Below are 72,089 nucleotides of genomic sequence, written 5' to 3'. Positions count from 1 at the left end.
TCGCAGACCTGTACCCCTGGGGATAAAAATATATGTTTATAAAGCTGTAAAAAAAAAAAAAGAAAGAAAGGATGAATCCCCAAGTTTTGTAGCAACATGGACGGGACTGGAAGAGATTATGCTGAGTGAAATAAGTCAAGCAGAGAGAGTCAATTATTATATGGTTTCACTTATTTGTGGAGCATAACAAATAGCATGGAGGACAAGGGGAGTTGGAGAGGAGAAGGGAGTTGAGGGAAATTGGAAGGGGTGGTGAACCATGAGAGACTATGGACTCTGAAAAATGAACTGAGAATTTTGAAGGGGTGGGGGTGGGAGGTTGGGGGCACCAGGTTGTGGGTATTGTAGAGGGCACGAATTGCATGGAGCACTGGGTGTGGTGCAAAAATAATGAATACTGTTATGCTGAAAAAAAATAAAAAAAAATTAGGATTGTTTGTTCCATTTCTTTGAAAAAAAAAAAAAGGATGGTACTTTGATAGGAATTGCATTAAATGTGTAGATTGCTTTAGGTAGCATAGACATTTTCACAATATTTATTCTTCCAATCCGGGAGCATGGAACATTTTTCCATTTCTTTGTGTCTTCCTCAATTTCTTTCATGAGTACTTTATAGTTTTCTGTGTATAGATTCTTAGTCTCTTTGGTTAGGTTTATTCCTAGGTATCTTATAGATTTGGGTGCAATTGTAAATGGGATGGACTCCTTAGTTTCTCTTTCTTCTGTCTTGTTGTTGGTATAGAGAAATGCAACTGATTTCTGTGCATTGATTTTATACCCTGACAATTTACTGAATTCCTGTACAAGTTCTAGCAGTTTTGGAGTGGAGTCTTTTGGGTTTTCCACATATAGTATCATATCATCCTCAAACAGTGATAGTTTGTCTTCTTCTTTGCCAATTTGAATGCCTTTAATTTCCTATTGTTGTCTGCTTGCTGAGGCTAGGACTTCTAGTACTATGTTGAATAGCAGTGGTGATAACGGGCATCCCTGCCGTGTTCCTGACCTTAGCGGAAAAGCTTTCAGTTTTTCTCCATTGAGAATGATATTTGCGGTGGGTTTTTCATAGATGGCTTTGATAATATTGAGGTATGTACCGTCTATCCCTACACTTTGAAGAGTTTTGATCAGGAAGGGATGCTGTACTTTGTCAAATGCTTTTTCAGCATCTATGGAGAGTATCATATGGTTCTTGTTCTTTCTTTTATTAATGTGTTGTATCACATTGATTGATTTGCGGATGTTGAACCAACCTTGCAGCCCTGGAATAAATCCCACTTGGTCGTGGTGAATAATCCTTTTAACGTACTGTTGAATCCTATTGGCTAGTATTTGGGCGAGAATTTTTGCATCTGTGTTCATCAAGGATATTGGTCTGTAGTTCTCTTTTTTGATGGGATCCTTGTCTGGTTTTGGGATCAAGGTGATGCTGGCCTCATAAAATGAGTTTGGAAGTTTTCCTTCCATTTCTATTTTTTGGAACAGTTTCAGGAGAATAGGAATTAGTTCTTCTTAAATGTTTGGTAGAATTCCCCCGGGAAGCCGTCTGGCCCTGGGCTTTTGTTTGTTTGGAGATTTTTGATGACTGTTTCAATCTCCTTACTGGTGATGGGTCTGTTCAGGCTTTCTATTTCTTCCTGGTTCAGTTGTGGTAGTTTATATGTCTCTAGGAATGCATCCATTTCTTCCAGATTGTCAAATTTGTTGGCGTAGAGTTGTTCATAGTATGTTCTTATAATTGTTTGTATTTCTTTGGTGTTCATTGTAATCTCTCCTCTTTCATTCATGATTTTATTTATTTGGGTCCTTTCTCTTTTCTTTTTGATAAGTCTGGCCAGGGGTTTATCAATCTTATTAATTCTTTCAAAGAACCAGCTCCTAGTTTCGTTGATTTGTTTTATAGTTTTTTTGTTTTCTATTTCATTGATTTCTGCTCTGATTTTTATGATTTCTCCTCTACTGCTGGGATAGGGTTTCTTTCTTGTTCTATCTCCAGCTCCTTTAGGTGTAGGGTTAGGTTGTGTACCTGTGACCTTTCTTGTTTCTTGAGAAAGGCTTGTACCGCTATATATTTTCCTCTCAAGACTGCCTTTGTTGTGTCCCACAGATTCTGAACCGTTGTATTTTCATTATCATTTGTTTCCATAAATTTTTTCATTTCTTCTTTAATTTCCTGGTTGACCCATTCATTCTTTAGAAGGATGCTGTTTAGTCTCCATGTATTTGGGTCCTTTCCAAATTTCCTCTTGTGATTGAGTTCTAGCTTTAGAGCATTGTGGTCTGAAAATATGCTGGGAATGATCCCAATCTTTTGATACCGGTTGAGACTTGATTTAGGACCAAGAATGTGATCTATTCTGGAGAATGTTCCATGTGCACTAGAGAAGAATGTGTATTCTGTTGCTTTGGGATGAAATGTTCTGAATATATCTGTGATGTCCATCTGGTCCAGTGTGTCATTTAAGGCCTTTATTTCCTTGTAGATCTTTTGCTTGGATGATCTGTCCATTTCAGTGAGGGGAGTGTTAAAATCCCCTACTATGATTGTATTCTTGTCGATGTGTTTCTTTGATTTTGTTATTAATTGGTTTAGATAGTTGGCTGCTCCCACTTAGGGGCATAGATATTTAAAATTGTTAGATCTTCTTGTTGGACAGTTCCATTGAGTATGATAGAGTGTCCTTCCTCATCTCTTATTATAGTCTTTGGCTTAAAATCGAATTGATCTGCTATAAGGATTGCCACTCCTGCTTTCATCTGATGTCCATTAGCATGGTAAATTCTTTTCCACCCCCTCACTTTAAACCTGGAGGTGTCTTCGGGTTTAAGATGAGTTTCTTGTAGGCAACATATGGATGGGTTTTGTTTTCTTATCCATTCTGATACCCTGTGTCATTTGATTGGGGCATTTAGCCCATTAACATTCAGGGTAAGTATTGAGAGATATGAATTTAGTGCCATTGTATTGCCTGTAAGGTGACTCTTATTGTATATTGTCTCTGTTTCTTTCTGATCTACTACTTTTAGGGTCTCTCTTTGCTTAGAGGACCCCTTTCAATATTTCCTGTAGAGCTGGTTTGGTATTTGCAAATTCTTTCAGTTTTTGTTTGTCCTGGAAGCTTTTAATCTCTCCTTCTATTTTCAATGATAGCTTAGCTGGATATAGTATTCTTGGCTGCATGTTTTTCTCATTTAGTACTCTGAATATATCATGCCAGCTCTTTCTGGCCTGCCAGGTCTCTGTGGATAAGTCTGCTGCCAATCTAATATTTTTACCATTGTACATTACAGACTTCTTTTCCCGGGCTGCTTTCAGGATCTTTTCTTTGTCCCTAAGACTTGTAAATTTTACTATTAGGTGACGGGGTGTGGACCTATTCTTATTGATTTTGAGGGGGGTTCTCCGAACCTCCTGGATTTTGATGATTTTTCTCTAAGCCATATTGGGGAAATTCTCTCCAATAATTCTCTCCAACATACCTTCTGCCCCCCTGTTTCCTCTTCTTCTGGAATCCCAATTATTCTAATGTTGTTTTGTCTTATGGTGTCACTTTTCTCTCGAATTCTCCCCTCGTGGTCCAGTAGCTGTTTGTCCCTCTTTTGCTCACCTTCTTTATTCTCTGTCATTTGGTCTTCTATATCGCTAATTCTTTCTTCTGCCTCATTTATCCTAGCAGTGAGAGCCTCCATTTTTTTGCACCTCATTAATAGCTCTTTTGATTTCAACTTGGTTAGGTTTTAGTTATTTTATTTCTCCAGAAAGGGCTTTTATATCTCCCGAGAGGGTTGCTTTAATATCTTCCATGCCTTTTTCAAGCCCGGCTAGAACCTTGAGAATCGTCATTCTGAACTCTGGATCTGACATATTACCAATATCTGTATTGATTAGGTCCCTAGCCTTTGGTACTGTTTCTTGTTATTTTTTTTGTTGTGAATTTTTCCTCCTTGCCATTTTGTCCAGATAAGAGTATATGAAGGAGCAAGTAAAATACTAAAAGGGTGGCAACAACCCCAGGAAAATATGCTTTAGCCAAATAAGAAGAGATCCCAAATCGTGAGGGGGGAGAAAGGGGATAAAATGGGGTTCAGAAAGAAAAAAAAAAAGAAACTATTAAAAAAAGAAAGCCGATAAAGAAAAAATATAAAAAGGAAATTATATATATATATATATATATATATATATATATATATATATATATATTAGATAAACTATTTAAAAAACGTTAAAAAAGAAAACGGTAAAAATTTAAAAAAATTAGCAGAAGAAGAGAAAAAAAATTGAACAAGGAAAAAAAATTAAATTAACTGCAAGGCTAAAGAATCATGGGGAGAAAGCCATGAGTTCTGTGATTTGCTTTCTTCTCCTCTGAAATTCTGCCGCTCTCCTTGGTATTGAACCTGCACTCCTTGGTAGGTGAACTTGGTCCTGGCGGGGTTTCTCGTTGATCTTCTGTTGTAGTGATTCTCAAGCGTCTTTGCCCCAGGTGGAGTTGCACCGCCCTTACCTGGGGCCGGGCTGAGTAATCCGCTTGGGTTTGCTTTCAGGAGCTTTTGTTCCCTGAGCGCTTTCCGTAGAGTTCCGGAAGGCAGGAATGAAAATGGCGGCCTCCCGGTCTCCGGCCCGGAGGAGCCGAGAGCCCAGGGCCCCACTCCTCAGTGAGCCCTCAGAGAACAGCGCCCAATGACTCCTGTCACCCTGGCCTCTGGCTGCGCTCCGAGCTGACTGAGCCTGTGACTGGTCAAGGTAACTCCGAGCTGAGAGTCACTCCTCGGCTCTGTCTCTGTAGCCAGCTTCCCCGTTCTAATACTGGTAAGCTCTGTGACACTCAGACACCCCCGATCCTTCTGCGACCCTGTGGGACCTGAGGCCGCGCTGACCCAGCATGGGCTTCACCCCAGTTAAGCCTCTGGAGCGATGTCCCTCAGCGGAACAGACTTTTAAAAGTCCTGATTTTGTGCTCCGTTGCTCGGCCGCTCGCCGGGAGCCGGCCCCGCCCCCCGCGGTCTATCTTCCCTTCGCTTTGGATTCACTTCTCCGCCAGTCCTACCTTTCAGATAGTGGTTGATTTTCTGTTTCTGGAATTGCTGTTCTTCTTCTCTTCAATCTCCCATTGGATTTGTAGGTGTTTGCAATCTTTAGATAAGCTATTTAGCTGATCTCCCCCTACCTGAAGTAGTCTCAGCCTGCTACTTCTCCACCATCTTGACTCTTCTGTTGTCATAGGTTTTAATCAGAAATATTTTGCTGAAAGCTTTCATTAAATTTTCTGTAGGTAACTTTACTTAAGGCTATTGTTATTTGGTAATAATACTATATTAATTTTTTTTCCATTTTCAAAGCACTTTTCCTGTATTATATTTTCTTCTTTAATATTTGCACAATTTTTATTTATTTATTTATTTATTTATTTATTTTCAGTATAACAGTATTCCTTGTTTTTACACCACACCCAGTGCTTCATGCAATCCGTGCCCTCTCTAATACCCACCACCTGGCTCCCCCAACCTCCCACCCCCTGCCGCTTCAATCACCTCAGATTGTTTTTCAGAGTCCATAGTCTCTCATGGTTCACCTCCCCTTCCAATTTCCCCCTGTTCCCTTCTCCTCTCTAACTCCCCTTGTCCTCCATGTTATTTGTTATGCTCCATAAATAAGTGACACCATATGTTAATTGACTCACTTTACTTGAGTTATTTCACTCAGCATAATCTCTTCCAGTCCCATCCATGTTGCTACAAAAGTTGGGTGTTCATCCTTTCTGATGGAGGCATAATACTCCATAGTGTATATGGACCACATCTTCCTTATCCATTCGTCCGATGAAGGGCACCATGGTTATTTCCACAGTTTGGCGACCATGGCCATTGCTGCTATAAACATTGGGGTACAGATGGCCCTTCTTTTCAATACATCTGTATCTTTGGGGTAAATACCCAATAGTGCAATGGCAGGGTCATAGGGAAGCTCTATTTTTAATTTCTTCAGTAATCTCCACACTGTTCTCCAAAGTGGCTGTACCAACTTGCATTCCCACCAACAGTGTAAGAGGGTTCCCCTTTCTCCATATCCCCTCCAGCACATGTTGTTTCCTGTCTTGCTAATTTTGGCCATTCTAACTGGTGTAAGGTGATATCTCCATGTGTTTTTTTTTTAAGATTTTATTTATTTATTTGACAGACAGAGATCACAAGTAGGCAGAGAGGCAGACAGAGAGAGAGGGGGAAGCAGGCTCTCCACCGAGCAGAGAGCCCGATGCGGGGCTCGATCCCAGGACCCTGAGATCATGACCTGAGCTGAAGGCAGAGGCTTAACCCACTGAGCCACCCAGGCGCCCCTCTCCTTGTGGTTTTAATTTGAATCTCCCTGATGTCTAGTGATGAACACTTTCATGTATCTGATAGCCATTTGTATGTTTTCATTGGGGAAGTATCTGTTCATGTCTTCTGCCCATTTTTCGACATGATTATCTGTTTTGTGTGTGTTGAGTCAGAAAAATTCTAAATTTTCACTTTAGTTTATTGATCTGTAAGGAGAAGAAAACTTTCTTTAGGCAAAGAACAGCATGATTTCTTGAAGTTTGACACGTGGAATGTGGCTTTAAAGTAGTATCCATCTCCTATCCATGCAAAATAGTCACAAAGCAGTTTCTTAGGTCAACCTCTAATATATTTACTTTTTACATGTATAATAATACACATAATAGTCTAAATTTAACACGATACTATTTTCCCAATTTCCCTTGAACCCCTTCTGAATCGTAAATGTGCAACAAATCTTATATGATGAAGTTCAGGAATATTAGCAATGATTTTAGGAATTGAGTTAAAAGCATTCGGGATTGAAAGGTTAAGAGATTGTTAGTTTTCTATAGCTACTTAGCAAATCATGCATATTTATCAGTTTATTTTTTTTAAGAGATTTTAATATGTATTCACTTATTTTATTATATATATTTTTAAAATTTCTTTTTAAAGATTTTATTTATTTATTCAACTGAAAGAAAGAGAGAGAGGGCTAGAGGGGAACACAAACAGGAGAGTGGGAGAGGGAGAAGCAGGCTTCCTGCCAAGCAGGCAGTCTGGTGTGGGGCTCAATCCCAAGACCCTGGGATCATGACCTGAGCCGAAGGCAGATGCCCAACGACTGAGCCACCCAGGCGTCCCTTCATTTCTTTATTTATTTTAGAGAGAGAACACATGAGTGGGATAAGGGGCAATGGAGGAGAGAGAGAGAGAAAGAATCCAAAGCAGGCTCCACTCAGAAGGGGGCTTGACAGGGGGCTCAGTTCTACCACCTGGAGATCATGACCTGAGTCAAAACCAAGAGGCTGAAGATTAGCCAACTAAGCTACCCCAGCACCCCCTTATTTGTCAGTTTAAAACTGTACTCATTTCCTCACGCCTCCCCTCCCCTGTAGGCCAGAAGTCAGGCAAGGTGTCATTGGGTTCTCTGTTCAGTGTATCTCAAAGCTGGGCTGAATTCTTACCTGAAAGCTCTAAGGAAGAATCTGCTCTGAAGCTCCTGCTGCTTGTTGACAGAATCCAGTTCCTGTGGTTGTTGGACTGAATTCCCATTTCTACACTGGCTGCCAGCAGGGGGCTACTGTCAGGATCTAAAGGCTACCCCCCTCCTTGGCACATGGACCCCTCCACCTTCAAGCCAGCAAATACATGTCAAACCCTCCTCACTCTGAGTCTGCTACTAGCCAGAGAAAATTCCATTCTTATAGGGCTCCTGTGATTAGGTCAGGTCCACCCAGATATTATTCCCTTTTTAAAGCCAGCTGTGCCATGTATGAAATAGCCTAATCATTGTACTCAAACCCTTTACATTCACAGGGCTGAAATAAGGCAGGAACAGTATACCAGGAAGGAGTAGATTTTAGGGGCCATCTTCATGTGCTGCCTAACCAAGTGACATGTTCTCTGGCTATGCTGAACAACCACATCCTACCTCATTCAGAGTAAATGCAAAGCCTTGCCTATGTTTATGTGTGAAATCCTTTTTTAAAATGTGCTGCTAAGAGTGTAACAGCACAGACCTAGGTGATTTCACATCTCTCATGTAATTGTCCTCTCTTCTCCCTCTAGTTTGTTCTACTTCAGGCAATCTGCCCTTCAGGGAGCCTGGCATGACCCCACGCTCATGACCCCTGAGTGTTGGGTTCCTTCTGTGGGGCAAGCTGTTTCCCAGACAGCTACATGACTCAAGAAAAGTCACTTATTTGGGATGAGCCTTCCCTACCCATCAATAATTTCAGTACCCCCAATGGTCATTGCATATGCCCACCTCTGCTTTATATTGTGTTCTTAGCAGTTCCAATTACGACTATGAAACATACTCTTTTGATGGATGAATTGATTGATTGTCCTCATCTCCCACTGCAACGCAACCTTCAGGAAGACAGGGCTTTTGTCTGCTTTGTTTACTGCCTCAAAATCTGCTTCCCAGTGCCTGGAAATAAGTTGAACACAAAGTAGCCACTGAGTAAATATTTGTTGAAAGAATACAATAAGTATCTTTTGTTTATGGTCTGCCTCCCCCACTAAAATGTTAGTCTCCTGGAGACAGGGGATTTGTTTTCCTTTCTACTACTTTAGCTTCAGGAGGAGTAGGTAAATGTTCTCATTTATTTGCTGAGTGAATGAATGGGAATTGCTTTGGAGGAGGCGAAAGAAAAAAAGCTTTGTTCAGGCATGAGTCCAGGTTCCTAGTTGGATAACTGGTAATTTCTGACGCTCTTTGTCAAGATAGGAACCATGGAGAAGAGAAAAAAAAATGTTGGGTGTGTGGGAAGTAAAAGGTAAAATGGTCAGCATTTTTTGGTTTGAATTTTTTTTTACATACATTTTTCACATGTTGAATCTGAAATAAATTTCAAAGCAAGTAAATGTACAGAGGAGACAGAAGTGGAAAGTTGAAAGAGTTGTTGCCTGATATGGACTGTCTGCTCGACCCTGTGCAGCTGGGTCAGAGAGCAGGAGAATGGGAGACAGAGGAAGTGATTTGAAAGACATCAGATAGGCATTTGACATGACAGGAGAACCAGGGAAGAAATGAACTTGGGCACAAAGATGGATTTCCAGGCAATGGTGAATGGTTAGTTGGGACGGGATACAAACAAATTTGTGTTATGTTCAGTCATCAGTTTTATGCCTTCCCCCCCCCCCTTTTTGGCTATGCAGAATAGATCTGGTATAATTAACTTGCTAATATACTTCACCACTTAGGTTCACTAATATGACTTTTTCTTTAAATGTAAAGCCTGTGTGTTAGTGAAACTTTTTTTTCTTTTCTTTCTTTCCCTCTTTCTTTCTTTCTTTCTTTTTTTTTTTTTTTTTTTTTTTTTTGATTAGTGCTAAGACTTCCTCTAATGTTAAATCTAGGCATTGGTGGGGAAAATGCATACAAATACTGTGGACTGTATGAAGGGAAAATGAATCACCAAAGAGATAACATTTGGAAAATTACACACCTGGATTCCTGGAGGCAGGGAGAGAGGGCGTATTTCATTCCCTGGTGTGTGCTCAGGACACAGTCGCATGTGTGGACCATATTAGGCAACTCAGGAAATGTTTCTAGAGGAACAACTTATAATTTGATCAGATATAATACAAACCTAAAATGAGAAGTGTGTTTTTTGACTGTCTAGAGCTGGCACATCTAAGCCCCACTGACATTTTAAAAAGAAAGAGCAATAAAGAAGGAAAAGGAAGGAAAATAATTAAAAGGGGGGAAATAAGGATAAACTAGTTTTCAAAAGCAGAAGGATGAGGCAGTGAGAGAAGTTTCTGATCTTTTAAAGCAAATTATTTTGTTTGTGTCAGATCATTTGAAAGTATCAAGAAGGGACTATGGAAGAGCCCTATGGTCTTGAGGGAAGAGAGAAAGGGAACAGAAATCCAGAAGCACACAGTGCCCTGTAGTTATTAAGCTAAAGAACAACCAATCTCTGAGTCAATATTCAATGATTATGTTACAGACTATACAATAGGTCAGATAGCTGCCCAGACCTCTAAACAGACGTCTTTGCTCATTTTCTTTTCAATTCATTTTTTTCACAATTCATTAGTTATATATTGCTTCTTGTTTAATTAATGCTTTAATATCTATCTCCTATACAATAATGCAGTCTCCATAATGTTCATGGGCTGGCTTTTCTTTTTTATACTGAATTTATTATTACCTGAAATACAGTAACCATTAGGTAAGTGTTTGTTGAATGGATTATCCACCAAAAGGTTGTGTAGGCTGTCTTCAGCAATCTAATACCTCCCATAGATATTTCTTTTTTTTTTAAGATTTTATTAATTTATTGACAGACAGACATCACAGGTAGGCAGAGAGGCAGGCAGAGAGAGAGGAAGCAGGCTCCCTGCTGAGCAGAGCGCCCGATGCAGGACTCAATCTCAGGACCCTGAGACCATGATCTGAGCCAAAGGCAGAGGCTTAACCACTGAGCCACCCAGGCACCCCCTCCCATAGATATTTCTAAATGATAGTATTACACTGATCAATACTTCTCATGGGGTTGCTCAAGAATTAAGAAAAGTTCACTTAGGACTAGCTTGTTTTATTTTATTAAGTCAACTATAGTAAATTTAAAAAGATACTTAAAACATTTATTTTAATTTCCTTTAAAAAGTCATGATATTTTGGGGCGCCTGGGTGGCTCAGTGGGTTAAGGCCTCTGCCTTCGGCTCAGGTCGTGATCCCAGGGTCCTGGGATTGAGCCCCACATCGGGGTCTCTGCTCAGCGGGGAGCCTGCTTCCCTCTCTCTCTCTGCATGCCTCTCTGCCTACCTGTGATCTCTGTCTGTCAGATAAATAAATAATTTTTTAAAAAAGTCATGATATTTTTTCTTAAATAGTTAAAGTATTTCTTGTTTGAGAGTTAAATACTTTTATCTGAAGTCATATTCTTTGTGAAGGCCAAAAGACTTTATCCTTACCTAATAGTAATAGTAGAGATAGTGTTGTGTAGTGAGTAAAAGTAAAGGCTCGTTAACCAGAAAACTGGTTTTGAAACTCGAGTTAGCCACCCATTAGCTGTGTGACCCTATGTAGGCAATGGTGCCAGGTGGTAATAGTACAACACAGGATTATTATGAATCTAAGCTAATTCATACAAAAGACTTCAAATTGTGCCTGGCCCATGTCAATCTCTTGATAAATATATGTACTATCATTGTTTACTTTAAAGTAAAACTTTGGGATGCCTGGGTAGCCTAATCAGTTAAGCATCCAACTCTTGGTTTTGGTGCAGGTTGTGATCTCAGAGCTGTGGGATGGAGCCCAGTGTCAGGCTCTGCACTCAGCGAGGAGTCTGCTAATGTTTTGCTCTCCCTCTGCCCCTCCCCCTGTGTCTGCACAGAGGTGTGCACTCTCTCTCTAAAATAGATAAATAAATCTTTCTAAAAAAAACAAAAAACAAAAATAACAATTCTATACATGGGATCTGTAAGTATCTTCTCTAGTTCTTTTCCAATCAATGTGTTGTTTACATCTGTACTCTCCACATCCAAAAAAATCCTTCTTCTGGATTGCCAATGAAAACACTCTGCTAATTTTTAAATCATGTATAAGTCCTGGTTTTGCAGTTCTTGGAAGTAGAGTGAAGTAAGGCTTATATATGATTACCTTTAAAACTTTGCTGATATCCAGAGTCTACTGAGTTGAAACACATTTTGAAGGAATGGGATTTTCCTCATTCCCCTTGCAGTTTTTGTTTGAGTGTTCGATTTTTCCACAGTTGATTCAAAACCACAGAATAAGGCTGACTTTTAAATGAATACATTTTAAAAATATACCTTGATTAAAGAGAAAGTGAAGAATTCTTATAAGAAAGAAAAGAAGCCTATAACACTGATATTTGGCCAAATCTTGAGATGAGAACACAGAGATACCTTGGAAAGATAAAAGATGGGGCAAAGTTTCTTTTCTTCAACAACCAGCATGAGTCCTTACGTGGCTGGGGGAATCTGGTCCTTTCTGTGCTTCGTGGGAGGCAGTGTAGGCTGAATGAAAAGAAAAGGCAGATGACTTGGAATTTCATGCACATATAAAACTTAAGCCTGGAAGTTGGCTTCTCCTTTGGGACTCAATAAAGCAGAACAGAGGAAGTAATTCCTAGGTTAAATCTTGTGATACCTTCTATTATTGATGTCCTTTATAAGGCAAAATACCTGGCTTTATCTAGGTTATGACAAGGATTCAATATAATAGTTTTTTTTAATTTACCTTAAATTTTATTTAACCAATTTCTTCTAGTGGAACAGAATCTAATACAGCAGTTCCTTACCATTAATAATTATTTTCAGTTGTTTTATTGCAATGTTCCATCCATATGGAAATAATAAGCATTAATTACATTGTACTATTAATAAACTAGTAGGGAAAGCAAGCATAGTAAGTGTAAATGAAGTTCAAAATAATCAATATACCTTTTTTTTTAATAGTGAAGAAGGGTGAGAGAGAAAGCTTGGGCTGGGAGAGGCAGTGGGAGAGGGAAAGAATCCTAATCAGTCTACACACCCAGCATGGAGCTGATGTGGGGCTCAATCCCACAACCCTGAGATTAAGACCTGACCTAAAACCAAAAATTAGACTCTTAACAAATTGAGCCACTCAAGCAACCCTCATATGCTTCCTGATATTCAACTGTATTGAGCAGTCAATTGTTTAGAGCAAACTACCTAAATAAAAGTGTTATTTGGTTTTGTGTCACTTACACTTATTTCTAGTGATAGTAGGAATAAACAATAAAACAAAAATAAAAGGCAGCAGCACACTCTGGGAGAATAAACTCCCTCACCTGCAAGCTTAGTCTCAATTTCACATGTATCTGTTGAATTAAGGCTGAATTAGAGCACTTAGGTTTTAGTCCTTGTCTGTCATTAGAGAGGTGTGTTATATACATATAATGAATATTACTCAGTCATAAAAAATAATGAGAGCTTGCCATCTGCAACAATGTGGATGGACTTGGAGGTATTATGCTCAGTGAAAGAAGTCAGACAGAGAAAGACAAATACTCTAAGATTTCACCCATATGTGGACTCTAAAAAAACAAAACAAAACAAAACAAATGAACAAACCAACAAAAAAGCAGAAACTGACACATAAATACAGAGAACAAAGTGGTGGTTGCCACAGGGGAGGTGGTGGGGGATGGGAAAATGGGTGAAAGGGAGTGGGAGACACAGGTTTCCAGTTGTAGAATGAATCAGGCATGGGGAAGGCAGGCTCAACATCGAGAAATTATCAGTGTATTGTAACAGAGTTGTGTGGGGATAGACCTTACCTACACTTTCGATGATCACAGCATAGTGTACAGAGTTGTAGAATCATTATAATGTACACCTGAAACTAATGTCACATTATATGTCAACTATGCTTCAGTTAATAAAAGAAAAAGCTCCATGTAATTCTGTTGTGTGAATTGTAGTTTTCTCACTGGTTAAAAAAATAAATAAATAAACGATGTCCCTTGTCTCTTTGAATTCTGCAATCCTATGGTCCTATGATAATATGGAATTCAGACTCTGAAATAGGAATATATGCATGGGCATGGAGCTATTCATAATAGACGGTAGGAACTCTTTTCTGCAGTCTTCAGTGGGACCTACCAAGCAGGCTTACTCTAACATGAGACATGATGCCTGAGAAATTCCTTGACTTCAGTTGGTGGCTCTTTTAAAAATTAAATATCATCCTTGCACCAGCAAACACAGTTCTCAGCTGATGCCAAGAGCACATCATATGTAGATGGATGTCACAGCTGATGGCCATTGTCATAGGACTAATATTTCAGGGAACAATTCTGATTCACTTTATGTGAATTCTTGGGAGAGAAAGAGGACACCCTTGGCTTAGATAAGAGTCCACAGCCATGGAATGGCAAAGGACAAGGTACAATTAGAATTAGAGAGCAATTTCAATCTTATGTGATGCATGAAAAATGCCTGAAGCTATAGACATTTGCTTATGGAGCTGAAACTATGAAGCCCAAACAAGTATGGGGGTTATAAACACAATGGCGTCTTACTAGCAGTAAAGTATTTTTCTAGGCATTCAAATGAAGCAGAAAATCAGACCTGTTGCATAACTTTTAAATAACTAGTGACATAAACAAGCAGAGGACATGGTTCAGTGTTAGGGAACAAGATGGTTGACATAGTTTCCAACTAATGTTTTCTATCAGAGGACACTGAGAGGTGTGGCCCTTTATGCCCCTCAGTGGATATAAATGTCCTTGTGCAATCACAGTCACAAAAAAATTGGCCCACAATAGCAAAACACACTCGCCACCCTGACACCATGGGCTACTACAGCAGCTACTATGGAGACCTGGGCTGTGGCTGTGGCTGGGGATGTGGCAACTTCTGCAGATGGGGCTATGGCTGGGGCTGGGAAGGCCACAGATATGGCTGCTATTGTCCCTGTTACTGTGGAAGATACTGATCTTCTGGCTTCTACTGAATACTTAAAAATTTACAGTTCATGGACTTTTCTCCTGTGAGGCTCTGATTAATCAATAACATGTAATTCCATAACCTTCTGCTTTGTTTACCTTTTCTTGATACTTAAATTGTTATTGGGATGACCTGGTTTCTGACAATACTGTGATGAAAACCTGATGAGCTAGCTGTTGACGTTTCATTGGTAATGATCTTCAGGGATTCCCCTCCTGTACAGGATGAAGCGTCATGACACCCTAGCCAGACTTGCCTTTCTATATTGGATATTTATAATAAACTTTTTTGACCTAGTAAATGTTTTTTGAACTTCAACTTTATTTATCACAATAAATGTACTGTGATGCACTAACATAATTGCCATAAACTATGGTAACATTTTCTTCTTACATCTAATTTAATAATTAGATTAATTTATTAATTTATCAATATTTAATATTAATTTATTATTAATAATAAATGCTTGTTTATTATTACATATAATGAATTGTACTTATTGATATTTATTAATTTATTTAATAAACAAATAAATTTATCAATGTATTTTGTTTCATGATTACCTCTTCTTCTCCTTCATCTTATCTTCCTTCTCATCATCAGCAATATCTATTTACTCTTCCCCTCCGGAACATAAGAATCCTATGTCTAAGGGTTAAAGAGTTTCTGTGATAATAATCAAACCTCAGTTTCATTTTTGAAATTCATTTTTCCTTAGAAATTACCTTGTTAATTCCAAAAGAAAATAATAAGGAAAAACTTCAGTTTGCAAGTAAATTATTTGAGAACACTTGAGAAAATAAACATAAAGGAATTATATCAATGTATCAACAATAGGTAAGTCTAGAAGATGGGTGTATGATATTTGTAATATTTATTTGCTATAGTATTTCTTCTGGTTGTGTTTAGAATATTTCATAAAATAAAAGCAAAAACCACTTACCACGGCCTCAAATATACATTACATTTTAAATTAAATTTAAGAAAAGTAACCCAAGGAGAAAAAAAAATCTGAATACTTCTATATCTTGTGTAGAAATTGAATTCATTGTTAAAAATCTTACCAAAAATATTACCTTAGGACGAGATGGTTTCAGTGGCAAATTCTAAATACTTTCTCTTCCTAAGAATAAGAAAAGAGAGAACACTTCTACACTTTTCTTGAAGTTAGCAATATTTCAAAATAAAAATATAATATCATTAGGAAGGAGAATTACAGGCCAGTATTTCTTACTAACATATATGTAAAATTCTTAAGAATGTATAAGCAAATTTAATTCAGCACTATATGAAATAGACAATATGTCATGGTCAAATGAGTGTTATTTGAAGAGTGCAAGAAAAGTTTATCATTTGAAAATTATAAACATAAGCCAATGTATTAACAGAGTAAATGGGAAATATGTCATACCCATAGATTATTTTAAATTCCCAGCCTGTTAATTTCAACATCCTTGTTATATCTGAGTCTAGGGCCGATGATTTATTTTCTCTTCAGAATGTGTTTTCCCTTGCCTTTTGATGTGCCTTGTACTTTTTTGTTGTTGTTGAAAGTCAGTTGTGTTTTATTAGGTACTTGGAATGGAAGCAATGAAGCCTTTCATTTATGTTAATGTGGTTGGGAGTGGGGCTCTGTTAAAAGTTTGTTGTAGCTGTAGGAGCCAGAGGTTTGCTTTTTGACCTCAGGCTTTCCTAAATACTTTTCTTCAAAAGAGTCTGTGTCTTGCAGCTCTTTCTGCTATAATCCACTCTTATACTGGAGCACCACTGGCGTCATGGTAAAGTTTAGGCACAGGAGTCCTTCTGTAATTTTACAATTAAATTTCAGTCTCTTGTGGATTGTGTCTCAAGGCTGGTATTCACAATGTTTCTTCAGTTGGTACAGCCCTTACTGTCTTCTTGGCTGTAGGGTAGGGCTCTCTGTGTATTTAATTGAAGTCCTGAGCCCAGTAGACTCTGGGTTTTTCTCCTCTTTTAGGTGAGACAGAGAGGCTGAAAAGGCCTGGAGTAGGATTCCCTTTTCCCAGGTGGATCTTTTGCCTTGCTGAGTTGGTCTCTGTTATGGAGAAGTTTCTGGATGCATTTTACATCGATCACTTTTTCCTTCTCCTGCCAGAGCCATGATGGGATCTTTCTTGGGTCTTCATCATGAGAACCTAATGAAATTATTAGAAGTAAAGCCCAGTAATGTAGCGATCCCCTTAACAACTTGATTCCTTGGCTCCAGGAATTTGTCATTCTCACATGATCAGCAAGTTATCATAATGATCATCCAAGAGGGGTGCCTGGGTGGCTCAGTGGGTTAAAGCCTCTGCCTTTGGCTCAGGTCATGATCCTGGGTCCAGGAATCGAGCCCCGCATCAGGCTCTCTGCTCAGCAGGGAGTCTGCTTCCTCTCTCTCTCGGCCTGCTTCTCTGCCTACTTGTGATTTCTGTCAAATAAATAAATAAAATCTTTAAAAAAATTATCATCCAAGTGCTCCTTTCAATCTATCATGCCAGTGGTTTCTGTTCCAGGTAAGCAGATTGAGGCTGTAACCCTAGAATCACTCACTGTCTGTCCAGACTCAAGGTGGCAATTTACTTTGAACTTCAGTTACCTTGTGGGTCCAATGGAAGTCGTTAATTTTCAGTTTTTTCACCCTTGCTTTTTTGTTAGAAGCATGGGAGTGATGACTTCCAGTGCTTTTCTTGTTGCAACAGAAACCAGAAATAGATAAAGGGCACCTAAAACACAAAACAAAGATAAAACTTACAATTAATATGCTACTTCTTGGTTAAATAATAAATGATTTCTTCCTGAGCTTGAGAAGACATAGACTTCTTCTTCCACCACTTCTGTTCATTATTGTCCTGTGGTTCCTAGTGGCTAGCAATAGGCAAAAATAATAATGATAGTAGTAGTGATAATAATGGTAATAATTAATAATTGGAAATTATCTGCTTAATTTATCATACATTTACTGTTTCCTCAGTATATTTAATTTATAAAGATTCATTGCATTGCTACTTATGAAGAATTAGAAAACAAATTTAAAAATCAATATAGTTTACAGCAGCATCAAAACATTTACATAAAACAATACATAATGGGGAGAAAAGGATTAATGGGAAATCTCTCACATCTTCCTCTCCTAAGAGATACACATGGCATGACCTCTAGTGATTAGTGGAGTTTACTGGCTGAAAATGAGAATGAATGAAGGAAGGTTTGGGGAGGATAATTCTGTCCAATAATTGACTGTTCAAGGAATGCTTTTAGCAATATGTATCTGGTTTACCTAGATAGTTTATTATAAATAAACCCTGAATGTACTACTGTTCTGTTAAAGACTGGAAGTTAGTTATGTAGCCAGATGAAGGCTATGTGTGTAGCAATGCAGAGGTCTGACATACCCTAAATCTTGTTTAGCCTGTGTTAACTGAATCTTTATTCCATTAGATTTCTTCATTTGGAAAGAAAAAATAGGTGTCTTGTGGAAAAGGGCATTCTGAAAACTGTATCAGTAGTTTTTTTTTTTTTTTTTCAGCATAACAGTATTCATTATTTTTGCACCACACCCAGTGCTCCATGCAATCCGTGCCCTCTACAATACCCACCACCTGGTGCCCCCAACCTCCCACCCCCCACCCCTTCAAAATTCTCAGATCGTTTTTCAGAGTCTATAGTCTCTCATGGTTCACCTCCCCTTCCAATTTCCCTCAACCTCCTTCTCCTCTCCATCTCCCCTTGTCCTCCATGCTATTTGTTATGCTCCACAAATAAGTGAAACCATATGATAATTGACTCTCTCTGCTTGACTTATTTCACTCAGCATAATCTCTTCCAGTCCCGTCCATGTTGCTACAAAACTTGGGGATTCATCCTTTCTTTCTTTTTTTTTTTTTTTACAGCTTTATAAACATATATTTTTATCCCCAGGGGTACAGGACTGCGAATCGCCAGGTTTACACACTTCACAACACTCACCATAGCACATACACTCCCCGATATCCATAACCCCACCCCCTCTCCCAACCCGCTCCCCCCATCAACCCTCAGTTTGTTTTGTGAGATTAAGAGTCACTTATGGTTTGTCTCCCTCCCAATCCCATCTTGTTTCATTTACTCTTCTCCTACCCCCTCGACCCCCCATGTTGCATCTCCTCTCCCTCATATCAGGGAGATCATATGATAGTTGTCTTTCTCCGATTGACTTATTTTGCTAAGCATGATACCCTCTAGTTCCATCCACGTCGTCGCAAATGGCAAGATTTCATTTCTTTTGATGGCTGCATAGTATTCCATTGTGTATATATACCACATCTTCTTTATCCATTCGTCTGTAGATGGACATCTAGGTTCTTTCCATGGTTTGGCTATTGTAGACATTGCTGCTATAAACATTCGGGTGCATGTGCCCCTTCGGATCACTATGTTTGTATCTTTAGGGTAAATACCCAGCAGTGCAATTGCAGGGTCATAGGGTAGTTCTATTTTCAACATTTTGAGGAACCTCCATGCTGTTTTCCAGAGTGGTTGCACCAGCTTGCATTCCCACCAACAGTGTAGGAGGGTTCCCCTTTCTCCGCATCCTCGCCAGCATCTGTCATTTCCTGACTTGTTAATTTTAGCCATTCTGACTGGTGTGAAGTGATATCTCATGGTGGTTTTGATTTGTATTTCCCTGATGCCGAGTGATATGGAGCACTTTTTCATGTGTCTGTTGGCCATCTGGATGTCTTCTTTGCAGAAATGTCTGTTCATGTCCTCTGCCCATTTCTTGATTGGATTATTTGTTCTTTGGGTGTTGAGTTTGCTATGTTCTTTATAGATTTTGGACACTAGCCCTTTATCAGATATGTCATTTGCAAATATCTTCTCCCATTCTGTCAGTTGTCTTTTGGTTTTGTTCACTGTTTCCTTTGCTGTGCAAAAGCTTTTGATCTTGATAAAATCCCAAAAGTTCATTTTTGCCCTTGCTTCCCTTGCCTTTGGTGATGTTCCTAGGAAGATGTTGCTGCGGCTGACGTCGAAGAGGTTGCTGCCTGTGTTCTCCTCGAGGATTTTGATGGATTCCTTTCTCACATTGAGATCCTTCATCCATTTTGAGTCTATTTTCGTGTGTGGTGTAAGGAAATGATCCAACTTCATTTTTCTGCATGTGGCTGTCCAATTTTCCCAACACCATTTATTGAAGAGGCTGTCTTTGTTCCATTGGACATTCTTTCCTGCTTTGTCGAAGATGAGTTGACCATAGAGTTGAGGGTCCATTTCTGGGCTCTCTATTCTGTTCCATTGATCTATGTGTCTGTTTTTGTGCCAGTACCATGCTGTCTTGATGATGACAGCTTTGTAATAGAGCTTGAAGTCCGGAATTGTGATGCCACCAACTTTGGCTTTCTTTTTCAATATTCCTTTGGCTATTCGAGGTCTTTTCTGGTTCCATATAAATTTTAGGATTATTTGTTCCATTTCTTTGAAAAAAATGGATGGTACTTTGATAGGAATTGCATTAAATGTGTAGATTGCTTTAGGTAGCATAGACATTTTCACAATATTTATTCTTCCAATCCAGGAGCATGGAACATTTTTCCATTTCTTTGTGTCTTCCTCAATTTCTTTCATGAGTACTTTATAGTTTTCTGAGTATAGATTCTTAGTCTCTTTGGTTAGGTTTATTCCTAGGTATCTTATAGTTTTGGGTGCAATTGTAAATGGGATGGACTCCTTAATTTCTCTTTCTTCGGTCTTGTTGTTGGTGTAGAGAAATGTAACTGATTTCTGTGCATTGATTTTATATCCTGACACTTGTCTGAATTCCTGTACAAGTTCTAGCTGTTTTGGAGTGGAGTCTTTTGGGTTATCCACATAGAGTATCATATCATCTGCGAAGAGTGATAGTTTGACTTCTTCTTTGCCGATTTGGATGCCTTTAATTTCCTTTTGTTGTCTGATTGCTGAGGCTAGGACTTCTAGTACTATGTTGAATAGCAGTGGTGATAACGGACATCCCTGCCGTGTTCCTGACCTTAGCGGAAAAGCTTTCAGTTTTTCTCCATTGAGAATGATATTTGCGGTGGGTTTTTCATAGATGGCTTTGATAATATTGAGGTATGTGCCGTCTATCCCTACACTTTGAAGAGTTTTGATCAGGAAGGGATGCTGTACTTTGTCAAATGCTTTTTCAGCATCTATGGAGAGTATCATATGGTTCTTGTTCTTTCTTTTATTAATGTGTTGTATCACATTGATTGATTTGCGGATGTTGAACCAGCCTTGCAGCCCTGGAATAAATCCCACTTGGTCGTGGTGAATAATCTTTTTAACGTACTGTTGAATCCTATTGGCTAGTATTTGGGCGAGAATTTTTGCATCTGTGTTCATCAAGGATATTGGTCTGTAGTTCTCTTTTTTGTTGGGATCCTTGTCTGGTTTTGGGATCAAGGTGATGCTGGCCTCATAAAATGAGTTTGGAAGTTTTCCTTCTATTGCTATTTTTTGGAACAGTTTCAGGAGAATAGGAATTAGTTCTTCTTTAATTGTTTGGTAGAATTCCCCCGGGAAGCCGTCTGGCCCTGGGCTTTTGTTTGTTTGGAGATTTTTGATGACTGTTTCAATCTCCTTACTGGTGATGGGTCTGTTCAGGCTTTCTATTTCTTCCTGGTTCAGTTGTGGTAGTTTATATGTCTCTAGGAATGCATCCATTTCTTCCAGATTGTCAAATTTGTTGGCGTAGAGTTGCTCATAGTATGTTCTTATAATTGTCTGTATTTCCTTGGTGTTCGTTGTGATCTCTCCTCTTTCATTCATGATTTTATTTATTTGGGTCCTCTCTCTTTTCTTTTTGATAAGTCTGGCCAGGGTCTTATCAATCTTATTAATTCTTTCAAAGAACCAGCTCCTAGTTTCGTTGATTTGTTCTATTGTTTTTTTGGTTTCTATTTCATTGATTTCTGCTCTGATCTTTATGATTTCTCTTCTCCTGCTGGGTTTAGGGTTTCTTTCTTGTTCTTTCTCCAGCTCCTTTAGGTGTAGGGTTAGGTTGTGTACCTGAGACCTTTCTTGTTTCTTGAGAAAGGCTTGTACCGCTATATATTTTCCTCTCAGGACTGCCTTTCTTGTGTCCCACAGATTCTGAACTGTTGTGTTTTCATTATCATTTGTTTCCATAATTTTTTTTCAATTCTTCTTTGATTTCCTGGTTGACCCATTCATTCTTTAGAAGGATGCTGTTTAGTCTCCATGTATTTGGGTTCTTTCCAAATTTCCTCTTGTTATTGAGTTCTAGCTTTAGAGCATTGTGGTCTGAAAATATGCAGGGAATGATCCCAATCTTTTGATACTGGTTGAGACTTGATTTAGGACCAAGAATGTGATCTATTCTGGAGAATGTTCCATGTGCACTAGAGAAGAATGTGTATTCTGTTGCTTTGGGATGAAATGTTCTGAATATATCGGTGATGTCCATCTGGTCCAGTGTGTCATTTAAGGCCTTGATTTCCTTGTTGATCTTTTGCTTGGATGATCTGTCCATTTCAGTGAGGGGAGTGTTAAAATCCCCTACTATTATTGTATTCTTGTCGATGTGTTTCTTTGATTTTGTTATTAATTGGTTTATATAGTTGGCTGCTCCCACGTTAGGGGCAGAGATATTAAAAATTGTTAGATCTTCTTGTTGGACAGTTCCTTTGAGTATGATATAGTGTCCTTCTTCATCTCTTATTATAATCTTTGGCTTAAAATCTAATTGATCTGCTATAAGGATTGCGACTCCTGCTTTCTTCTGATGTCCATTAGCATGGTAAATTCTTTTCCACCCCCTCACTTTAAACCTGGAGGTGTCTTCGGGTGCAAGATGAGTTTCTTGTAGGCAACATATAGATGGTTTTTGTTTTTTTATCCATTCTGATACCCTGTGTCTTTTGATTGGGGCATTTAGCCCATTCACATTCAGGGTAAGTATTGAGAGATATGAATTTAGTGCCATTGTATTGCCTGTAAGGTGACTGTTATTGTATATTGTCTCTGTTTCTTTCTGATCTACTACTTTGAGGGTCTCTCTTTGCTTAGAGGACCCCTTTCAATATTTCCTGTAGAGCTGGTTTGGTATTTGCAAATTCTTTCAGGTTTTGTTTGTCCTGGAAGCTTTTAATCTCTCCGTCTATTTTCAATGATAGCCTAGCTGGATATAGTATTCTTGGCTGCATGTTTTTCTCATTTAGTACTCTGAATATATCATGCCAGCTCTTTCTGGCCTGCCAGGTCTCTGTGGATAAGTCTGCTGCCAATCTAATATTTTTACCATTGTACGTTACAGACTTCTTTTCCCGGGCTGCTTTCAGGATCTTTTCTTTGTCACTAAGACTTGTCAATTTTACTATTAGGTGACGGGGTGTAGACCTATTCTTATTGATTTTGAGGGGGGTTCTCGGAACCTTCTGGATTTTGATGCTTGTTCCCTTTGCCATATTGGGGAAATTCTCTCCAATAATTCTCTCCAATATACCTTCTGCTCCCCTCTCTGCTTCCTCTTCTTCTGGAATCCCAATTATTCTAATGTTGTTTCGTCTCATGCTGTCACTTATCTCTCGAATTCTCCCCTCGTGGTCCAGTAGCTGTTTGTCCCTCTTTTGCTCAGCTTCTTTATTCTCTGTCATTTGGTCTTCTATATCGCTAATTCTTTCTTCTGCCTCATTTATCCTAGCAGTGAGAGCCTCCATTTTTGATTGCACCTCATTAATAGCTTTTTTGATTTCAACTTGGTTAGATTTTAGTTCTTTTATTTCTCCAGAAAGGGCTTTTATATCTCCTGAGAGGGTTGCTTTAATATCTTCCATGCCTTTTTCAAGCCCGGCTAGAACCTTGAGAATCATCATTCTGAACTCTATATCTGACATATTACCAATGTCTGTATTGATTAGGTCCCTAGCCTTTGGTATTGCCTCTTGTTCTTTTTTTTGTTGTGAATTTTTCCGCCTTGTCATTTTTTCCAGATAAGAGTTTATGAAGGAGCAAGTAAAATACTAAAAGGGTGGCAACAACCCCAGGAAAATATGCTTTAGCCAAATCAGAAGAGATCCTGAATTGTGAGGCGGGAGAAAGGGGATAAAAAGGGGTCCAGAAAGAAAGAAAAAAAAACTATTAAAAAAAAGAAAGCCGATAAAGAAAAAATATAAAAAGAGGAAAAAATATATATATATTAGATAAACTATTAAAAAAACTTTAAAAAAAGAAAACGGTAAAAGTTAAAAAAAATTTAGCAGAAAAAGAGAAAAAGAAAAAAAAATTGAAAAAGAAAAAAAAAATTAAATTAACTGCAAGGCTAAAAAATCATGGGGAGAAAGCCATGAGTTCCGTGCTTTGCTTTCTTCTCCTCTGGAATTCCGCCGCTCTCCTTGGTAGGTGAACTTGGTCCTGGCTGGGTTTCCCGTCCATCTTCTGGGGGAGGGGCCCGTTGTAGTGATTCTCAAGCGTCTTTGCCCCAGGCGGAGTTGCACCGCCCTTACCCGGGGCCGCGCTGAGTCATCCGCTCAGGTTCGCTTTCGGGAGCTTTTGTTCCCTGAGCCCTTTCCGTAGAGTCCAAAGGACGGGAATAAAGATGGCGGCCTCCCGGTCTCCGGCCCGGAGGAGCCGAGAGCCCGGGGCCCCACTCCTCAGTGCGCCCTCAGAGAACAGCGCCAAATGACTCCCGTCACCCTGGCCTCCGGCCGCGCTCCGAGCTGACCGAGCCTGCGACCGGTTCAAGGCAACCCCGAGCTGAGAGTCACTCCTCGGCTCTGTCTCTGCAGCCGGCTTCCCCGTTCTAATACCGGTAAGCTCTGCGACACTGAGACACCCCCGATCCTTCTGCGACCCTGCGGGACCTGAGGCCGCGCTTACCCCGCCTGGGCTTCACCCCAGTTAAGCCTCTGGAGCGATGTCCCTCAGTGGAACAAACTTTTAAAAGTCCTGATTTTGCTCCGTTGCTCCGCCGCTCGCCGGGAGCCGGCTCCTCCCCCCGCGGTCTATCTTCCCGTCGCTTTGGATTCACTTCTCCGCCAGTCCTACCTTGCAGAAAGTGTTTGATTTTCTGTTTCTGGAATTGCTGTTCTTCTTCTCTTCAATCTCCCGTTGGATTTGTAGGTGTTTGCAATCTTTAGATAAGCTATTTAGCTGATCTCCCGCTACCCGAAGTAGTCTCAGCCTGCTACTTCTCCGCCATCTTGACTCCTCCCCCAGTATTTTTTTTTTTTAGGAGTTTTACTACTATTTTTTATCCTTTGTTCTTCCTTAGTAAGGTTTACTCTGAGTCAAACTTGTGTATCATGATAATCTGACAATTCAAACCTTTGTGATTGCACATATATTAATAAGTCTAACAAAAATATCCAATTCCTAGTAACCTTTGGAACATTACCTAGTGAATAAAGAAGGTTTAAATATAAGGAACAATATATATCACAATTGTGGACTTGAAGAATCCTCATTATTGACAATTCTGCCAAATTTGATGTATAGATTCAGTGCAATTATAACAAAATAAGCAGAAATTTTGTAGACATTAAAAGGTGTTTCTAAAATTTATGTAGACATGTAGAATGCCTGAAATAACAAAGAAAATTCTTGAGAAAGAAAAATGTTAGAAATTCCTAAACTTCTGTTTTTGAAAAGGCACCATAAAAAATTGAAAAGATCTGTCATAGACTGGGAAAAAATATTTGATGTGCATTTATGTGGTATTGGCATACATTAGGTAGCTTAGAAATTTTGAATTTTTAAATTTTTAAATAGAAATTTTAAATTTTAAAAAAATTAATATTTTTAAAATTTTAAAATAGCTGATAATTTTAGAAAAGTGTGGAAAGGCTTGAGCAATCATTTCACAAAAGATATCCCAATGTCTAATTGGCACACTGAAGATTGTGGTCACTAATTCTGACATATGGATGTGTGTGTAGAGAGGATCCTTCCCACATCCTCAAGCAATTCTCCAACATGGGCTGGATATTTTACAATTTAACTCGATTCTGACACCATCTATATGGACCTAAGTGTTATTCCCACTAATTAAGGGATCAGTCCCAAAAGGCTGTTTTCTAGCACTTCAGACACCCATCATAAGTCTAGGTTAACATCTGTACTTCTGACGGAGCAGCTCTAGATTGGAGACTCCAATGACTGCCTCCTTGTGTTCCATTAATTTGCTAGAGTGGCTCACAGAACTCAAAGAAACATTTTACTTACTAGATCATCAATTTAATATAAAAGGATATAACTCAGCAAGTCAGATAAGAAGAGATGTATAGGGCAAGGTATGGGGGATGGGTGCTGGACTTTCCCCAAATCTCGACATATTTACCAACAGGAAATGCTCCAAAATCTGTGCTTTTCGATTTTTATGTAAGTTTCATTACATAGTTATGATTGATTAGATCATTGCCCCTTGACAATTGAATCAATCTTCTGCCCCTCTCCCCTCCCTGGAGGTAGAACAAAAAGACTGAAAGTTCCAATCCTCCAATTGGGGATTGGTTTCCCTGGTAATCAGACCCTCCTTAGGTGCCCTAGGGGCATCCCGAAAGTCACCTCATTAACATAAAAAAGATATATTTTCTCTTTCTTACCAGTTAGGAAATTCTAAGGGTTTGAAAGCTCTGTGCTAGAAAGGTATATTTCTTATTACCAATGACAATTTCACACACATAAAAAGGTGTTCAACATTGTCAGTTTTCAGATAAATATACTTCAAAACCAGAATGAGAGATAGCTCTATGTACACATCAGAAAGGCAAAAAAAAAAAAAAATGAAGAGTCTTTTTATATAGGTAGGATTGCAAAGCAAGGAGAACTTTTACACATTACCATGGAGAACATGAATTAGCACAAGCACTTTAGGAAACTGGCCATATCTATTAAAGCTGAAATCACATATATTTATTCATTTTTTATGTTTTTATTTTAAGTATCTTAAGTTTACCATATAAACAATGTTAAAATGCAAAATTTTCCCTTCTTAACGAACTCTCGTAAAACATAGAAACCCCAAACATCATACTCGCAACTTACAATTCAAAATCCAATTAGAAGAGTATTAAATATTTATAAAATTCTATCTTTTAAAAATATGAATTTACTTGCAGTTTTACAGAATTGACATAAAAGTGGCTTTAAAATGGGAGAATTTTTCTTCATTCCTAAAAAGAAAATATGTTGGCTAGAAGTTATGGAGATTCTTGAGAATATGAGGTCTTAAATTTCAGTACGGAAACCTTCCTCTTTTTGTGGGTATAAGAGCTCATGCATAGGAGGGACTTGTAACACTATCAGGTACCAGCTCCCTTCCAGGCATTAACAGTGTAACAACACTGACTTTGGCCTTTACAAGTCCTGTATGGATTTTTGTCAGTGTTACTTAAAGATACTCACTTTCATTAAGAACTTCGAATTTTTCAGTAATTGAGCCTCTTCAATACTTACATGTAAAAGAATGAAACCAGACTGCTTTCTAACATGAAAATGAACTCAAAATGGATTAAAGGCCTAAATGTGAGACCTGAAACCATAAAATCCTTGATTTTTCTGACATTGGTCATGGCAACATTTTTCTAGATAGGTCTCAAATAATGTGATAAATGTCTATTTTCTCACCTCTCTTTATATTTTTTACACAAAAGATCCTGTAGATCCTTTATTGCACTTCCTTTTCTTCTCACTTAATGTTTCCTGGACGTCATTCTGTATCACTTTTAAGATATGTTATTTCTTTAAAGTTTTTAATGTTTCAAGTTGTGTAATACTCCATTTTCTAGATAGATTCAGTCATCCTGAATCTATCCTGACACCTGGGTTTCATCATTACTTGTAATTACACACAACAGTGTAATGAATAACTTTGTACACATTACATTTGTATTGCTGGAGGTATATCTTCAGGGTAAATTGCTGCAGAGGAATTGCAGAGTCACAAATTTGTGCATTTGTAGTCATTGCCAATTTCTTCTACATACTAGTTTTCTATTGCTGCTGTAATAAATTACTACAATCTTGGAGGCTAAAACATTCCATATTCATTATCTTAGAGTTCTAGAAGTCAGCCAGCCAGCACAGACTTGGTAGAACTGCATTCCTTTCTGCGGGCTGTCCAGGAGAATAGATCCCCTTGCCTTCTCCAACTTCTATAGACTGACTGCATTTTGTGGCCCAAGTCCCCTTCCTCCGTCTTCAAGGCCCACAACAGGACTTGGAGCCCTCCTCATGCTGCTATTCCTCTGGTTCTCTACATCAGGGAAAGGTTCTGTTTTTTAGAACTAATGTGTTAAGATTGTACCCACCTGGATAACAAGGGTAATTTGTCTCACATTCCATAATCGTAATAATGCCTGCATAGTCTCTTTGGCTGCATAAAGTAATGTTGTATAGATTCTGGGACTAGAATATGGACATTTGGGCAGGGGCATTATTCTCCCTACAACATACTTCACCTAGATTTTAGAAATTTTCATTATCATCAGCAATGTACAAGAATGACTATTTCTCCATAGTCTCACCAAAAGAATGCATTGTCATGTATTTTACATTTTTACTGATCTAATAAGTGACAAATAGCACAGCATTTTTTTGCTCAACTGCATTAGCTAATATCTCCAGAATAGGATTTAATAGTGAATACTATGAGCATCTTTGCTTTTTTCCTGACCTCGGTGAAATGCCTCTCAGGTTCCGCATTTAACAAAAATGCTGACTTTAAGACAATCTTATTAGGCTGAGAATTCATACATCAATTCCTATTTTCTTGAGTACTTTTATTACGAATGAGTGTTGAAATTTGTCAGAAGTTAATCAGCATTTATGGAAATAGTGATGTGATTTTTCTTGAATTTGTTAACATGATGCATTATATTAACAAGTGTCCTTATATTGAGATCAGTTGTATACTTAAATGCCACCTCCTCATGATGCATTATTTTTTATTATGGTTTCAGATTTGATGGGCTAATATCTTATTTAGCATTTTTCATACATTCTTGGGCTATACTTTTCTTTTGCATGGGTGTGCTCTCTTTATTGAGCTTGGGTGTTTTTTGTTTTGTTTTATTTTATATTGTTTTAGGATTGATTTTATTTATTTAATTGTCAGAGAGATAGAAAGACAGACAGAGCACAAGCAGGGGGAGCAGCAGAGGGAGAGGGAGAAGCAGGCTCCCTGCTGAGCAATGAGTCTGATGTGGGACTCGATCCCAGGACCCTGGGATCATGATCTGAGCCGAAGGCAGGAGCTTAATGGACTAAGCCACCCAGGCATCACTCTCTCTGCATTCCCTTAGACACTTCCTTGCAGTTTGACTTTATCTACTAATTTTTTTTTTCAGCTTGTATTTAAATTCCAGTTAGTTAACATATCATGTTATCTTAGTTTCAGGTGTACAATTAGTAATTAGCAAAATAATTACTAAATTAGTATGCTAATTAGTATATTAGTTCCAGATATACAATTTAGTGGCTTCATACTTCCATACATCACCTGTGCTCATTACAACAGGTACACTCCTTAATCGCCATCACTTATTTCTCTTACCCCCTTACCCACCTCTCCTCTGGTAACCATCAGTTTGTTTTCTATAGCTAAGAATCTGTTTCTTGGTTTACCTCTCTCTCTTTTTTCCTCTCTGCTTATTTATTTCTTAAATTTCACATATGAGAGAAATCATATAGTATTTATATTTGTTTTTAAGATTTTTTTTTAGATTTTATTTATTTATTTGTCATAGAGATAAGAGAGAGTACAGGCAGGCAGAGTGGCAGGCAGAGACAGAGGGAGAAGCAGGCTCCCGAGGAGCAAGGAGCCCAATGTGGGACTCCATCCCAGGATGCTGGGATTGTGACCTGAGCCGAAGGCAGCCGCTTAACCGACTGAGCCACCCAAGCATTCCAGTATTTGTATTTTTCTGGCTGACTTATTTTGCTTAGTATAATTTTTGTTTTTAAAAACAGTATTTTCCCTTAGGGAGAAGGTTTTATCTTTCCTTTTTTTTAAAGATTTTTATTTATTTATTTGACAGACAGAAATCACAAGTAGGCAGAGAGGCAGGCACAGAGAGAGGGTGAGGCAGGCTCCCTGACGAGCAGAGAACCCGATGCGGGGCTGAATCCCAGGACCCTGGGATCATGACCCGAGCCGAAGGCAGAGGTCTTAACCTGCTGAGCCACCCAGGCGCCCTGGGTTTTCTCTTTCTTGAGGGATTTTTGTTGTTGTTGTTTTCTTTGGCACTCTACTTCTCTGTTGATTTTTGTTTGTTTGTTTGTTTGTTTGTTTTGTTTTGTTTTAGGGAGAGAGAGAGAGTGGGGTGAAGGGCAGAGGGAGAAGCAGACTCTCCACTGAGCAGGGAGCCCTATGTGGAGCTCCATCCTGGGACTCTGGGTTCATGACCTGAGCCAGAGACAGACCTCAGGACGTGTGGAGGGCTGTGCTTGAAGGCTCTTCTAACTCATCTGTTCTGGCCTTGGTTGAATAAAACACTGAGCAAGCTGACTAACCATCATTGCGTCCTGTAGGTCTTTGATAAGACCTTGGCAGACCCTGATGGTAGGATAGGGTAAGGGCAGGTCAGCAGCTGTGGTCCAGAAGACTCCTGTGGAGGTAGCCTCACATTCTCTTCCCCAAGGCAGGCTTGCCTATCCTTCATGTAGCTACTCCAGCACCTCTGAGCTCAGTAAGTCCTTCCTGTAGGAAGGCCTAAACTGCACCAGGAAAGCCAAAGTGACCCTGTCACTGCTCAGGAATTGTCAGTGGCTCCCCACTACCCTCAGGATAAACTTAGAAGACCTCTGGCATGGCCCCTTAGGACCTGGGCCCTCCCCGATCCCATTCTTCACCTCTTTTGATACAAATTCCCATACCTTGTTCTTCACACATCCTTCCTTTGCATCTGTTGGATCATCAGCAACATTCTTCCCCCATCTGTAAAAAAACAAAACAAACAAACAAACCCCCTTAACCAACTGAGCCAACCAGCCTCCCCAAGTTGTTTTGTTCTTACAAAGAATTAGGGGAAAAATTCAAGAAATACATCCACTGGAAGTGAATGCTTTTTCTGCTACTTCTTTTTCTAATTTGTACTTTATAGAGCCTTCATCTTGTAGTTATGTTGAAAGGATAAAATTTGTGTGGTTTTATAGTTTTCTTTTAGTAGGTCTGTATATTTGTCAGGAGGTGTATTGGGAGTCTCAGACCTGTGGAGCTGCCACTTCACCTACCCAGGAAATCTAAGATGCCAATGATAAACAAGATAAACAATGATAAAACTCCAGAAACAACATTTCTGGAATTATCTTTTAATTTCAATGTATTTCACTTAGTAGAGCAGAAGACTATTAACAAGTTGAAGTAAACTTTTTGGTGTTCAGGGGTATTGACCACCAAGGAAAGGAAAACCCGTAAGATTCAAAAAAGCAGAGGTTGTACAGAATTTGTCTTCTGTGGATCTGCTCATTTCATAATTTATTCACTCAACTACTAATATATTACCTACTCTCTTCCATCCACAAAAGTTATAAAATATGATTATAATAAACTTTCTTGCCCTGAAGGGGTAGATAGTATAATGGAAAGGACAGTGAACAAATTAATTAGTATACTAAAATCTGATGAAATGCAAAGATAGAGTTTTGTTCAGGGTATTGGGCAGCACTCTGATGCATCTTTTAAATCAAAAAGAGTTATAAATACCTCGTGACATCTTTGAAGTGTTCTTGAAGAAGGTTACACTTGACTTACATTTTGAAGGATTAGTTGGGATAAGGCAGATGAAGAAGTACAAAGGAGAACTCCAGATGAAAGATCAGCTCCTGTAGTCTCCAAAGCATGTAGTAGAACAACATCTTTGTTACCTATGGCGTAAAGGGAAATAAAAGGTCAAGTGTGACTGAATGAGATGGAGAAAAATAAGTTTGGTGATAAAAAACCTTGTTTGTGAATTTAAGGATTTAGTATTTTCTTTAGTGACTTAAAGATATAAGGGCTGAAAAATGAAATGATTAGATTTGGTTTTTTGGAACATTCATTTGGATGCAGTATGAAGAACAGATCAGATGAGGGTCCTTTCCTGGGGCTGTGTGACCATGGGGGAGGCTCTTCCATGAATCCAGGATAAAGTGACAGAGGACTAAATTAAATAATTATAAACAATAGGTGTACTTACAAGTAATATTATAAGGGAAAAAATTATGTGGTTCATTTGGTGACCAACCAAGCACATTGCACGCTCCTGAGGGTACTAGTCATTCCTTTCTCTAGAAGAATCTGGAATCTTTCCATTGGATCAGGATTCCACCCACTAGTGTTTAGTCACTAATATCTGGTGTAATCTCATGTAATCTGTTTTTTTTTTAATATTTTAAATAAACATACTTAACTGGCATTGGGAGTGGGGCTTAAAAACTTCATTTCTGTACATTTATAAATGGTTAATGGGATTTCAATCAGAATGTTACTCTTCTTTCTTCTGAATTGGTGTTTTGATTCAACCATGTTTTGATTCAGTAATGGAGTTGATCCAACAAAGCTTCACTGCTTGTCACAATGCATTGGGTAAAGTATGAGGTCTTGAAGACATGGGAGGACAGGATGCACAAAACCTGTATGTGCTTTCATATAGCCTACCTTTCATTTGTTTTCAGTGTTTTTTCTATATGATTTCATTAAAAAAATCATACTGTGAACTTCTCTTTTTATGACTTAAAAGAAAATAAATTGCAGACTTTATTTCAATAACATGGTTTGTACTCTGAGACTTATTATGGGACCATAAATCTATGGTGATCAAAGAAAGTATTTTTAAACATCTAGCTGATATAAAATAAAATGTATAATAATATGTAAGTAACAAAAAATACTATTTAAAAAAACCCTGTACCGGGGCACCTGGGTGGCTCAGTGGGTTAAAGCCTCTGCCTTCAGCTTGGGTCATGATACTAGGGTCCTGGGACCGAGCCCTGCATCGGGCTCTCTGCTCAGCATGGAGCCTGCCTGCTTCCTCCTCTCTCTCTGCCTGTCTCTCTGCCTACTTGTGATCTCTGTCTGTCAAATAAATAAATAAAATCTTAAAAAAAATAAAACAATCCTGTACCAAATGCTGCATTTTTTAATCATTTTTTAATCATTTTTTAAATTTATTTTCAGCATAACAGTATTCATTGTTTTTGTACCACACCCAGTGCTCCATGCAATCCGTGCCCTCTCTAATACCCACCACCTGGATCCCCCAACCTCCCACCCCCCCACCTCTTCAAACCCTTCAGATTGTTTTTCAGACTCCATAGTCTCTCATTGTTCACCTCCCCTTCCAATTTCCCCCAACTCCCTTCTCCTAACTCCCCATGTCCTCCATGCTATTGCTGAATTTTGAAATTTCTAATGTTCTTTATATATAATCAGGTCAATTTTATTTCTTAAAAAAACATGTAAAAATTATATATATATATATATATATATATATATATATATATATATACCTCTATATGAAAGTATATTCTGTTTCCTTGACAAGTTTATATACTTAATTGAGCCTTCTGTTTCTCACCTGTAGAATGAGGGTCTTGCTTCCCAAAGTGTATTGTTTCTCAAAGTAAGTGTGAATTAAAAATACTGGGAGTGTGTGACCAACTTAGTTTCTTGGGGTATGTTCTTAGATAATTTGTTTTTTTAATAGGTTTGTTATAGGTCCCCACTCTTTTCATTACTCAAAAATTACCCTGGAAAACCACTGCTCTAGATGGCACCCAACTGTGTTACAGCAATGTTTGGTGGCCATTTCTACCTGTCTTTCCAGAGAAGAATGTTTTCGCGGTAGCTTTCAGACACTTTGCACTCTCCAGGCCACACCATCTGGAAATTAGTACAAGAATTCTGTAACTTGGAAGATTTTCTGATCTGGGCAAGATCTGATATGACAATCGCATCAAAAGATGAAATAATAAACTGAAATTATACCATGTTCCTCTCGATAGTTCATGCTGCGTTTACATCAAACAATGGTATGTTTGGTTTATATGATATGGTTTATTGTTTAGCTGCCTTTTCCTACACGATGGTCATTTGATAACCTTCTTAGCGGCATCTGCCTGATATTTAATTTTCACATATTCACTCCTGCTGGGGACATTGGGTTCCAAGAAACTTGTAAATTATTTAGTCTTAAAAATGTTAGTTTATAGGATTGAAAATAAAACTGACAAAAATTTTATCATTCACCAAACAGATTTCATGTTACTGCTTGTTATTTTCTTTAAAGTCTAAGATAAGGAAATTACCTTAAATAAAAAAAAAAAAAAAAAAACAAGCACTCTTTCTAAAACTTCAGATGTTGAAGAATGCAGGCTGTTTTTGTTTTTGCTTTTGTTTTTAAATTACAGGCATACCTAAGAGATACTGTGGTTTGGTTCTAAACCACCACAATAAAGCAAATATGGCAACAAAGTAAAGGCAAATGAATTTTTTTGTTTTCTAGTACATGTAAAAGTTATGTTTACATAATACAATTAAGTGTAAAATTGCATTATGTCTAAAATAAGACATACCTTCATGAAAAAAAACCTTTTTTGTTCAAAAATGTTAACCATCATCTGAGTTTTCAATGAGTCCTAATCACTGATCACAGATCACCATGACAAATATAATAATAATGAACAAAAATTGAAATATTGCAAGGATTATGACACAGAGACATGAAGTGAGCAAATGCTGTTGGGGAAAAAAATGCCTCTAATAGACTCATTTGATATAGGGTTGTCACAAACCTTCAATTTGCAAAAAAAAAAAAAAAAAATGCAATATCTGCAAAAGTTCAAAAAAGTGAAGCACAATAAAATGAGGTGTGTTTGTAATAATGAAGTTTGTAAAATTGTTGTGAGATAAATTGACACTTTTCACTGAGACAATTAATTTGGATCTAAAATCAGCCATCCCATGTTCATTTGCTGGAATGGAGAAATGTGGAACAGACTTGTTAGTGCCCATCATACATAGTGGTTGTGGATTGATGGTATTTACAAATAGTGTCTCTCTCATTGTACATGCTTTGAGGTCAGGCTCTCTTTGTTTCCCTTGTATTGATACATTGCTCAACACAGAGAGATGCTCAGTGAATATTTGTTAAAAGAAAAAAAATGTCATTAATATAATAGAATTTAGTGACCCAAAGAGGTTATTGATTAGGACTGATTAGGACCTCCAATGACAGAATTAAAGTATTAGCTAAAAATTGGACAAGGCATTAACGTGGATTTCTAAATCCTCTTTAGAAACCAAATTGTATTTTAACTATTATATTTTGATTTTTAAAAGTTAATGTTTGATGCATTCCTTCCAAGTAATCTAAAGTAAGAGTGAAGTGAGATGAATCACACTCTAAATTCTCATTGATTTGCTTATATAACTTAAAGAAAATCTCCTAGCCTCTGAAAAATGATCATTAAGGTGCATAATTCTATTTCCAAATGCAAATGAAGAAAACATGAAGAATGAAGAAAATAACATTTTCCTGCCCAAACTCAGCAAGTTGTGAATAGGACCAGAGGAAACTATGTACATGAAAGTGTTTTCAAATTGCTAATTTCATGTAAATAAATTATTTTGCAAGTCTTTTTGGTGTAGCTTATTCAGAAAAAATACATAGCTGTTAAAAAAAATAAAATAAAAAACAAATCCAGGGGTGCCTGGGTGGCTCAGTGGGTTAAAGACTCTGCCTTTGGCTCAGGTCATGATCCCAGGGTCCTGGGATGGAGCCCCATATTGGGGGGGGGGTTCTGCTCAGCAGGGAGCCTGCCTCCTTCCTCTCTCTCTCTCTGCCTGCCTCTCTGCCTACTTGTGATCTCTCTCTGTCAAATAAATACATAAAATCTTTAAAAACAATAACAACAACAAAATCCAAACTTGTACTTAGTATATCTTCCAAATGAAATTTTGTTACCTTTAAAAATGCAAATTCTGATCTTTCTATTTCCTGGTAGGTCAAAGAGATTGGCTCTCTATCACACGTGCATTTCACCTTGGGTCAATCCTGTGTCTGAGAGTTCCTGCAGGAAGTGATATAATTGGTCTTATTAGGACATTTCACATTAGAGGCTCAAAAGGTCTAAGTTGCTTGAGGACTTGCTCACAGATCTCTTAGATATATGGAGCTTTAAAATACTGACACCTCTTTCATATAATGAATAATGAATATTTATTTCATTTATGAAATAATCGGTGCATAATTTAAATTCACAGTTAGTGGTTTGAATGTAAAAATGTTTCCTGTTGACCCACTGACAATGCTGTTTGCTGTTATCTTTTTAGTGTTTATGATTAATATCCATTAAATAACTTAGCTTCTTGTCTTATAGATGCTTTTATTATAAAATGAATCTTGGAGATGTGATCCTATCTGGACACAATTAACAGAGGAAGTCTGACTATTCTTACTGACGTTGGATCATTTTCATTTATCTTTTTTTTTTTTTTGGCTCAAATAAATCCAACAGGTTCTAGACAAGTAGCACATAAAGGAAAATGGACATAGCATTTCCATTATATTTTCCTAAAGAATGAAAACAAGAGTCCTCTGTAGGTGAGAGTTTTTTATGATTTTTCTCTGCTGATGATTTTGGAAATTCAAGATCAAGTGCCGAAAGAAAAAGATACGCTGGATTCTCATGGCTCTGACCAGTCAAGAGCAGTGAATTGACATTCAATACCAAATTCACTGACAGTGATTTAGGAATTATTTTTTTGAGTGTATTGTGAAAAAAAATCTCACAATTTATATTACAAAAAGAATAGAAAACTGATGACAGCCAAACTTTTAAGCAATTCAATTTTTTTAAGAAAAGAATAAATTGTTCAAGATCTTAATGGAATAGAAAAGTGACATATTGGACATATTAGAACTAGAAAAATGACATATTTGGGGATTTTGAACAGGGATCACCAACATTTTTTCAGCCTCATTGAAAAATTAGCTATAATTTCCCAGGATACTGACTTCATTCAGTAAAGAATGTCTCCATCATTTTGAACAGACATGAGATGATATGATGTCTGGCTAGAGGATTTTATGGATGGCAGTCATTGTACGTGTGGTCTTTAGAGATACCGTGATCATTGTTAACACAGCCAGGGCATATTTCATTGGAATCTGTGTAAGCTGTCCTAAAGCAGAAAACAAATAATGAGTCTGTTTTTCATGTCATTGCGGCCATGGAATGAAGATTATGCAAGTCTGTTTTTATTGCCACACCCTTTTTGGAGATATGTAAGAGTCCCAGGGCAGATGGCAACATTCACACTTAGGAAACACATGTCCATATCGAACAAAATCCCCAGCTCCTGACACTATGAGCTACTACTATGGCAACTACTATGGTGGCCTGCTGTCGATGGGGAAGCCTGGGCTGTGGCTATGGCCTAGGCTATGGCTCTGGTTATGGTGGCTTCAGAGGCCTAGGATGGGGCTGGGGAGGCCACAGATATGGCTGCTGCCACCCATCATGCTATGGAGGATACAGATTTTCTGGCTTTTATTGAAAATGAAAAAGACTGGTGCTTTGGGACTTCAGAATTCTAATACCACCCTACAGCTAATTCTTTCAAGTTTTTCTATGTCCAATGAAATTCAGATGCTGCTCTGACCATCTGGCTCTATGTACAGTGAAAAGGACCAGAACTTACACTGAAGCCCTGAAACTGACCACCACCACCACCTCATTCCATGAATTCATTGGGAATTTTACAGATTGTCGCTTGTGGCATTTAGTATGTGCTAGGTGGCTGCTGAGTCCCTTTCTTTCTCCTTCTCATTCTTTCCACAAGGATACGAGCTAACATATCTTATAATACCCCCACCCCCGCCGCTTTTTTTGTAGACAGGGAGACTGAGAGCACAGGGGAAAAGGAATCCAGTACAGGTCACCAAGCAAGAGAGTGACCTGGGGTCTGACTGAAGGGAAGACAACAGGTACCTCAAGACTGCTGAACTCCAGTGCCGCCTGATTGGAGTCATAGACATTTATCCTGTGCTGACTGGGGCCCCACACCTGTCTGCGGGAACTAGTGCTCGGGGGACTAAGGAGGCCATGGCTCATTGGCCCCAACTGGCTTAGACTCCAGTATTGGGGTATCTAGGAGGGCTCTGGGACTAGGAGCGGGGATCCCCACCCCCACCGCCACCCCCAGATCAAGCCAACTACCTTCAGGGTCTTCCTGTCTCCAGGTTCAACCCAGACGAACAACCTCCAAGAAGCCTTCGTGACCTGTCCCCGGCCCCTCCCAACCTCCTGTCCTTCATCCTGCATGGCACCTCTGCCTGAGCTCCTTATCCTGAATCATCCCCTGAATAGTACAGAATGAAGTGTCCCTGGGGTCCTTCACTGATGCAGAGAAGTTCTCCAGTGAGGGAACGAGTTGGGGCAAAGGAAAGAATTTTCTCTCTGTGAGCCTCTGCCAGAAGGCCACTGACACCCCAGAGACTGAGCGCTTGGTACAGAAAAAATTTCTCCTTTCCCCTAGATGGGCCTCGCATGTCTTCCTCCCTGCGTGTCCTCTTGTCCCTGCTGGCAGCCCCGACTGCCCTGTGGCCCTCCTCATCCCAGCCTCGCCAGGGAGAACACCACTCCAATTCCTCCCTGTCACCATGCCAGGCTGGAGGAGGGGTCCTCAGGCCTTCTGCCTGCCCACCGCGGCTTTCTGTCCTGTCACTGTGATGAGAACCAGGGCTGGCGTGGGTCTCCCACAATGGAGTCCTCAGAAAGAGCGGCCGTTCTCCCACATGCAGCACACAGACGCATGTGGATGCGTGCCCTGAATCTCAGCAGAAGGAAGTAAAAGGAGGGCGTGTGGGCCCAGGGAGGACAGGGAAGTGACACACAGCTGGGGAGGTATCACATCCAGCATGAGGAGGTGGGAGGGTGCACTCCAGGGCCTGTGCAGAAGAGGGTGCGAGGTCACAGGAGCCTGCGGGGGCATGTCCCAGCTGGAAGAACTTGCTGGGGTCTGTAAGTGGGCAGGGCTCTGTCCTCTCTCCCAGGGCTTCCACCAGACCCAACCCAACCCTGGCCCCCCAGGCTCTGGGTCACAGTGAGCTGACCAAGCCCAAGAATGCCAGGCAGGGATTTTCAAACACACATCTCCACATGGTTGCACTCAAAGAGATAAAAATGCATTTAATGTGGTCTAGTCTTGTGGCCTATGTCTTTAGATACCGCTATGTATTGAAAATAACATGAAAATTCTCCAGTTTCACCATTTAAAATAGATTTGACATTCTACGACCTCACGCAGGGCAGACACCCCTGTGCAGGGGCCTCCTTCCCATCAGGCCCCCGCTCCCGGCCCCAGGACCCCGCAAGGACACTCAGGCAGGCAGGGACCGGGGGGTATAGCACCAGCAGGTCATGGGGGGCGGCCACCATGTCCCAAGCAGCACACGCAGGCATGCACGCGGACACACCACTTCCACAGACGTTCAATTGCACACACTCCTGGGACCCGCACGTGCTCCCACATGCCCATGCCTACAGCCCCCAGCAGGCAGGCACCAGCTCTGTGCACCAAATGCACCACGTGCACCTGCGTATTCACGGGGACACACACACACACATGCAGACACCGTCCGTACGCAGCACTCACCCACACACACAGATAGGACCTCGTGTCCATGTGAACAAAAGCCTCATGGCAGCACACACATTCCACACATTCCCGTGTGGACATAATCAGGGCACAGGGCCAGCGGGACTGCTGGGTTCAGCTGTGCCCATCGTCACAGCTGGTGTCCGTCCTGCGCGCTGTGTGCCTGGCCCCATAGCCTGGCGAACACTACACCAAACCTGCATATAAAACACACACTCACACACATCTTTGGGCAAATACACAGAGAGCTACGCGTGTGTGTACTATACACACGTACATACCGCATATATGTCATCAGCCCAGACTCACACACACAGGAAGATCCTCATGGGCACACACCTGTACAGCACTCCCACGAACTGTGGGTCCACACGCTCCTGCACTCAGGCAAAGCTGTAATTGCACACATATGCTTGTACAGGGATGAGATGATGGCGCATGTGATGCCACACACTCGGTGCTCTCTCTCTCTCTCTCTCTCTCTCTCTCTCTCACACACACACACACACACACCGCCAGCACAGCCCCTTTCCCACGTAAGCAGCTCAGTGTGTCAGGGAGGAGGGCACCAGAGGCCACGTTCTTGGCTCACTCCAACCTCCACACCTCCTGGTTCTGGCTATCGAGAAACTTCTTGGAAATCCCACTGCCTGGGAGGGCGAGGGTGGGAGTATATGGCTAGACACGCCTGCACAGCACACAGACCAGACATCATGTACACTCACACGCACACGCACACCCAACACACACACCCAGGTGCACAAATGCTTCCCACTCACCTGTGCTTGGCACACGCACGACACATGGCATGGGACACACTCAGAGGGTTGGTGCTCTCCACACACACACATGTACACACACACATGCATGCACACACACACACACTCACACATACAAGGGCACACGCACACACTCCCCAGGGACAACAGAATCCTTGCTCTGGACACACACGGCTCCTCCCATCCACCCTCCCGTTTCAAGTTCACTAAAGAGGGAGACTATTTTGGTCTTTAGCACAAGCAATAAATAAATAAATAAATAAATAAATAAATAAATAAATACAGGGAAGGGGAAAAAAAAGAGGGCAGAAGAGTTTGAAAACACAGCATCTGCCTTTGGTGAGAGATGAAAGGCAGCTCAGGGCTGCTCTCCCCCAGGGTCTGGGGCTGAATGGACCAGCGTGGGCCTGGGAGGGAGACAGGCCTGAGTGGAGGTGCACCAAGCCACTGAGGTGACAGGGGTCTTGGGGGACCCAGAGGCTCTGGGCTCTGCTCCAGATGGTAGCAGTGGAAGCCTGCCCCACCCAGCCCTGTAAGGCTCTCCTGCAGCCAGGCAGAGCAGAACACAGGCCCCTGTGCCAGCCCCAAGTGACTGAGGCCATCCCATCCCTCCCCCGTTCAGCCAGACAGTCTGGGAGGGGGCGGGCAGGTGAGCCCTCCCATATCAACTCTACCTTTGTCCCCCAGAGCTGAAATGGAGAAAGCCAGCCAGGCTCAGGGCTAGAAACCAGGCCCTGGGCTGGGAAGGAGCTGAGGCCCCTCCAGTAGATACTGAGAGGAAAGAGCTACCTCTGCAGCCTGAAACACCCCAGCGGGAAATGAGGCTGGGGCCTAAGGCTAGGGCAGGATGCTGGGAGCCAGGCATCCCTCAGGGCACGGACCCGGGGTGTCTATGGGTGGGAACCGATAGCTCATGCCCAGACCTTCCAAGGCCTCAGACCTCAGGCCAGGTCTCCAGCTGGGTAGATGGGTAGAAGAGGAGGGGAGTGGCAAGAACACTCACCCCAGGCCCCTGGCCTCTCCAGACCTCCCAAGTCCCACCCACCGACTGCGTGACCTTGCAGTCTGCCTCAGTTTCCTCACTTGGGCCAGGGTCCTGGGTGCCTAGCTGTCTTGGAGGGCATGGCTTGGGGTGGCTGAGCCTGGCAGGCTAGGGAGACACATACGGGCTTTCTAATTAAGGACTTCCTAACAGGCCTGGTCATTTGAGAGGACAAAATTCTTAGTTGTCCTGGGAAGGGCCTGGCCTGCTCCATCCTCGCCAACTGTGTCCTCTACCAAGAACAAGCCCACGCTGGGCAGCCCATGGCCCAGGGGCCTGCTTCCTGGCCAGCAGAGCCAATAGCTGCAAACTTCTTCCTGATGAGGGTACCAGGATGCAAGCGCCGCTTCCAGTCATCTTGGCTGACAACTGCACACCTCTTCTAAGATCATTCCTCTGCCCTTCAGCGGGGACAGCCTGGTTGGGATGCCCCTGCACTCACCTAGGCTGGCCCAGGTGCGGAGAGCTGGCCAAGACACACAGGCTGGTGCAGACTTCGTGGTGGAATCGGGGGCAGCTGGGAGGACCGGTGAGTCCGAGAAAAACAGAAACAACTGGGGCTGGCCCACCTGGGGTCTCTAAGGCACGACTTACACTGGGGTCCCATGGGAATAGGGACAATCTGCTTCCTGGGCATCTGGGAACCCACCCTCCCTTCCCATGGAGCCATCTACTCCAACATATTCCAAGCGTCCCTCACTGTGGAAAGGGTGGAGGCTATCGGGCGGGCAGAAAAGGAGAGAAGTAAAACAGGAAAATCTGGTGGAGGTGGGGAGAGCGGACCCTCCATGGCAGGCAGGTCCCATATCCAGCCCTGAGACACACCTCTAAGGTACAAAAGTCAAACTCAAAAAGCTCAAACTAGTTTTTTTCCCAGCCCCTACCCCCATCTCTGTGACTCTGGAAAGCTTTTATTATGATCATTAACATGGTCTTGATTTTTCCATGACAAACATCATCTAATCCGCCTGTGAGCAGAAGGAACCACAGATGAGCCCCTCACTTGTGTTTGTGTGGACGGCGCCTCCCGGGACACACTCGGCCTTCATGGAGGAGAGGCCTGTCCAGCCTCGGGGAACCTCGTGGAGCCCCCATCCAATGCCTGCATCTCAGCAGACCAATGGAATTCTCACTGTCCATTTTTATAATCCCCAGAAATTAATTTTTTTTTGTCAATCACGTGTTAAGTTTTTTTTTTAAACAGTCTTACTCAAGCTATGGTTGAGAAAGCTAAACCAGTGTTTCTCCCCAAGTTAAAAATCAGCGAACTGCCCTGCAGCCTGCCAGCCTTCACCCACAGAGGCTGGATGGCCACTGAGCCACCTCTGGGCAGGCCGCAATTGTAGCCTCAGACAGAAGCCCCAAGAGGCTACCTCCCTGCACCTGCTCTGGCCTCTGAGGCCAGTGACGGCCCGCTTTGGTCACCCATTCTCCCGCCAACCTTCCCAGTCCACTGTGAAGAAACATAAAACATCTAAAACACTACTGAGTCTGAAACCGGGGCACCTGGCCCATTCTGCTCAAACCCAGGGCCCTCGAGGGACACCGGGCCTTTCCCTGGTGGGGCGGATGCTGCACCTTGGCCTATGGAGGCTCAGATCTCTGACTCCCGTCTGTAAGGCCGCTGCTCAAGGCTGCCACCACTGGCCTGAGGTCTGTCAAAGTCATGCCGGGCCTGCGGGCTGTGGCCATCCTGGTCTCCATCTGCCTCATCCTCCTCATTGTGGCTCAGGAAAGCCAGCTCGTTCTCGTAACAGAAGGAGTTGGCACTGGGCAGCAGGAATTTGTTCTCCACCAGGTCCTTGGCCCTGCAGTGGGGTGTGGAGGGCACTTCGTAGGACTTATGGAAGTGGGAGTAGTCGATCTTGTACTGGTTCTTCTCCTCCAAGAGGACAGGCTGGAAGCGGTGGCCCCACAGGATCTCATTGGCCAGGCAGGAGCTGCGGGCCTGCGTGGTCATGGCTGTGGCCTCCACCATGCCCTCCAGGATGACCACGACCTCGAAGTCATCCGTCTCCAAGTCCTGCTGGCTGATGCCAAACAATGGGTTGGCCTCGTTGATCTCATGCAGGATGGTGATGCGGGACACAAGGAAGATGCGGTTGAGACCATCATCAAAGCTGACGTCGATGTTGATCTGGTCCAGCGGGATGTACTTGCCCTCCTCGGTGACCCGAGGCTTGATGAGCCGGTCCGCACGTGCACCTCCACAATGTTGCTCTTGCGCAGGTTACCCTCGCGCCACATGAGGCAGAGCTTGCCGTCACGCAGGGCCACCACAGCGTTGTGGCTGAACAGCAGCGTCTGCGCCCGCTTCTTGGGCCGAGCCATCTTGGCCATGATGGCGCCGATCATGAAGGAGTCGATGATGCAGCCCACGATGGACTGCGCCACCACCATGAACATGGCCACTGGGCACTCCTCCGTCACATAGCGCAGCCTGTAGCTGATGGTGGTCTGCGTCTCGATGGAAAAGAGGAAAGCCGCCATGAAGCCGTGCACCTGCATCACGCAAGGTATGCGTCCACGGCCCTCGGTCGGCTCCAGGTCACCGTGCGCCACGGCGATGACCCAAAAGATGATGCCGAACAGGAGCCAGGAGGCGAGGAAGGTCAGCGAGAAGATGAGCAGCATGTAGTGCCAGCGGATGTCCATGCAGGTGGTGAACATGTTGTCCAGGTAGCGCTGCGACTTCTCATCCATGTTGGCGAACTCGATGTTGCACTGGCTGTTCTTCTTGACGAAGCGGTTCTGGCACCGGCGCTGCATGTGCACCTTGCCGTTGCTGAAGCCGTTGGCCCCCGACATGGTGACCAGGTGCAGCCCATCCTCCTCCGATGACACAATACTGTAGGGGTTGGCCCTGCCAACCGAGGTCGTTCCGGGGATGGGGGGGCCCTGGCTCGCCCCTGGGCTGGCTCCATGGGGGACGGCTCCTGCAACAGAGAAGACAGAAGGGCTGGCGGAACAGGCCAGCCCGGCCCAGGCTTCTGCCCCCACCCAGGGCTCGGCCTTGGCGGGTGGCCGTCTGAACCCTAACTCACCCCCCACTGAGCTCTCCATCTTCCCTCCTCAGCCAGCCCCTCACCCTCCTTCTCGGCTTGGAAAACAGACCTGGAGCCTCCCAGGAGCTCTGGCCAAAAGCCTTGGCCTCATCCTCAGCCCATGTGAGTACCCCCCCTACCAAAGGCTCTGCTTCCAAAGTGTATTACGATCCTACCTCTTCTCCCACCGCCGTGGTCTAAGTCCCCGTCATCACCCACCCGGACCAGCACGGCGGCCACCTCGCCAGCCTTTGTGCTCCAGCCCCCACCCCGGTCCAGAGGCAGTGGGGGAGCCTGGGTGTCCTCTGCTCAAAGCCAGTCTCTGCTGGCACCTGCAAAGCCTGCGTGAATGGAGTCCGGGGCCCCTCAGCTCTCAGGCCCAGGCGCCTCCTCTCACCCGCTACAGCTCCCAGCCTGTGCGCTGCTCCTCAGGATGGGCCCTCACACTCTCGGCCCAGACACCATCCCGCTGCCTCACCTCCCTCAATCCCTGGCCTCCGTGCCCAGGAGCAGCTTCCTGAACGCATGGGAGACTGTAACCCCTCACCCAGGTGCTCACGGTAACCCCAAAGCACCAACCTCTGACACCATAACAGTAGTAACAGTAACGGGAAGGACAGGCCTGGGGTCGCACTCACCCACCGATCCCACCATGAGACCACTAGCCTCCCGAGCATCGTGAGTTTGCCGTGTGGTTCGCTGCTGTCTCATCTCCCGGGCCTCGAGCAGAGCCTGGCTCCGAGGATGCCCTCGTGATGCTTGAGCCCTGTGCTCCACGGCTCCCACTCTCAGCGCCCATATACCACAGCCTCCATCCGTAACTAGGAGGGGGTCCACGGGTCAGTGCCCAGAGGGGTCACTGACTGACCCCATCCCAGTGGCCTTCCCATCACTGCCTTTCTCAGCTCTAAATGACAGCATGTAGGGAAACACTCAGAGCACCACTGTCCTTGGCCCATTCGGGGGAGCATTGGTGGGCTTGTTGCAAACGCACACACACACACGTACACACACCAAGCTGTCTCAAGCATGTCCCACAGCATGACACCTGCAACCGGACACACTGCTTTCAGGCCCATACCCCACATTCAGCCCCCAGACTGGCTGGCAGCGGCCCCTCCCCCAGGGCCTCCTGGCTCCGGGCTGGCCTGTTGGTGCCAGGCCGAGGCACCTGCAGGCCAGAGGCCATGGTGCTCCCTGGACCTGTGGGCACTGAGTCCATCTAGCCCTTAGCATCAGGGCTGCAGGTGCTTAGGCCCTCAGCCTGGCTCAGCAGGGCTGAGCTGGAAGGAGGGGGAGAACCCTGGCCACCTGGCCTGGCCAGGATGCTGAGTTGGGCATAATCCTCTCCAACACTGGGGACCCCATCCACCCCAAATCCCTACCTGATCACACTGGGAGGCCAGTGTTAGACAAGGCTGGGAGCCCTCAAGTGCCCAGAAGACAATGAGGCCCTAGATAAGAAGGTCCCAGGGCAGCTGGTCCAGAAGCAGAGGCAGATGGCCGAGCACCCACCAGAATCCCAGAAACAGGAAGCGACACAGCCAGGGGGAGGCAACACTGGGATTTAGCCCCCGTCTGTGTGACCAGGTGCAGCCAGACCTCGGAGGGAGTGCAACATCTGACCTCTGCTTCGAACACCTGGGAGACAGGTGAGGGAGAAGTCCACATGAGCAGCCAGCTGCACATCCCTCCTAGGGTCTGTCTCCATTGCCAGATGCTTCTGAATCCCCAGAGCGGGCTCGTATGTAACACTCACGGCCCTTACTGCCCACTCCTCAAACTGCAGAGAAAGCAGGCCAGACACATTAGCACATGCTCTTAGATTATCCTTGCAAAACCCCAAGAAGCTGGCTGCCATCATTGCTTCTACCATGAATGGAGATTCAGAGCGGTTAACTGACTTCCCCAAAGCCACAGCCAATAAGCAGGAGAGCCGAAATTTGTACCAGTCTAGCTAATGCGAGGTCTCCTGTCATGGGCACGTCAGGCTCTGCGGGGGCCTCTTCTCACACTGCCACTGACCCCCGCAGCTACTCCAGCTGACCACCTCACCATAGGTCTGAGGAGTTGAGGCCTGGGGCCGTGATGGTGGATGCTGCTTCTGCCTAGGCCACGAGGCTGGGAGCCAGGGGTGGTGGGGACCCCGGCTTACTGTGCCAAGAAGATGGCTCAACCCCAGATTCCTGGGCCCTCCAGGCGGAGGAGGCCAGGGCCTGGGTACTTAGATGCTGGCGGCAGGCCGCTGGACCGCAGGGGGCAGGTTTATGTGGCCTGGATGCCTGGAGGGACGTCCAGCGGGTCATGGCTGCTCCAACTGGGGCTCTGAGCAGCTTGAGTCCTGCAAGGGACAGAATCAGAAGAATCAAAGGCCAGAGAGCCCACCTTGGCTCTCTGCTCCCATCAGCTGGGGAGCCCCACACCTGGACAGCTCCCAGGCTGAGATGGGAACTGCGGTGACTCCTGGTATTTCTCCCTGGGCTGGGCATCTGGGACCCACCCAGACTGTGTCCCACAAGCTTTGGAAACCCCTCTTCTGTTGTTGTTCTCTTCAAACCACACAGAAAATCAACAGGTTCACGTTCACACTTGCTCCCTTGCTTCTCAGCTAGCAACTGAGACTATGAGCAGAGTCACTGTTCAAAATCACCCAGAAACTAAGGTTTAGAGACAGAGTTGGAGCTCCAGGTATTGATCCAGTCCTAAGCTTTCCATGGCCCCATCCTGCCATGTGTGTATATGTATGCGTGTGCGTGTGTGTGTGCATGTGATTCTAGGGCTGTGGGGAGTCCCTCCCAGGCTCTTGGTGAATGCTGCTCCACAAAGAAAGATCTGGAGGAGGACCTATGAGTAAAAACCCCAACACCACAAACTTGACAATCGTCCCAAGGACACTCCACATAGACAAACACGGGTGGGGCAAGAAGGTCATACAGCCTTGAGATCTTTAAAGACTCGATTGAGGGGCGCCTGGGTGGCTCAGCGGGTTAAGCCGCTGCCTTCGGCTTGGGTCATGGTCTCAGGGTCTTGGGATCGAGCCCCGCATCGGGCTCTCTGCTCAGCAGAGAGCCTGCTTCCTCCTCTCTCTGCCTGCCTCTCTGCCTGCTTGTGATCTCTCTCTGTCAAATAAATAAATAAAATCTTTAAAAAAAATAAAGACTCGATTGAAGAAATGTGGGACAACATCCCCAACCAGGGATATGTAGGCCAGTTGCCTACACTTTTGCTCAGTGGATGCATACAGTTAGATCAGAAAAGAAATGTTATTAGATTTGTTTTGCTACAAGAGGCCTCAGCAAGTAAAGAGACCAGCTCCCCATTTCATAGATTTGAGAACTGAGGCTGAGACTTGTCTCAGGTCACAAAGCAGTTCATGGGATTGGATGAGACAGTAAAGGCAAGGGTTAGGATCACTGTTGGTAGACGCCCAGGTCAGCCAGTGGGGAGGTGTTGTCTGGAGGGAAGCGGAAGAGAGGCCCCTGGGTGAGCTACCTGAGATAAATGAGGTGACTTCAACACTGAAAGTGGGTAGTGAGGCAAGTCCAGCAGGCAGAGAAGGGGACAGTGCAGTGCACGGACCCAGACACCTCTGGGAGAGGGAGAAGCTGTTCCCAGCCCTGCTGTCTCTTGAGCCCACTTCTCTGCCAGCCACAGCTCTGTGGACACAGACAGACTCCCAGCCACCGGGGCATTTGAAGCACAACAGGGCCTGGACTGGGAGCTTTTAGAGAGGCAGCAACCACATGACCCAAAGGTGGGGCCCAGAAGTCACCGGGAGGTGCCCCTGGATGGAGCAGGACATGCCATGGCCTGTCCCCTGAGGCTCTGGGCACCTCAGGTTTCGGCAACATCTGGCAGGGAAAGAGGGCAAGGTGGGGGCCCAGTCTCAGATGTCAAGAAAGCACTAGCTACAAGAGAGGGAGGAGCTGAAGTCCCCCCTCCCAAGCCTTTCAGCTGGCTGGAGTGCTTCAGAGGCAGGAGCGCACTGACCAGTGCCCACTGTGCGCGCTCTGCATGCCCAGCCTGGTTCGAGGAGCCCCAGTGACCTCACTTAATCCCTGCAACAACCTTATGACTATAATCCCCATTTTCCAGATGAAGAAACTGAAGCTCAGACTGAGTCACTTGCCCGGGGTCACATGGCCCCTAAGCAGCAAGTTCCCCGCCTAGAAGGTGGAAGAGAAACCAACCCCCGTCGCCCCCAGGCCCCAGGGTCAGACCGCAAGCCTGACACTGAGTTCCCGACTCAGTCCTTCAGGCCCCGAACCGTGTGACAGTAAGACAGACAGACAGCCCTGAATCTCGGCGCTGAAAGCAGAGGTGAGCCCCTCACGGGCGCCTGACCCATGGCCCATGCTTGGAACGTCATGGGATGGGGCACTCACTACCTCGTGATCAAAGCCTACAGTGGGAAAAAAACTCCTCCGAGACCCCGTGGTTCCGGGACAGCCAGTGCGTGGCCTGCGGGCAGCTGCCACCACCTCCCCCGTGTCCTGGGACAGCCTCTGCAACTCTCCTACTCTAGGAACTGCCAACATCTTTAGTGAGAGAGCTTGATGAATCCAATCTTCAAGTTGCAGGCAAGGAGACTGAGGCTCGAACAGGGCTCTGGGACTCTGTCACACCGGAAGTGAGAGCTAGGGCCAGGCAGGGGCAGGGAATGCCCTAGTGCCTGCTGTTTGTGGTGGGGGGCCGGCACCAGGGAGTGAGGGGGCTACCCAGGGGCCCTTGAGGAGGCCAGGGTTGGCGTGGAGGGGAGCCGGAGAGCTGGGAGGACTGTTTCCATTCTCACAGTGGGGAAGAAGACGACCATCTCCTTGACCCCTTCCAGGCCAAATTCCCTTCCCCTCCCCAGAGCACAGACCACCTTTGCCTGCAGTGCACACCACGGCCTACACACATTCAGAGTCTACACAGTGCAGGTTTTCTGGGACAAGCCCATGCTGGGTGCAAGGAGAGAAATAGCCAGACTAGTAGGACAGTGGAGATGGTCACTGGTCCCCATGTGCGCCGGGCCCTCACCACCTCAGGGCCTGCCTGCTCCATTTCCAACCACTGATACTAGGCTTTTAGCCCGAAAGCTCTCTCTGGCCATTGGCCTGCGCTGGGCTCCCACATCAGAAGGGCTAGGGAAGGAGCGCTCCCAGAGCAGGCTTCCTGGAGGAGGCAGCTCCCTGCCCCCAACAAGCATACTCTGGGTGTCTGGTCTACACTGCCTCCCCAGACCCAAGCCTCCTCTCTCAGAAGTCCCCCAGCACCACTGGCCAGTGGGGCTCCTCCTCTTCTCCCAAACCTCTTCCTTCCTCCTGTTCGCCTCCTCCTCCCCCTCATTCTCCCCTTCCTCCCCCTCATCCTCCTTTCTTCCTTTGCCCTCCTCCCCTCCCCTTCCTCCTGCCCCTTCTTATACTTACTCTCCCCCTTTCTCCTGTTCCTCCTACCTCCTTTCCCCCCTCCCCCTTCTCCTGTCTCTCCTCCTAGGGTCATTTGGCAACCTGACCACTTCCCCAGTTGTCTGAGCCAGAAACCTGGTCTCCTCTCTGCTCCAGCCTCCATACCCACTCCCTCAGCAGGTCCTATGTGGTTTGACTCCTGATTTCTCAAAGCTGTCTGCCATCTAATCACCTACATCCTCCCTCCAGTCCAGGCCACTCCTGTCTGGACACACCAGCAGGCCTCTAATGGGTTATGCTGTGGTGTCCCTCTGCCCCACATTCTCCGACCCGCAGATCACAGCTAAAGGGAATCTTCAGACTCCTCCCATCTGTCAGGGGTCAGCGGAACCGCAGGACCTTTTCAGATCCTCCAGCCCCAGGCTCTTCCTGTTACGGCCAGAAGCCACCCTCTACCTGGTGTGAGAGTTGCCCTGGCCCAGGCTGCATAGCTGGCCAACCTCAGAGGCCCAGAGAGGCTGGAGCAGGCCTGGCTCAGAGGAAACACTCACCAACCAGACGAAGGGAGGAGGAAATGCGCAGCGGAGAAGCAGATGGATGAGGAATGTGCCAAATGACACAGCGATGGACCATTGTATGAGGTGAAAGACTGGTGCACAGGTGGACGTTCAGGGACATGATGAATACATGGGACTGATGGGTGGATGGGCTGGTGGGTTGTAGCCAGAAAGATGGATGGGTTTGGCGGACAGAAAATAATTCAATGACTTGGATGGATGGCTTAGTGGCTGGATGAAGAGATGGATGGGTGGGCGGGCAGGCAGATGAGCAGACAGATGGACGGCCAGATGGATGGGTGGTGGATGGAAGGACACAGTGGTACTTGGGTGCACGGGTGAGTGGCTGGGATGGTGGGTGACTGGCCGGGAAATGGGTGAATACGTGGAAGGAAAGATGGCTGGATGCGCTGGGTAGGTGAGTGCACAGGTAGGTGGACGGCAGATGGATGGGAGGTGTGTGGAGCTAGGCTGACAGAGGGTTAAGGAGAGGCTGGAGGGGAGAGGGACAGGTAAGTAGACAGATGAGTGTCTGCTTGCCAGATGGCTAGATGGATCAATGCCCATCGGTGACCTCCATTTACCTCTTGATTCCTATCTTCTAAGTAACGGTGCTGAGCAGGCAAGTAGCTGTCTTCAAGGCTGTGTCAGCAGCAGCTGCCATTTCCCAGGCCCCAGCTGGAGAAGAATCGGTTGCTACAAGACCCTAAAGTTAACAGAGCAAAGCCGAATTACTATAGATGGTGCTGGTCTCCTCACAATGGCTCCAGAGTCTGAGATTTCCGCCTAAACCCACATTTCTGCTGCTTCCCTCAGGGTCCCGTGGGAGGTGGGAGAGGCCTCTGGCCCACACCTCTGACACCCACACCTTCGCAGCTTGCGAGTCTGTCTATGAAACTGTTCCAAACCAGCAGAGGGCAGAACAGGATGGGTCCCGGGGGAAAATTACAGCTGGTAATTATGGAGCGCCCACTGATTGCCAGACACTGTGGTAGGTGTTGCAGGGACATTAGCTCACGTTATCCTCACAACAATGCCACAGGGTTGGAACCATCCCTGTTCTCATTCCAGAGAGGTGGGCAATGTGGTAATTTCCCCAAGGTCACAGAGGATCTCAGGTCCCTAATCTGTGCTCCTAGCCTCCACCTGCAGAGCCTTCCCAGGGCTAACCACAGGGTTCAAGCATGGATGGACAGAAGGACAGACCGATGGATGGATCATGGATAGATGGATGGATGATGCGTAGGTAGGTGGGTGTGTCTGTGGCTGGATTATGGACGGATGGGTGGGTGGGTGGATTATGGGTGCATGTGTGGGTGTGTGGTGGATTACAGATGGACAGATGGGTGGGCGTGTGGATGGCGGATGCTAGACAGACCGATGAGTAGGTGAGGAGAGGAGCAAGTGAATGCATGGGTGGGTGGGTGGATGCAGTGGCGTGGTGAGTGGGACAGATGACTTTACAGATGAGTGCATGGGTGCATAAATGTCTCTACGGATCGGTGCATGTTGGTAACCTGTCAGACACTTGCCTAGGGCGTACACACACCCTATGTCGTCCCAGCAACCCAGAAGCCTCACTTTTCCCACTGTCAAAGGGGCCCTTGCTTTTCTCCCCACTGTGCTGTGTGGATGGGAGGACAGTGTGGCGGGAGGGCCCTCCGTGAGCTTCCAGAGGCAGACCCACTCACCTTCCCCCACCTCCCAGCCACCGAGGCCACAGAGCCCCACCCCTTCACAGCTGAGCTGGCTGCCGTCCACTGTCGCACTGACTTTTCTGGCTGGGATCAAGGGCACTGTGGGTGAGTCACCCCCACATCATAAGCCTCCTGGGGCAGGTGACAGCGATGGGTTTAGAGGCACACAGACCTGGGTCAAGTCTTCTGCCCATCACAAGCCATGTGACCTTGGGTGACTCACTTCCCCCTTCTGGGTCTCTGCTCACTCCATAAGGGAATGTCCTTCTGGTTCCTTTTCACCTTCCAAGCTCTTATCTCAAGACTCCCTGTCCTCAGCCCCCTGCTGCCCCATCCCTCACCATTCCCTGAGCAGTGGCTGTGGGTCTGCAGGGCTCCTCTCTTAGCCCCGACACCCTGCAAGTGATGGGGAAACTGAGGCCCAGGAAGGCTCTATCATAGACCCACATCACACTGGGAATCTCCATGGCAAAGACTTGTGCCCAAATCCCTGATCTTTGCCCTTCCCCTAGAATGGGCCGACACTGTGCCTGGCCTGAGGGCCCATTCCTGTCTTCAGTTACTCCAACTTTTAGTATCACCTTGAGGGAGGGCTTCTTGTCCTGGCTGCACAGACACGGTAAATTGGGGCTCCCAGAGGCTAAGTCACTTGCCCTGGGTCCCCTGGAGCTGGAACTCCAAAAGATGAGCTGTCACAGGGCAAACTTTTAGGGGGAAAGATGTGAGACGGTCCATCCCGCCCCACTTTCTGTGGGCCTGTTTGGTCCTCTGGCCAGCCCCAGGCTCTCTCAGTCTTGTTTCTGATGCCCTAGTTCCTAAAAGGGCTTTCCCCAGACCCACAAACCCAATCACATGTGTTCTCACATGTGAGGAGGGCAAATTAGTCCCACTCTCCAGGGAAACAGAGGCTCCAAGCAGAGAAGTGACTGGCCCAAGATCACAAAGCCACCGAGTGAGTGGCATTTTGGAGATAGGAACTCAGGTCTCTGGACACCCTCTCCAGTGCTCCACCTGCTACCCTGAGATGACCACAGTAGCCCATGATGTGAATTCAAACCTCTGAAGTTCACCAAATGCTTTCTGAGTCATGAGCACGGTCCCAGATTGGATCGGTTGGGGGGTGGGATGGAGCTTGCACATAACATGGGAGCAACCCGAGCCCAGACTGGCCAGACTGGCCCTCAGACTGCCAGGCAGCGAGGGCAGGGCCTGGATGGACCCTGAAGCTTCCCTACTTCCCCTGCCAGTGCCAGTCTGTCAGCCAAGGCCAGGGCTAAAACTGCCTGGGGACAGGGCGAGGCATTTCCCCTCCCTGAGGGCCAGCTTCATCCTCCACAAAATGGGCTGATGACACCGGCCCAGCGGATGTGCCCATGCAATTCAGTGTGGTAAGGGAGATGAGCTCTGGGCACAGGGCCTGGAACAGCAGGGCCCTGCAGGAGGCAGCTGTCACCACCCCTGATCTCAGTCCTCCCTGGGGGGGGGGGGGCGAGTGTGTCAGTGAGCCCTGATTCCCTAAGCCAAGGCCTGGATGACCCCAGCTCAAGAAGGGCCCTTCCTGGGCCTCAACCTCCTCCGTTTGCAAAAGAGGTACAGCCTACCTACCTCCAGACAGTCAGGGGAGCAAAGGGAGGCCCTGTCCCGGTGCAGACCTGGGGTAAGGGCCAGCCCCTCCAGGGTTCTCTGGAAGGTTCTCTTGCAGGGTCTGAGAGCAGACATAGAGATTCCCGAGAGGATGGAAAGGTGGCATATGTATCCCTCGCCCTCCCACGCAGTCCCGTGTGACCCTCTCAAGATGCACGCCAAGAGGCCAGGAAGCAGGAGAACCAGGAGCTGGCAGAGTCTGGAGCCTGGCTACCTCCCTCCTCTGTGCCCAGCAGATGCTGCTGCCACCACTGCAGGCAAACCTCAGGCCACTCCTGCTCCATGGCCTGGTGACAGGGCTACACACTCTGATCCAGGGACAAGCTGGGCCAAATGGCCAGCAGAAGTGGACATCTGCCTTCTGAGCCCCAAGGTGAAGCCAGGGCAGGAGATGCTGGCCCCCAAGTTCGACAACAGGTCATGCCAGACACTGGGGAATGTTTGGGAGGGTATTTTTATCTTGAGAACATTCTTCTACAGCAGGTGGGGATGGGAGGGAGACAGGTTGTCTTTGGCCCCAGGCCTCTGGATGTAGCCGAGGACAGAGGTCCCTGGGAGCTCTCTGCTAGAGGGCCATTAGAGACCCGTCCCGAATCTTCCACCCCGGGAGCATATGGGATCTAAAGGGTCTTGGGGCAGGTGTCTGTCCCTCTCTGGGCCTCCCTCGTACAGTCAGCCCTTCCTGAGGGCCTGCTCAGGCTGGGCTCAGCTGGGCACCAGTGACTTGGATGGAACAGCAAATGCTTGCCCTCGTGGGTTGCCTTGCCAAGCAAGGGAGAAAGTGAATAGACCAGCAGTCACAACAAGGCTGGCTCAGAGCCACAGTCAGAGCCCTCAGCGCCCAGGACAGATGGCTAACCCAGTCGGGGTGCAGGGGGGTTTCCTGGAGGGAGCAACAGGAGAAAGCCCAGCCCGAGACGGAGCGCAGTGCTGTCAGTAGCACCTAGAATCCCATGGGCTACGGTGCACATGGGGCTCTGCTCCTCACACTCTGGGCCTTGGGCAAGGCTCTTCCCACCTCTGAGCCTCCCTGTTCCTGTCTACAACCCCAGGGGCTGGCCCTTCCAAGCCCAACATTCCAGAATCCTAAAGGATTTGGGGCTGAAGAGGGTGTAGAGAGACAGACAGGGACGTCCTCATCCTACTAACAGAGAAGTCCTGTGTGTGTAGGCACTGTGGCCAAGGCGTGACACTGACAGATGAAGAAACTGAGGACCTGAGAGGCGCCAGATACCATACTGATGATATTGGAATTGATCCCAAGGGCAATGAAGGGTCAGAAGGAAACTTGAAAGTATGAGTTGGGGCAAAATGGCCTGGGTTCAAATCCTATCTCTGTCCCTTCCTGTGTGACCTTGGCAAATCATACGCCCTCTCTGAGCCCATCTTCTGACTTATAAATTGGGATTAATTGTGATATCATCTCATGGGGTTTCATCAAGTTAATACATGGAGGTTGCCCAACTGGAAATTTCCTGGTTCCCCACTGCCTCCCATCACCACATACCTGAGCCCCAATTCACACTAGAGGGGGCCATGGGCCCCTGGAGGGCCTGGGCTGGACCTCACTCCAGGCAGGAAGGAAGGAACAGATAGAAAGAATGGGAAGGAACCCCAGGGGGAGGTACACAGTGAGCAAAGTCACCGTGGCCTCTATTTTTCTTAAAGCTGTAATTTTTCAAGCTTCAACTAAATTGGAGTCTCAGACATTTCCCAAGCACCCAGCATGTTCACAGGAGAGCAAAGACCTGAGATAAAGGGACAAGAACAGCGTGGCACAAGGAAGACCATGAAAAATAAAATAAGGCAGGAAAACTTACTAACATAAAAATATTTACAATGTTGGGGCACCTGGGTGGCTCAGTGGGTTAAAGCCTCTGCCTTCAACTCAGGTCATGATCTCAGAGTCCTGGGATCGAGCCCCACATTGGGCTCTCTGCTCAGCATGGAGTCTGCTTCCTCCTCTCTCTCTGCCTTCTTCTCTGCCTACTTGTGATCTCCGTCTGTCAAATAAATAAATAAAATCTTTTTTAAAAAAGAAAAAAAAATTATGATGTTGTTTATTAAAACCCATCATAAGCAAAAAAGGCAAATGAAAACATTTACTATAAAGAAGACTGGTGCACTGAATATACAAAGAGTTCCTATAAATCAACAACAGAAAAGGACACGATAGGAATGAACACAGTGCTAGAGGTAGGCTCTCCACTGAAGATCGTGTGACCCCCAGCAACTGATGACTCAAGAATGTCATGCTTCAGAGCCTCAGCATGAGAGGGCCCCTCCCAGGGAAATGCCTTGAGCTGCCTTCCAGAACTCAGTGTAACCTTTAAGCACGAAGGATACCTCCTCTATAAAGCCTTCCAAGATTTCTCAGGGTCCCCTGTTGCTCTTTGCCAAGTCCTCCCCTGTCTTGGGCCCTGGAACCCAGTGCCCAGCTTTGGCTGAGTACCTGTCATTGCATCAGAGAATGTTCCACAAGCATCTTTGATAGAGGAATAAATAGGACACAGAGAGGACCATGGTCATGTCCAGGGTTACCCATCTGTGAGCTGAGTCTCAGAGCCAGGTGTCTGTCTGCTCTAGCCACCACATCCCCAATGGACCCTCCAGACCTGCCTTCCCCCATGAGGGAAAAGGCCCCACCTTGGGAGCTGCATTTCTTCATAACAGGCTGGGCACCACGCAGGGTCTGTCTAGATAAGGCTGGGCAGGTTCAGAGCCTGAGCACTGGCCCCAGTCCCCCTGTGACTCCAACGCTCTGCTGGGGGAACACGGAGACAGCTGTTCCTCTTCCACCTTTTTTACCTCCCCTTTTGGTACATTCAGCTTATTTGGGGAACAGAAAATGCCCTGGGACAGCCTGACAGACCTCTGAGGGGCCTGGCATAGATGGAAGGCTGAGCTCTATGATCAGGAGTCCAGGAAAGCAGAGGAGACTTTCTAGAAGGTCCTGGGCCTTCACCTCCTCACAAGAATCACACCTAACACTTACTCACTCAGCAGGCATCTACAGAGCCTCTACTGTGTGTGGACAGGGTCCATGGGGCCGACACTCACGTGGAGCAAGACAGGCAAAAAACATGTTGGGGGGAGCAAGTAATTCCAGAGGCAAGGTGGGCACTATTCTACAGGTCTTCCAGGAAATTGTGACATTTGACTTGAGAGCAGCACGAGAAAAGTTTGTGGGAACAGTGTTCCTGGAAGTGGGAACATCAAGAAAGAAGGCCTTGAGGCTGGACTGTTGCTCTATGTGTTCAAGGAACTGGAGGGAAGTTGGGAGGGCTGGAGCTGAGTGTGTCATAGAGAAGAGAGGAAGCGAGAGGGGACAGGACCAGCTCAGAAAGAGAGGACTTGGCTAGAGACACACAGATGGGGGCACCCCGGCCTCTTCTTGCTCATCAGTCAGTGGCAGTAATAACCCATGTCCCAGTAGTGGTGCTCAAAGAAATGCTTCCGACCTCCTTGCCTTGCCCCCCGCCAGACCCCCTGCCCAGTGCCCTCTCTTCCTCATTTTCCCACAAACTCCAATGCATCCTTCAACACCCACTTCCAAGCCCCCACCCTTGTGCTTCCCTCTGTCCTTGATCAGACCATCCTGAGTAGCAGCTACCTGTCCCTCCAAGGATTCCCCACCAGGCCAGGGGCCCCCTGAGGCCAGAGCCTGGGACTGACTGCCCTGAGCATGGGAGTAGGGTTCTGAAAGAGACTAAGGAAGGCAATACGGACTAAGCCTCAGAAGGCCCCTCCTGAATAGGCCACTGTGACCCTTAAGGCCCTCACCACAAGACTGCAGGCATGGCGGCGGTCCACCCCAAGACCCCTTCAGTCTCAGCTCATCATGGGACCTTGCCCTGTCTGGATGTCAGTTTCCCCATCAGCCCAATGAGAAGTTCTTCTGGGTCTTGTTCATCCCGTCTCAGGGAGAAGGCTATGGCCTGAACGGGAGTCTCCCACCTCCTTCCCCTACTGACTGCTCACAGCAGCACGGCCCCACAGGGAGCAGGGGGCCCGCAGGGAGCAGGGACCAGGCTGCCATCATCAGAGCCCACTGCGAGCTCCAGTGAGCCCACAGCCCTGGAAACGTCAGCTTTCTGCCGTGGCAGCAGGGAGACACCGGGACAAGCCTCAGGGTGTTGGGGGATCCTCCCACCTGCTGGGACACATCCCCACAGCAGCCTCCCCAGAGCAGCCAGGCAGGTGGCACTGAGGGTACAGTGAAGCCTGCTCCCCCCTAGCTATGGCCACGAAATGGAAGCAGAGGCCTCTGCGTAGGACATCTCGGTTGGTCCCTAAGCCCTCAGGAGGGCTGCTCAGGGACACCTGAAGCCAAACAAAGGAGACTTGCAGGGGGTAGCCAGGGGCCGAGGGGTCTGGAGGACACTGCGGGGTGGGAAGGGGGGTGCAGGGTTGTGTGGTTCCTGCCACACCATAGCACGTTCCAGCAGGTCCTACCCTGGGACCCAAAAATGAAATCCAGGGTTCTCTGAACTTGATGGGAAAAACCCATGAACTTCCCCTTTTCTCTCTGCAAAATGTACCGCTCCCTCAGTGACAAGTGGAGGCAGTGAAGGCTGGCAGCATGCACCCAGTGGGGTCAGTCCTGGGGCCCCCGCCAGCTCTCGCTGTCGAACGCGTTCCAAAGCCACCTTGTGCCGATGACCGGGACACACGTGCTGATAAACAATTCCCATGTCTGCTTCCCTTTGTGGTCCTCTGTGGGTTCACTGATGCGTTCAGGAATATTATCCCAAGCAAGTGTACCTCAAAGCCATCCCCAGCCAGCTATCTCAGTCCTGGGGCCCTCCTGTATGACATGTTGACGTTGCCTGAGCCATCGCGCACCCTCCCTGGGCCATCGCGCTCCCTCAGTCATGTGTCTGTTCCCTAGGCCTGTCTGCAGCGAGCACCACCTCCAGAGATGCCCTATACAGGGTGTCCTGTGAACGGGGTGAAAAGCCCCTGCCCCCCTCCCAGGGTTCATAACAGACATTTCAGAAAAAAAGGAACAAACAATTCAGGCCGCACCGAGGCTGTCCAGCCACTGGGGAATGGAAACGTCAGTTTCTATTCTAGCTGCGTGGAGAAAACCAGGCTTCCACGTGGAACAGCAAATGCACAGGCCTGAGGCAAGAAGGAGCTACAGTCCGAGGGAGGAGGGTCAGCAATTGGGAGCCAAGGTGAGACCTGAGACGGCCTGGGCGGGGCCTCAGCCTATGACCCAAATATGATGTCCCAGGTCCGACCCAGAGTTACCAGGGACTCCTTCTGTGGCCCAGCCCAGGAACACGCACCTGAGGAATTCTCTGGAACACAGAAAAGAGTACTGACAGCATCTTCTTCCATGCATTCCCTCATCTAGTCCTGGGTGAGGTGCAGGCTCTTCTTGGGCCAGTGTCACAATAAGACTGAAGCTGGGGGTAGGAAGGGACCCAGAGCCGCCCCCACAGCTGCCTTACCCCAGCTTCATCCTCACACACGCTTTTCCAACCCCAGCACATAGGAAAGGCACCCCCACTGTGCTTCAGGCACGCCCAACACTGTGACCTAGGCTGCTTCAGTTCATGGTAGCATGCCTCTTGATAGAGGCTGGAGATGAACTCAGAGAGGGTGAGCACCCTGCCCAGGGTCACATGGCTGGTGTCCACAACAGAGGGCACAAGAACCCAGGCCTTCCAGGGCCATGGAAACACAGACCCTGGACTTGACCACATGAGCCTGGCCCTGATGTCTCTAGGACAAACACCAGTTTCTCCAGGTGCCTGGAAGAGAATAAGGTACATTTGGGGGCATCTATCCTAGAACAGGGGGCATGCCCAGCAGGTCTCTGACCTGGGAGAGAACCCCAGGAAAAGCTTTCCCACGCCTGAAGCTTTTAGGTAATACCCCATGTGTGTGCCTGTCCACACTGCCAAGAGCCACTACCCACATGTCCTGCCCTAGAAGAAGAACCAGGGTCCGAGAGAGACCCCAGCACATCAAAGCCATGTGCCAGTCAGCGCCAGAGGGCCGCCTCCTCCTTGGGTGACGTATTCTGGAGAGGTCATGTGGGCCTAGGGGCCAAGCTGGTGGCCCACAGCTGGGAGGAGGAACAAGGCTGCTTCCTACTCCCATTCTCAGACCAGCATCTGCCAGCCAGAGGGAGATGCTGGGGGGCTGGAGATCCCCCCACACTGGTCACGGCCCTGCCTGCTCCAGCTTGCCCTGCCTCCGTCTGGAAGACATACAGTTGTGGGATTAATCCTTGCCTCCATTTCCACACCGGTCAGACAGGCCTAATTCTACAGCCTGCCTGGCGCAGCTGCTGGGGACTTAACCGAGGTAGTGTGTGCCGAGTGCTCTGACCGGAGTCCGGCACACAGAAGGTGCTTGTGTGTGGGCACAGCCTTGCGTGGATATCACGTCCGGAGTTTGGGTGTATGCTTTTCTAGAAATGTCAGTGATCTGTAGGCACCCGACCCCCAGAAACAGATCTTGAGGGAAGGATTTAGGAACAGGAAGTTTATTTAGGAGGTGATCCTGGGCTTTTGGGAAAAGCAGGAGAAGGATGACAGCAAGTCACAGGGGTGCTGCTGAGCGAGTCCCTCCTGGGACACTTAGGCTCCAGCCTGTTGGTGCCTAGAGCTCGAATCTTGGTTATCCCCCCAAAGGGCAAGGAAGTCCCCGAAGCGGTCTGTGGTGCTCCTGGGAGGCAGGGGCTGCAGTGGCCCGAGGCTCTCCACCCCGCCAAGGGGTACAGGGCCGGGAAGGTGCAGTTTAGGAGGTGTTCGTCCCCAGGAGTGCCCCCGCAGACAGCTCTGGGGACCGGAGGAGAGTTAGGCTCTGGGCAGAAGTGCAAGGGATGAAGTGGACAGCCCCGCCTGCTGGGGTCACCTGCAGGGCGGTGCACCCCTGCTCCTTCGCAGGAACACAGGGGTGCCTGTGGTGTCTACTGCATGTGCAGTGTGTGCACGGACATGGGCCTGCGCCTTCCCAGGACAATGTGTGCTGACGTTTGTACAGGGGTTGGACACCATGGCCGTAAGTCTCTGCGTGTCTGCTCTTGCATACGTGTTATATACATGTTCAAGCTTTACGAGGCGTGGCACAAACGTGCATGTGTGCACGGGGCAGGTGCACTTGCATGCACTACAGTCCCTCGCCCAGCACTGGTTGGCAGTGGCCATGGGATGGCAGATATGGTCTGGTCACCTTGGCAACAGGGTAGGAGCTGGCTAAGCTGGGACAGCCTTCGTTCAAAGGAAAAAAACAAACAAACAAACAAACAAACCACTGAACACAAAGGGTGGGAAAAGAAAAGGAGCTGGGGGCTGGGAGGGGGCAAAACGCAGCCCCTCGAGCCCCCAGGTTCTGCTCTCAGCTACCCCACCAAGCCCCTGAGCTAGCAAAGAGCTGCCAGGAGCCGAGACGCTGGTCCATGGTCCATATGTGTCCCAGCTTGCTGATTATCCCCAGTGTAAGACCCCTTCTGAAGCCTGGGAGTTCCCCTTAGAGGACAGCAAGTAGGGATGAGGTGGGCGCCCTGGGCCCTGACTGCTGGATATGGGGATAGCCCACATTCAGAACCACTGAGCTCCAGCAGAGGGCGCCCCTGACACCAGGCACTCTGCAAACCAGGGCACCCTGGGGCCCTGCCCACGCAGAAGTCACCCTCTCCTGGGGCACCTGGGTGGCTCAGTGGTTTAAGCCTCTGCCTTCAGCTCGGGTCATGATCTCAGGGTCGCGGGATCAAGCCCCGCATCGGGCTCTCTGCGCAGCAGGGTGTCTGCTCCCCCCACCTCCTCTGTCTGCCTCTCTGCCTGCTTGTGATCTCTGTCAAAGAAATAAAATCTTTAAAAAAAAAAAAAAAAAGAAGTCACTCTCTCCGGACAATTAGCACACTAATTTCACACGCTGCCCCACGGCTAGGCCATTAGCCCAGATCCTGCGATGATTTATTCACGAGCTCCTATCTCTTTCTCATCCCCACGGCCTGCTCATCAGCCTCACAGCCTATGCTGGGAGGGATGACCCACAGACGCTTGCCTAACCTTGCTCAAAAACACAGCCTACTATAAATATTTCATCAGACCAAACGCAAGGGATGAAACCGCTGGTGATCCGCTCCCTGCAGGCCACCAGGAGCTGGACTCCCCATGGGGGTGGCCTCCAGGAAGTGACCTCCAGCACTGCGGCTGGCGACGTCCGACGTTCCCTTCCCTCTTCCAGGGTGGCCCAGGCCTGAGAGCCTGTGGCAGGACCTCTGCTCACATCACGGGGCTTTACCCTGACTGCCTTACTGTGTCCTGACTGGGCCCTATGGGACAGAGTCTGCTATTAGCCTCATTTGACAGAGGAGGAAACTGAGAGATGAAGGCACTTACCTAAGGCCACACTGCCTGTCAGAGACAGAGTGGGACCTACCCGTGGTGGGCAGCCCCAGATCCCCTGAATCTCGACTCCCAGAGTCCCAGTGCAGCCCTGTGAAGCAGGCACTCTCATGATCCCTGTTATACAGATAAGGACACCAGGGCTCAGAGAAATGAAGTGACTTGCTCAGGGCCACCTAGCTGGGAATGGAGGCCAGGCAGGTGACCTTGACCAATAATGTGCTCAAGTCCATGCCCTGGTTGACTGCACCAATGGGAAGGGCCCTCAGATCATAGCGCTACCCTCTTGTCATCCCCCTCACAGAGAAGGGGCCCCTTGTACAGCCAGACAGGCCAGGCCTCAACAAAATCAGGCTGGGGAATTCTGGAAACCCCGTGCCCACTCCCACGGCATCCCATAACCTCCAGCTTTCCCTGAGACCCCTGGGAACAGAACTGCCTAGAACCCTAAATCCTGACAAACAGACTGGCCCCCTCTTTGGGCCTCAGTGTCCTCATTTGTAAGATGGCCCTGACAGTGTCTCCAGGGCCTGGGGCGGGCACGTGAAGACTTGGTTGACAGCACGAGGCCCGCAGGCTGTGATAACCCAGCAAGGCGGCTCTGTGCATTCGTGCGGCTTGCAAAGCCCGAGGTAGAGCACCTGCTTCAATCCAGATGGCATGAGCTTTGAAGTGGGCCTGCTCTGGGTTCAGATTCCAGCTCTGTGACTCCCTGGGTATGTGTCTTGGGCACCTGGCCGCCATCTCTGAGCCCCAGTTTCCCTACCTCTCAGCTGAGGATGTCACTTCTGCCCCATGGGACTGGGGGAACGAGGGCTGTCCAGGTGTTCCCCGACTCATCTCTGACCTCGGCTAGCACTTGAGAGCCAACCAGCCCCTCACTTCCATTTCAACTCCAACGTCAGGGCACCTTTGAGCAACCCCAGCCAGTATCTCCCTGCTGGGAACACTGAGAGGCCACCACACCAGGCCTGCCAGAGACCTAAGGACAGGAAGACTGTGGCCCAACTGGGGAGCAGGAGTCCCAGGCTGGCCGCAGAGGTCCAAGACCCAGAGAGGGCAGGCTGAGCAGGAGCCACAAACAGGACAGTGCAGGGGTGCTGGACCAGCCCGGAGAGCTCGGTCCATGCACCCTGCCTCACACGAAGCCAGACTGCCCTGCCCCTCTCTCTGGACCTGTCCACGGTGCCTGACAGAACCGGCCATGTTCAAACTGTAGCTCTGGCCCGCAGACGTTTTGAGACTTGGGCAGCTACCTATAGCACTCTGGACCTCAGTTTCTCCATCAGGGGTACTAAGAGGTGATTGCCGTGATGATAAACAAGTTTGTGAACACTCAGAACCATGCCTGGCATAGAGAAATATTCTCATCACTATCACTATGATTCACAGCAGCAGCATTTCTGTGCCGGGCACTGGGGTATGGAGGGAAGAGACCCACAGAGCCCAGCACCACCACACTGTGTGTTTGTGGGTTCTCTCCAGGCCTGCCAGCTCCAGGGGTCCTCAAGCACTTTCAGGTACCCTTTTTCTGTGGCCCCAAGAGGGCCAGGAAAGAGTTTCTGTAAAAAAAATGATGGGACATTTCCTGACAGTTTATCTCTGGCCACACTGAACTCCCAGCTGGTCCCATCTCCATATGCTTTTGTCCCGGCTATGCCCCTAACCCCCAGGTTGCCCACCACCTGGCTGACCTCTGGCTTCCCCTTCAGGCTCCCAGGCTGGGTTTGGGCTCTCCCCTGGGTTTCTCTCTGAGACAGCTCTGACCATCCTCAGCCTCAAGCTGACCTTCTAGTCCCTGATCCATCTCCGGGACCACCAAGCATGGGGCCAGGAACAGAGCAAGGGCTCAGGGTCGGCGTGCAGAAAAACAATGATCTATAATGTGAGTTTGTGTTTATCGAGCTTATACTATACACCAGCCTTTGGCCCCAAGGACAACATTCTTTCATTTAAGCCACCTGAGTATCTTATGACATAGGTACTATTATTTTACAGAGGAGAAACTGAGGCTTAGGGCGATGGCCTGAGAACCCTGGAGACTCTGTGAGCCACAGCCCAAATCCAGACTTCTGTGGCCTTCTGAGGGCTGCTCTGTCAGCCAGAGCCCGACCCCGGGACTGGGGCTCACCAGAGCACCGGGGGGGCCAGAAATTCCCTTCAACCTCCCTGAGCCTCATGTCCTCATCTGTAAATGGGCATGACCAAGGGAAGGCATCTTCCAGGATTATTGTGTGAGAGCAATGTGTGAGCACCCACAAAGCTCTGAGGCAGCAGAAGGTTCCAGTAAACACGCTTTCCAGAGACCCAGGAGCCTGCAATTTCCCTCCACCTGGGGTAGAGGTTGGGCAACAGGTGAGCCAGATAACCTGGGTGTTGGGGCTCTGCAGGCACCATGGCACGGGGAGCAGTGGCAGAGGGATGGTGGAGGTAATAAGAGACACATGACTTAAAACCCCATCCCTGGCCTGGGAGTGGTCTCAGCCCCTCCCCAGAGAGTGGAGGGCTGGGCCAGAGGGGCAGCAGTAACTGAGGGTCAGAGCCTGGGCAAGTGGGGGCCCAGCCCAGGTATGCTACCCACACCTGCCCACACTGCCCCCAATGCCGTCAGGTCATGCCCTCCTCACTGGTCGCAGCGCACATCTTTCCCACCTGCTTAACAAAACTCAGCTGTGCGCCCCCCCTCTCCAATGCCCACACGCACCTTCAGGCTTTCCTCCCATCTCTACTCCTTGTCTGTCTGTCCTGCCCCCAAACCAGCCCCCTCATCGTGGGCCACAACCCATCGATACCGTCTGCCATTTGGACAGTCTGACCCTGTCTCCACGCCTGGTCCCAGGCCCCAGAGTCTGAACTCACTGGCCTGGGCTCCGCCTCCTGAGGTCACTGGGTTGTGGGGAGGGAAAGCAGGGGGGGAGGGGTCCACAAAACCCCCGCTCCCAACAGTACCAGCATCCCCAGGCCAAGGGGAACCAGGTGGCTGGGACTCCCTCCAAATCCAGCCTCCAGGCACAGCCCTAGTGGGGGGCTCTTGCCGGATCCTCAGTGCTGACAGGCTGATTAAGGGGTGGGAGATCAGCTAGGCCTCTGCCTCCTGCCTCAGCAGCTGCAGCCTGTGGGGGAGTCCGACGGCGGGGGCTCGTGTTGGGAAGTGGCCTCTATCTCCTGCCTGCCTTTCCATGCCCACTCCCCTTCCCTGGGGAGCCCTATCTGCAGGACGGGACCCTGCTGAGCACACATATGTCCATGACCCCCACACGGACAGAGGCGGAGTCCCAGACAGTTACCAGTCCAAGCAGAACTCTTGGACCCAAGACCCTTCTAGGACCTCTAGTTGGTAGCTTTTTATCCCCATTTTACACACAGGGAAACTGAGGTTCAGAAAAGCTCTGTGGCATGCTTGGAGCACTTCCTGCAGAAGTTGCTGCAGCTCAGGAAAAGGGGATGGGAAGCGGCTTCAAGATGCCCTGGCACCCGCCACACACCTGGCACTCCCCACAGATTGCCCTGGTTTACCATAAGGATAGTCCGAGGAGGCAGAGACTGAGATGCGGGCACCTGCCGCTCAGTGAGGAGCCCAGAGTGCAGGTTGAGCCCTGAAGCAGTTGTACCAGAAGTCGGAGTCATGGCTGGTCCTCCCACCTGCCGGCCACCACCAGCCCCGCTAGGAGGCTTTGCGGGGGGGCACCCGCAGCCTGGGGAGAGGCCGAGGAGGGGGCAGAGGGTCAGTAAAAGGTAGGAGCACAGTTCTGGCCATGGAGGGTTGAAGGGGCCCATGGACACGCAGGGAGATGCCGCTGGGCAGGCAGGAGGCTGAGCCTAGAAGGGGAAAGCAGGCCTGGACTAGGGACAAAACTGGGAGCTGACTGAGGGGATGGCTGAGGCCATGTGTGGGAGGAGAGGGCACCCCAGCAAGCACACTTCCAGGCACTGGGGTGGCTGTGGAGCCACACAGGCCTTCCTGCAGGGAGCGAGGGCCGCGGACCCAGACAGTGCTGACGGTGAGTGGGACAAATGCTGGAGGTGACCGTGGGGGACACAGGTGACCTGGACCTGAGCAGTTTTCACTGCTGTCATAGGTATAAAGATCAGGGACGAAGCCCAAGACGCGAAATTGGGGAAAGCAACTGGGGACATACCCTGTGAGGAGTTCTGTGCTTGCAGAGAGCAAGGAAATGAGCAGAAGCTTGGGACGGGGGGCAGAGATGATGTTTCCAATGTGGGAAGATAATATAACCTCAGAAGCCTAAACACAGGGTTGTCATCTGACCCAGCCCTTCCTCCCCTACATGTACACACAAGGGGACTAAAATCAGCGCCCGTACAAAACACCTATTTACAGCAGCGTGACTCATGACAGCCACAGGCAGAAACAGTTCGAATGCCCATCAGCCACTAAAGGATACAAGGACTGTGGACGTTCATCAGTGGCACAGCACTCAGCCATAAAATGAATCAGGTACCAACCCCACAATGACGTGGCTGAACCTCAGAAACACTTCGCTAAGTGGAAGAAGCCTGACACGAAGACTTGTGAGATCCCATGTTTACAAACATCCAGAGTCAGTAAACAGACAGAAAGTAGACGTGTGGCCTCCAGGGCCCGTGGGGTGGAGAGTGGGGCTCGCAGAGTGCAGAAGGACTCCTCACCGGGCACGGGGCTTCCTCTCGCAATGGAAAAGTTTTGGAACAAGATGAGGGACTTGTTGAGCAACACTGAGAATGTTGTAGATGCCACTAAATGGATCACTTTAATTAATTTTTTTTTATTTTTTCAGCATAACAGTATTCATTATTTTTGCACCACACCCAGTGCTCCATGCAATCCATGCCCTCTACAATACCCAACACCTGGTGCCCGCAACCTCCAAACCCCCACCCCTTCAAAATTCTCAGATTGTTTTTCAGAGTCCATAGTCTCTCATGGTTCACCTCCCCTTCCAATTTCCCTCAACTCCCTTCTCCTCTCGATCTCCCCTTGTCCTCCATGCTATTTGTTATGCTCCACAAATAAGTGAAACCATATGATAATTGACTCTCTCTGCTTGACTTATTTCACCCAGCATAATCTCTTCCAGTCCCGTCCATGTTGCTACAAAACTTGGGTATTCATCCTTTCTTTTTTTTTTTTTTTTTTACAGCTTTATAAACATATATTTTTATCCCCAGAGGTCTGCGAATCGCCAGGTTTACACACTTCACAGCACTCACCATAGCACATACCCTCCCCAGTATCCATAACCCTACCCCACTCTCCCAACCCCCTCCCCCCATCAACCCTCAGTTTGTTTTGTGAGATTAAGAGTCACTTATGGTTTGTCTCCATCCCAATCCCATCTTGTTTCATTTACTCTTCTCCTACCCCCTCAACCCCCCATGTTGCATCTCTTCTCCCTCATATCAGGGAGATCATATGATAGTTGTCTTGCTCCAATTGACTTATTTCGCTAAGCATGATACCCTCTAGTTCCATCCACGTCGTCGCAAATGGCAAGATTTCAATTCTTTTGATGGCTGCATAGTATTCCATTGTGTATATATACCACATCTTCTTTATCCATTCGTCTGTTGATGGACATCTAGGTTCTTTCCATAGTTTGGCTATTGTAGACATTGCTGCTATAAACATTCGGGTGCACGTGCCCCTTCGGATCACTACGTTTGTATCTTTAGGGTAAATACCCAGTAGTGCAATTGCAGGGTCATAGGGTAGTTCTATTTTCAACATTTTGAGGAACCTCCATGCTGTTTTCCAGAGTGGTTGCACCAGCTTGCATTCCCACCAACAGTGTAGGAGGGTTCCCCTTTCTCCGCATCCTCGCCAGCATCTGTCATTTCCTGACTTGTTAATTTTAGCCATTCTGACTGGTGTGAGGTGATATCTCATTGTGGTTTTGATTTGTATTTCCCTGATGCTGAGTGATATGGAGCACTTTTTCATGTGTCTGCTGGCCGTCTGGATGTCTTCTTTGCAGAAATGTCCGTTCATGTCCTCTGACCATTTCTTGATTGGATTATTTGTTCTTTGGGTGTTGAGTTTGCTACGTTCTTTATAGATTTTGGACACTAGCCCTTTATCTGATATGTCATTTGCAAATATCTTCTCCCATTCTGTCAGTTGTCTTTTGGTTTTGTTCACTGTTTCCTTTGCTGTGCAAAAGCTTTTGATCTTGATAAAATCCCAATAGTTCATTTTTGCCCTTGCTTCCCTTGCTTTTGGCGATGTTCCTAGGAAGATGTTGCTGCGGCTGAGGTCGAAGAGGTTGCTTCCTGTGTTCTCCTCAAGGATTTTGATGGATACCTTTCGCACATTGAGATCCTTCATCCATTTTGAGTCTATTTTCATGTGTGGTGTAAGGAAATGATCCAATTTCATTTTTCTGCATGTGGCTGTCCAATTTTCCCAACACCATTTATTGAAGAGGCTGTCTTTGTTCCATTGGACATTCTTTCCTGCTTTGTCGAAGATGAGTTGACCATAGAGTTGAGGGTCCATTTCTGGGCTCTCTATTCTGTTCCATTGATCTATGTGTCTGTTTTTGTGCCAGCACCATGCTGTCTTGATGATGACAGCTTTGTAATAGAGCTTGAAGTCGGAATTGTGATGCCACCAACTTTGGCTTTCTTTCTCAATATTCCTTTGGCTATTCGAGGTCTTTTCTGGTTCCATATAAATTTTAGGATTATTTGTGCCATTTCTTTGAAAAAAATGGATGGCACTTTGATAGGAATTGCATTAAAGGTGTAGATTGCTTGAGGTAGCATAGACATTGTCACAATATTTATTCTTCCAATCCAGGAGCATGGAACATTTTTCCATTTCTTTGTGTCTTCCTCAATTTCTTTCATGAGTACTTTATAGTTTTCTGTGTATAGATTCTTAGCCTCTTTGGTTAGGTTTATTCCTAGGTATCTTATAGTTTTGGGTGCAATTGTAAATGGGATGGACTCCTTAATTTCTCTTTCTTCTGTCTTGTTGTTGGTGTAGAGAAATGCAACTGATTTCTGTGCATTGATTTTATATCCTGACACTTTACTGAATTCCTGTACAAGTTCTAGCAGTTTTGGAGTGGAGTCTTTTGGGTTTTCCACATAGAGTATCATATCATCTGCGAAGAGTGATAGTTTGACTTCTTCTTTGCCGATTTGGATGCCTTTAATTTCCTTTTGTTGTCTGATTGCTGAGGCTAGGACTTCTAGTACTATGTTGAATAGCAGTGGTGATAACGGACATCCCTGCCGTGTTCCTGACCTTAGCGGAAAAGCTTTCAGTTTTTCTCCATTGAGAATGATATTTGCGGTGGGTTTTTCATAGATGGCTTTGATAATATTGAGGTATGTGCCGTCTATCCGTACACTTTGAAGAGTTTTGATCAGGAAGGGATGCTGTACTTTGTCAAATGCTTTTTCAGCATCTATGGAGAGTATCATATGGTTTCTGTTCTTTCTTTTATTAATGTGTTGTATCACATTGATTGATTTGCGGATGTTGAACCAGCCTTGCAGCCCTGGAATAAATCCCACTTGGTCGTGGTGAATAATCCTTTTAATGTACTGCTGAATCCTATTGGCTAGTAATTTGGCGAGAATTTTTGCATCTGTGTTCATCAAGGATATTGGTCTGTAGTTCTCTTTTTTGTTGGGATCCTTGTCTGGTTTTGGGATCAAGGTGATGCTGGCCTCATAAAATGAGTTTGGAAGTTTTCCTTCCATTTCTATTTTTTGGAACAGTTTCAGGAGAATAGGAATTAGTTCTTCTTTAAATGTTTGGTCGAATTCCCCCTGGAAGCCGTCCGGCCCTGGGCTTTTGTTTGTTTGGAGATTTTTGATGACTCTTTCAATCTCCTTACTGCTTATGGGTCTGTTGAGGCTTTCTATTTCTTCCTGGTTCAGTTGTGGTAGTTTATATATCTCTGGGAATGCATCCATTTCTTCCAGATTGTCAAATTAGTTGGCGTAGAGTTGCTCATAGTATGTTCTTATAGTTGTCTGTATGTCTTTGGTGTTCGTTGTGATCTCTCCTCTTTCATTCATGATTTTATTTATTTGGGTCCTCTCTCTTTTCTTTTTGATAAGTCTGGCCAGGGGTTTATCTATCTTATTAATTCTTTCAAAGAACCAGCTCCTAGTTTCGTTGATTTGTTCTATTGTTTTTTTGGTTTCTATTTCATTGATTTCTGCTCTGATCTTTACGATTTCTATTCTCCTGCTGGGTTTAGGGTTTCTTTCTTGTTCTTTCTCCAGCTCCTTTAGGTGTAGGGTTAGGTTGTGTACCTGAGACCTTTCTTGTTTCTTGAGAAAGGCTTGTACCGCTATATATTTTCCTCTCAGGACTGCCTTTGTTGTGTCCCACAGATTCTGAACCGTTGTGTTTTCATTATCATTTGTTTCCATAATTTTTTTCAATTCTTCTTTAATTTCCTGGTTGACCCATTCATTCTTTAGAAGGATGCTGTTTAGTCTCCATGTATTTGGGTTCTTTCCAAATTTCCTCTTGTGATTGAGTTCTAGCTTCAGACCATTGTGGTCTGTAAATAGGCAGGGAATGATTCCAATCTTTTCATAAGGGTTGAGACCTGATTTAGGACCAAGAATGTGATTCTATTCTGGAGAATGTTCCATGTGCACTAGAGAAGAATGTGTATTCTGTTGCTTTGGGATGAAATGTTCTGAATATATCTGTGAGGTCCATCTGGTCCAGTGTGTCATTTAAGGCCTTGATTTCCTTGTTGATCTTTTGCTTGGATGATCTGTCCATTTCAGTGAGGGGAGTGTTAAAATCCCCTACTATTATTGTATTCTTGTCGATGTGTTTCTTTGATTTTGTTATTAATTGGTTTATATAGTTGGCTGCTCCCACGTTAGGGGCATAGATATTAAAAATTGTTAGATCTTCTTATTGGATAGTTCCTTTGAGTATGATATAGTGTCCTTCCTCATCTCTTATTATAGTCTTTGGCTTAAAATCTAATTGATCTGATATAAGGTTTGCCACTCCTTCTTTCTTCTGATGTCCATTAGCATGGTAAATTCTTTTCCACCCCCTCACTTTAAACCTGGAGGTGTCTTCGGGTTTAAGATGAGTTTCTTGTAGGCAACATATAGATGGGTTTTGTTTTTTTTATCCATTCTGTTACCCTGTGTCTTTTGATTGGTGTTTTAGCCCATTAATATTCAGGGTAAGTATTGAGAGATATGAATTTAGTGCCATCGTATTTCCTGTAAGGTGACTGTTATTGTATATTTTCTCTGTTTCTTTCTGATCTACTACTTTGAGTCTCTCTTTGCTTAGAGGAGCCCTTTCAATATTTCCTGTATAGCTGGTTTGGTGTTTGCAAATTCTTTCAGTTTCTGTTTGTCCTGGAAGCTTTTAATCTCTCCTTCTATTTTCAATGATAGCCTAGCTGGATATAGTATTCTTGGCTGCATGTTTTTCTCATTTAGTACTCTGAATATATCATGCCAGCTCTTTCTGGCCTGCCAGGTCTCTGTGGATAAGTCAGCTGCCAATCTAATATTTTTACCATTGTACGTTACAGACTTCTTTTCCCTGGCTGCGTTCAGGATCTTTTCTTTGTCACTGAGACTTGTAAATTTTACTATTAGGTGACGGGGTGTGGACCTATTCTTATTGATCTTGAGGGGGGTTCTCTGAACCTCCTGGATTTTGATGCTTGTTCCCTTTGCCATATTGGGGAAATTCTCTCCAATAATTCTCTCCAATATACCGTCTGCTTCCCTCTCTGTTTCCTCTTCTTCTGGAATCCCAATTGTTCTAATGTTGTTTCGTCTTATGGTGTCATTTATCTCTTGAATTCTCCCCTCGTGGTCCAGTAGCTGTTTGTCCCTCTTTTGCTCAGCTTCTTTATTCTCTGTCATTTGGTCTTCTATATCGCTAATTCTTTCTTCTGCCTCATTTATCCTAGCAGTGAGAGCCTCCATTTTTGTTTGCACCTCATTAATAGCTTTTTTGATTTCAACTTGGTTAGATTTTAGTTCTTTTATTTCTCCAGAAAGGGCTTTTATGTCTCCCGAGAGTGTTTCTCTAATATCTTCCATGCCTTTTTTGAGCCCAGCTAGAATCTTGAGAATCATCATTCTGAACTCTGGATCTGACATATTACCAATGTCTGTATTGATTAGGTCCCTAGCCTTTGGTACTGCCTCTTGTTCTTTTTTTTTTGTGGTGAATTTTTCCGCCTTGTCATTTTGTCCAGATAAGAGTATATGAAGGACAAGTAAAATACTAAAAGGGTGGCAACAACCCCAGGAAAATATGCTTTAGCCAAATCAGAAGAGATCCCGAATCGTGGGGGGAAGAAAGGGGATAAAATGAGGTTCAGAAAGAAAGAAAAAAATTAAAAAAGGAAAACCAATAAAGAAAAAGTATAAAAAGGATAATATATATATATATATATATATATATATATATATATATTAGATAAACTAGTTAAAAATGTTAAAAAA

The 72,089-nt window shown here is 45.9% G+C and overlaps 1 protein-coding gene across 1 annotated transcript; it reads right to left on the bottom strand.

The window, feature by feature from the left end:
- Positions 1-42,515: 42,515 nt before the first annotated feature.
- LOC125092685 (ATP-sensitive inward rectifier potassium channel 12-like) lies at positions 42,516-50,500 on the bottom strand. The gene is given in 5 exon segments (XM_047717043.1): positions 42,516-43,114; positions 43,117-43,857; positions 46,021-46,117; positions 46,119-46,306; positions 50,497-50,500. Coding segments are annotated over 4 exon segments (1,590 nt in total). The 5' UTR covers positions 46,272-46,306; positions 50,497-50,500.
- Between the last annotated feature and the right edge of the window lie 21,589 nt (positions 50,501-72,089).

The sequence above is a fragment of the Lutra lutra genome, unplaced genomic scaffold, assembly GCF_902655055.1.
Source record: "Lutra lutra unplaced genomic scaffold, mLutLut1.2, whole genome shotgun sequence".
In the NCBI taxonomy this organism is placed as follows: domain Eukaryota; kingdom Metazoa; phylum Chordata; class Mammalia; order Carnivora; family Mustelidae; genus Lutra; species Lutra lutra.
Note: the sequence above shows the minus strand (reverse complement) of the source record. Positions and strands in the feature narration are given on the sequence as shown.